This window comes from Nycticebus coucang, chromosome 10, assembly GCF_027406575.1.
Source record: "Nycticebus coucang isolate mNycCou1 chromosome 10, mNycCou1.pri, whole genome shotgun sequence".
NCBI lineage: Eukaryota > Metazoa > Chordata > Mammalia > Primates > Lorisidae > Nycticebus > Nycticebus coucang.
In genome coordinates, this window is record NC_069789.1 from 117138141 (window position 1) to 117210229 (window position 72089).

A 72089-nucleotide genomic window follows, 5' to 3' on the forward strand; every position below is an offset into this window, starting at 1 on the left:
CCGAAACCACTGTGCTATGGGCACTGAGCTGGTTCTTCCCATTTAAAGTTCCTCTAGACATGGTTCCAAACCTTGGCCAAGCTAGTATTTTCTAGTTGTTTCATTTTAACTCAAATTACACTAATGGAAACAAATATTATGTTACCTCTAGTTTTTCCCTCTTTTATTCTCATTTGAGTGCTGGTGACTCTCCTCATCCCACCCAGCCTCCACCTGTGTGCAACCAGCAAGCCCAGCTGCACACCAGGAAAGGACACAGCAAACAAAACAGCACAGTAATATCCCTTATGATCATACATGCAAAAATGCTCAAAAAAGCACTAACACAAAATATACACCAGCACATCGAAATGATAATTCTCCATGATCAAAGAGAGTTTCAGCCCAAGAATACAAAGATGGCTTAACACATGCAAATTAATAAATGGGATTCACTACATAAACAGAAGCAAAAGCAAAGACCACATGATCATCTCAATAGAAACACAAAAAGCATTCCTTAAAATCCAGCACCCCTTTCTATAAAAATTCCCAACAAACTAAGCATAAAAAGAATATAACTCAAAATTATAAAAGCCATATATGACAAACCCACAGCCAACATCATACCAAATGAGGAAAAGTTGAAAACATTTCCCCTAAGACCTGGGACAAGAACAAAGTGCTTCTACACAACAAAGTACTTGAAGTCCTAGCCAGAGCAATCAAACAAGAGAAGAAAATAAAGGGTATTCAAATAAAAAAAAAACAAAACAGGAGATCAAATAATCTCTGTTTGCTGACAATGTTATCTAGTATCTAAAAAACACTAACTCGGGGAGGAGACAAGATGGCAGACTGAAGCCAGCTTTCCACAGAGGCTCCCGTCCTGAAGGAGAGTTAAGGGATGAAAATTTAGCAAGTAACTTGATGGATTTGAGCAGCACCAAGAGGGAAATTTGAAGAACGCACATCAACTCCGCTGAGGAGAGCTGCGACCACAAGGACCCAAACAAAAGGTAAAAAACCCATCACCAAGCAGAAGGACAGGAGTCCCCCTCCCCCATCCGATCAGCTTAAGAGCCCCACAAACAAACGGGCAGAAATCAAATGCCCTCCCACTACACTCCATGGGAGAGACCTACTGAAATCTGGACCTATCTCCCCTACTAGGGTGCCAAGGCATTCTCCTGCCAGGCATAAAACTGTATAAATCTGTAAATAGCCTTTGCCCACAACTCTGAACTCCCAGCCCTCCTTGGGCAGCAATATAACCAGGCATAAAACTGAGTGGAACTGTGTGAGCTCGCTGCCGGTGGCTCTGGGCTCCCAGCGCTGCTCCCCCTCCACCCTCACTCTAAGATCTGGAGGCCTGAGCGGTGGTGGTGTGGCCGGGCAAAAAACTGAGTGGAACTGAGTGTGCTCGCTACCGGCGGCTCTGGGGTCCCAGAGCTCCACACTCTGCCCTCACTCTGTAAACTGGAGGCCTGAGCAGCAGCAGTGCAGCCAGGCAAAAAACTGAGTGGAACTGAGTGTGCTCACTACCGGCGGCTCTGAGCTCCCAGAGCTCCACCCTCAGCCCTCACTCTGTAAACTGGAGGCCTGAGTGGCAGCAGTGTGGCCAGGCAAAAAACTGAGTGGAAATGAGTGTGCTTGCTACCAGCGGCTCTGGGTTCCCAGCACTCCACACTCCGCCCTCACTCTGTAAACTGGAGGCCTGAGTGGCAGCAGTGCTGCGGGGCAAAAAACTCAGTGGAACTGTGTGTGCTTGCTACTGGCGGCTCTGGGCTCCCAGCGCTCCACACCCCCCCATCACTCTGTGAACTGGAGGCCTGAGTGGCAGCAGTGTGGCCAGGCAAAAAACTGAGTGGAAATGAGTGTGCTTGCTACCAGCGGCTCTGGGTTCCCAGCACTCCACACTCCGCCCTCACTCTGTAAACTGGAGGCCTGAGTGGCAGCAGTGCTGCGGGGCAAAAAACTCAGTGGAACTGTGTGTGCTTGCTACTGGCGGCTCTGGGCTCCCAGCGCTCCACACCCCCCCATCACTCTGTGAACTGGAGGCCTGAGTGGCAGCAGTGTGGCCAGGCAAAAAACTGAGTGGAAATGAGTGTGCTTGCTACCAGCGGCTCTGGGTTCCCAGCACTCCACACTCCGCCCTCACTCTGTAAACTGGAGGCCTGAGTGGCAGCAGTGCTGCGGGGCAAAAAACTCAGTGGAACTGTGTGTGCTTGCTACTGGCGGCTCTGGGCTCCCAGCGCTCCACACCCCCCCATCACTCTGTGAACTGGAGGCCTGAGCAGTGGTGGTGTGGCCAGGCAAAAACCTGAGTGGAACTGAGTGTGCTCACTACCAGCAGCTCTGGGCTCCCAGTGCTCCAACCCCTGCCCTCACATGAAGAACTGGAGGTGTGAGTGGTGGTGGTATGGCTGGGCAAAAACTGAGTAGAACTGAGTGTGCTCGCTACCGGCGGCTCTGGGCTCCCAGAGCTCCACCCCCCACCCTCACACAGAGAATTGCAGGCCTGAGTGGTGGCAGTACGGCTGGGCAAAAAACTGAGTGGAACTGAGTGTGCTCAATACAGGCGGCTCTGGGCTCCCAGTGCTCCCCGCCACCCCCTCGGCCCTCACCCTGAGATCTGGAGGTCTGTCCCCTGGGAGTCCAGATTCTTGGGGGACTTATCGGGGAATGAACAGTGCCTGATCTGCAGCTGGTCAGTGCTGACTCTAGGGCATGGGAGTGAGGCTGGGAGAGACCCACACCAGAGCGGCAGTTCCCTGAGGCGGCTGAAGCCACATCCACAGTCTCCCTGGGCAACCAGAGGAGGCCAACTGTGAGTAAAGGATTTGCCTGAAGCGACTTACAGACCCGGGAAGCTTCCAGGGTGGGGCCGACTCAGAGAGCTGAGACTTCGACCCAGAGTAAGTGCTTCACTGGGGTCAAACACAAACCAGCTGAAAATAAGACAGAACCACTTAGCCCCACCACACCAGATAGGGCCCTAGTCTTTCAGGCCACAATACTATACAGGCCATCGACAAAGCCCCATGGGAAAAATCAAAGGGAGTAAAACAATCATGGGGCGGAATCAGCGGAAAAACTCTGGTAACATCAATAACCAGAATAGATCAACTCCCCCAAGGAAAGATATGGCAGATGTAATTGAAGATCTCATTCACAAACAACTGTCTGACATGTCAGAAATTGAATTCAGAATTTGGATTGCAGAGAAGATTAATAAATTGGAATTAGGAATTCGAGGAGAAATTCAAAAGTTGTCTCAAGAATTTAACGAATTTAAAGACAAAACCACCTAAGACTAAGACACACTGAAGCAAGAATTTTCAGCCCTCAAAGATATGAAAAATATAGTAGAATCCCTCAGCAACAGAATGGAGCAAGCAGAAGAAAGGATTCCTGACATCGAAGATAAAGCCTTTGAACGCTCCCAAACTCTCAGAGAGGAAGAGAAATGGAGAGCAAAAATGGATCATTCTCTCAGAGAGCTCTGGGATAATTCGAAGAAGGCTAATATCCGAATCATTGGAGTTCCAGAGACAGATGAAGTGGCCTCGCTGGGCACAGAGGCCCTTCTGCATGAAATTATGAAAGAGAATTTTCCAGACATGCCTAGAGATTCTGAAATTCAGATAGCGGACAGCTTCAGAACCCTGGCACGACTCAACCCCAATAAGACATCCCCCAGGCATATCATAATTAACTTCACTAAAGTTAATATGAAGGAGAAAATCCTCAAAGCTGCCAGGAGAAAGAAAACCATTACCTTCAAAGGGAAGAATATTAGAATGACTGCAGATCTCTCTGCTGAAACTTTTCAAGCCAGAAAAGGGTGGTCATCGACTTTTAATCTCCTAAAGATTTTCAACCCCGGATCTTGTACCCAGCTAAACTGAGTTTCATTTATGATGGAGAAATTAAATACTTTAATGACATTCATATGTTGAAGAAATTTGCCATAACCAAACCAGCTCTTCACGATATTCTCAGACCTGTCCTCCATAATGACCAACCCAATCCTATACCACAAAAGTAAACTCACTCAGAAACTTCTGATCAAACTCCAATTTCCACACTGGCAAAAGGATTAAAAATGTCCACTGGACTTTTGAAAAACTCAATACCCAAAATTTCACCAAACTTATCAATATTCTCCATTAATGTGAATGGCTTAAACTGTCCTCTAAAGAGGCACAGGTTAGCTGACTGGATACAAAAACTCAGGCCAGATATCCGTTCCATACAAGAGACACATCTTAACTTAAAAGACAAATACAGACTCAGGGTGAAAGGATGGTCATCCATATTCCAGGCAAATGGTAACCAGAAAAAAGCAGGTGTTGCCATTTTATTTGCAGATACAATAGGCTTTAAACCAACAAAAGTAAGGAAGGACAAGAATGGTCACTTCATATTTGTTAAAGGTAATACTCAATATGATGAGATTTCAATTATTAATATCTATGCACCCAACCTGAATGCACCTCAATTTATAAGAGAAACTCTAACAGACATGAGCAACTTGATTTTCTCCATCTCCATAATAGTTGGAGATTTTAACACTCCTTTGGCAGTGATGGATCGATCCTCCAACAAAAAGTTTAGTAAAGAAACTCTAGATTTAAATCTAACCATCCAGCATTTAGATTTAGGAGACATCTGCAGAACATTTCATCCCAGCAAAACTGAATATGCATACTTCTCATCAGCCCATGGAAATTACTCCAAAATCAATCACATCTTAGGTCACAAGTCTAACCTCAATAAATTTAAAGGAATAGAAATTATTCCATGCGTCTTCTCAGACCACCATGGAATAAAACTTGAGCTGAGTGACAACAGGAATCTGCATACTCATACAAAAACATGGAAGTTAAATAACCTTATGCTGAATGATAGCTGGGTCAGAGATGAGATCAAGAAGGAAATCGCCAAATTTTTGGAACAAAACGACAATGAAGACACAAACTCTCAGAACCTCTGGGACACTGCAAAGGCAGTTCTAAGAGGGAAATTTATAGCACTGCAACCCTTCCTCAAGAAAATGGAAAGAGAGGAAGTTAACAACTTAATGGGACATCTCAAGCAACTGGAAATGGAAGAACACTCCAACCCTAAACCCAGTAGAAGAAAAGAAATAACCAAAATCAGAGCAGAACTAAATGAAATTGAAAACAAAAGAATAATACAACAGATCAATAAATCAAAAAGCTGGTTTTTTGAAAAGGTCAATAAAATAGATAAACCTTTTGCCAACCTAATCAGGAAAAAAAGAGTAAAATCTCTAATCTCATCAATCAGAAACTAAAAAGACGAAATAACCACAGACTCATCAGAAATCCAAAAAATCCTTAATGAATATTACAAGAAACTTTATTCTCAGAAATATGAAAATCTGAAGGAAATTGATCGATACTTGGAAGCACGTCACCTTCCAAGACTTAACCAGAATCAAGTGGAAATGTTGAACAGGCCCATATCAAGTTCAGAAATAGCATCAACCATACAAAACCTCCCTAAAAAGAAAAGCCCAAGACCAGATGGTCTCACGTCAGAATTCTACCAAACCTTTAAAGAGGAATTAGTACCTATATTACTCAACCTGTTCCAAAAGATAGAAAAAGAAGGAAGACTACTCAACACGTTCTATGAAGCAAACATCACCTGATCCCCAAACTAGGAAAAGACCCAACAAGAAAAGAAAATTATAGACCGATATCACTACTGAATAAAGATGCAAAAATATTCAACAAGATCCTAACAAACAGAATCCAGCAACACATCAAACAAATTGTACATCATGACCAAGTCAGTTTTATCCCAGGGTCTCAAGGCTGGTTCAATATACATAAATCTATAAAAGTAATCCAGCACATAAACAAATTAAAAAACAAAGACCATATGATTCTCTCAATCAATGCAGAAAAAGCTTTTGATAACTTCCAACATCCCTTCATGATCAGAACACAACTTCCAACATCCCTTCATGATCAGAATACTTAAGAAAATCGGTGTAGAAGGGACATTTCTTAAACTGATAGAAACCACCTACAGCAAACCCACAGCCAATATCATATTAAATGGAGTTAAATTGGAATCATTTCCGCTCAGATCAGGAACCAGACAAGGCTGCCCATTGTCTCCATTGCTTTTTAACATTGTAATGGAAGTTTTAGCCACTGCAATTAGGGAGGAAAAGGTGATCAAGGGTATCCACATAGGGTCAGAGGAGATCAAACTTTCACTCTTCACAGATGATATGATTGTATATCTGGGGAACACTAGGGACTCTACTACAAAACTCTTAGAAGTGATCATGGAATACAGCAGCATCTCAGGTTACAAAATCAACATTCATAAATTGGTAGCCTTTATATATACCAACAATAATCAAGTTGAATAAACAATTAAGGACTCTATCCCATTCACAGTAGTGCCAAAGAAGATGAAATATTTGGGAGTTTATCTAACAAAGGACGTAAAAGATCTCTATAAAGAGAACTATGAAACTCTAAAAAAAGAGATAGTTGAGAATGTTAACAAATGGAAAAACATACCATGCTCATGGCTGGGAAGAATCAACATTGTTAAAATGTCCATACTACCCAAAGCAATATATAATTTCAACGCAATCCCAATTAAAGCTCCACTGTCATATTTAAAGAGCTTGAAAAAACAATACTTCATTTTATATGGAATCATGAAAAACCTCGAATAGCCAAGGCATTACTCAAAAATTAAAACAAAGCAGGAAGGAATCACACTACCAGACCTCAGACTATACTACCAATGGATAGTGATCAAAACAGCATGGTACTGGCACAAAAACAGAGAAGTATATGTCTGGAACAGCATAGAGAACCAAGAGATGAATCCAGCTACTTATTATTATTTAATCATTGACAAGCCAATTAAAAACATTCAATGGGGAAAAGATTCCCTATTTACCAATGGTGCTGGGTGAACTGGCTGGCAACCTGTAGAAGACTGAAACTGGACCCACATCTTTCACCATTAACCAAGATAGACTCTCACTGGATTAAAGATTTAAATTGAAGACATGAAACTATAAAAATACTAGAAGAGAGTGCAGGGGAAACCCTTGAAGAAATCTGTCTGGGTGAGTATTTTATGAGGAGGATCCCCTGAGCAATTGAAGCAGCTTCAAAAATACACTACTGGGACTTGATCAAACTAAAAAGTTTCTGCACAGCCAAAAACACACTAAGTAAAGCAAGCAAACAGCCCTCAGAATGGGAGAAGATATTTGCAGGATATGTCTCCGAGAAAGTTTTAATAACTAGGATCCACAGAGAACTCAAACGCATTAGCAAGAAATAAAACAAGGGATCCCATCGCAGGCTGGGCAAGGGACTTGAAGAGAAACTTCTCTGAAGAAGACAGGCGTGTGGCCTTGGCCGTGCGGCCTTCAGACACATGAAAAAATGCTCATCATCTTTAATCTTCAGAGAAATGCAGATCAAAACTACTTTGAGATATCATCTAACTCCAGTGAGACTAGCCTATATCACAAAGTCCCAAGACCAGAGATGTTGGCGTGGATGTGGAGAAAAGGGAACTCTTTTGCACTGCTGGTGGGAGTGCAAATTAATACACTCCTTTTTGAAAGATATATGGAGAACTCTTAGAGATCTAAAAATAGACCTGCCATTCAATCCTGTAATTCCTCTACTGGTCATATACCCAGAAGACCAAAAATCAAATCATAACAAAGATATTTGTACCAGAATGTTTATTGCAGCCCAATTCATAATTGCTAAGTCATGGAAAAAGCCCAAGTGCTCATCGATCCACGAATGGGTTAATAAATTGTGGTATATATACACCATGGACTACTATGCAGCCTTAAAGAAAGATGGAGACTTTACCTCTATCATGTTTACATGGATGGAGCTGGAACATATTCTTCTTAGTAAAGTATCTCAAGAATGGAAGAAAAAGTACCCAATGTACTCAGCCTTACTATGAAACTAATTTAGGGTTTTCACATGAAAGCTATAACCCAGTTACAACCTAAGAATAGGGGAAGGGGGAAAGGAAGGGGAGGGTGGGTAGAGGGAAGGGGATTGGTGGGATACACCAGCAGTGCATCTTACAAGGGTATATGTGAAACTAGGTAAATGTGGAATGTAAGTGTCTTGGCACAGTAACAGAGAATGCCAGGAGGCTATGTTAACCAGTGTGATGAAAGTTTGTCAAACGGTCTGTGAAGCTAGCGAATGATGCCCCATGATCATATCAATGTACACAGCTATGATTTAATAAAAATAAAATAAAATAAAGTGAAAAACTTTTGTGTATCAAGGAACACAATTGAATAATATTGTATCTTGTCACTACCAAGACAGTGAAAATAAAATCTATAGGACAGAGAAGAGATTTGCAAATTATATCTGAAGAAATAAAGATCTACAACACAACAACAAAAAGTCAATTAAAAAATAGGCCCAAGTGTTGAGTAGACACTTCTTCAAAGAAGATAATCAAACAGCCAACATGTGCAGAAAAAGGGGCTCAGAGTTATTAGTCATTAGAGAAATGCAAATCAAAAGTACTTCCTATCCACCAGGCTAGCCAGAGAATTGGACCAACCAATTGGATTGAATTTGTCTTTTCAGAATACTACACCTAAGAGCAATATAATGCACATTCTCTTCCAGTACACATGGCTTATTCACCAGGACAGGCCAAATGCTTGGCCATCAGACAAGGCTCAACAAATGCCAAAAATTGGAAATAATATAAATCATTTATGCTCTTATCATAATATTAATATTAATAAATAATATTACATTATAAACCAACAGACCTATAAATCATTAAATACTTTTAAATTAAGCAAGAAATATCTGAATAAACCATGGGTCAAAAAGTATTGATGTCCTTCTCCATCTTTGTAATTTATAAGCTCCATTGTGACACCAAAGTGAGCTCTATCTACCAGAGGACTGCACAGGGCCTTGCATTTTCTCTCTTGTTTGTTTACTGAAAAACAAGCAGCTAACTCTGCCTTTAAATCCAAAGCATTCAGGATTTGAAGACTGTCAAATTGTGTCATCCAAACAATTTATGTTGATGTTCTAACCCCAAGTATCTTAGAATGTGGCCTTATTTGGAATTAGAATCTATTTAGGCTTAGTGTTTTTTTATTTTTTTTTATTAAATCATAGTTGTGTACATTAATATGATCATAGGGCACCATACGCTTGGTTCATAGACCGTTTGACACATTTTCATCACACTAGTTAACATAGCCTTCCTGGCATTTTCCTAGTTATTTTGCTAAGACATTTACAGTCCACATTTACTAAGTTTCACATATACCCTTGTAAGATGCACTGCAGGTGTAATCCTATCAATCCCCCTCCCTCTACCCACATCCCCCCTCCCTCCCCACCCTTTCCCCCTTCCCCCTATTCTTAGGTTGTAGCTAGGTTATAGCTTTAATGTGAAGGTCCCAAATTAGTTTCATAGTAGGGGTGAGTACATAGACACAGTGTGTCTAAGTCTTTGGTGGTTTTGTCTTTAAATTCGTTAAATTCTTGAGACAACTTTTGAATTTCTCCTCGAATTCCTAATTCCACTTTATTAATCTTGTCTGCCATCCAAATTCTGAATTCAATTTCTGACATCTCAGCCAGTTGTTTATGAATGGGATCTTCAATTACATCTGCCATATCTTTCCTTGGGGGGGGGTATCTATTCTGGTTATTCATGTTACCAGAGTTTTTCCACTGATTCCACCCCATGGTTATTTTACCCCCTTTGATTTTTCCCCCTGGGGCTTTGTCAAGGGCCTGTACAGTGTTGTGTCCTGAGAAACTGGGGTCCTGTCTGGTGTGGTGTGGCTAAGTGGTTCTGTCCTGTTTTCAGCTGGTTTCTGTTCCACCCTAGTGAAACAGATACTCTGGATTGAAGTCTCAGCTGTGGAGAAATATCAGCAATTAAGTCATCCTGCCCCCCACAGGCAAACAATTGGAAAAGGAATGAGTCATCTCCTCAGGTCCTGATTGGAGCACTTTCTATATGTCAGACATTATGCAATGCTTGGCAGCCAGAGGGCCAGGGCAGCACATAATGCTATGTACATTCAGAAAAAAAGGATTCAGTTAGGGAATTATACAGTAAGATGAGTGTTCAGAGAGGATAATCTACAGAATTAGGAGAACCCAGAGGGGTTAATCCAAAGGCTGATTCAGATGTTTGTATCATCAGGGAGAAGGATGAATAATGAAGTACTAATAAAAGAAAAAGAATCTAACTTGAATACAAAGAATGAAAGGGAAATTACTTAGTAAAGAGGGATATTTTCCCGTAGAAAAAGCATCATAGGTGATGGTCATAAAATGGAAAAAGGCCTGAAAAATCCAAGGAACTGGAAGATGTAGATGATATTTCTATAGGAGTGGTATTGTATAGTAAGAGCCTGCAAATGGGGCAGATTGAGGCCAAAAGCACTGCAAGTGGCAGGGCCCTGAAAAGCCAAGAGCAATGAGAACTTATTCAAAGACTTCAGCAAATGGCCAAAAGGTGGCAGGAACACAAACACTCATTGACAGATGAGGAATAAACAAACTGTGGCACATAGATACAATGGAATAGGATTCATCCGTCAAAAGGAAGAAAATGCTGATGCATTGGAGAGCATGAATAAACCTGAGGACGTTACACTAAATTAAGTTATCCAATCAGAAAAATGCACACACTGCATGATTCTACTTACATAAGGTGTCAAAATAATCAAGTTCACAGAAGGGCAAGTACAAAGGTGGTTTCTAGTGGCTGAGGGAGGGGGAATGAGGAGTAGTTTAATAAATATAGAGTTTAAGTGTTGAAAGATTAAAAAGTTATGGAGACTGTGCAACAATGGGGAAATACTTGAAACTACTAAATTGCTTAAAAATTACGGATTTTATGTTACATGTATTTTACCAAAGAGTATTTTACCCCAGAGTCTGCACGGACCGGCTGCAGCCCAGCACTGTCTACACCCCTCAAGCAATCGCCCAAGAGTCTGGACCCCTGGGGGACAGGACTTCAGACTTTGGAGTGAGAGCAGAGGGGAGTGCAGGGAGCCCTGGGAGCCTGGGGTTGCAGGCAGAGAACACACACAGCTTTACACAGTTTTATGCCTGGCCGTATTGTCACCAAAAGATGGCTGTCGCACTGTGCCTCAGGGAACTGCCACTCCGGTGCAGTCCCCTCTCCGCTGACCAACAGGGACTGGCCTCCAGACCCCAGTGTGAGTGAAGGGGAGTGCTGGGAGCTCAGAATTCCAGGTAGAGACTATATATAGTTTATACAGTTTTATGCCTGGCAGGAGGATGCCATGGCACCCTAGTAGGGGAGGTAGGTCCAGTTTTTAGAGGGTCTCTCCTGGGGAGTGTAGTGGGAGGACCTTTGAACTCTGCCTGGTTGTTTGTGGGGCACTCTGAGCCATTCTCATGGGGGAGGGGACTCCCATCTGCTTGCTGATGGATTTTGTACCTTTTGTTTGTATCTGTGGTCGCAGCTCGCCTCAGCAGGGTTGACATGCGTTCTACAACCTTCTCTCTTAGTGCAGCTCAAATCCACCAGGTTACTTGCTGAATTTTTGTCCTTTAATTCTCCTTCTGGACGGGAGCCTCTGTGGAAAGCTGGCTTCAGTCAGCCATCTTGTCTCCTCCACCCCAATGTCAAAGTTTCTTAAAGCACAGTACACTCCAGAGAAGAAAGACATCTATCTTCTCAGGTGGAGAAGACTCTGGGTTAGTGAGATTATTTTTGTCTTTATGCTAATATTCCAAATCTACATTAAGCGGTGGTGGGAGTAAAATATTTATTATTTTTACTGGAAAGGGGGAAAAATTCCAGAATGGAGAGTCCTCTGATTTCTATTCCTTTAAGACAATTTCCAGAAGTTGTCATAGTATTTGTAAACTGTGATAAAAGTGGTAAAAATTTTACTATGTTTATGAAAATGGGTCACTTGAAGCTACTGTCACCTTACTTGTATGCATGCTTGAAAGACCTCTGTGGCCTCTCTACCTCTGAGACTCATTTTTGTAGTGCAAACATCAGTTCAGTTTTTGGAAGCCTTCTTGAAATGTTTTTCTTTCTTGGCAGCCCCTCCCCCCCGGTAATTTTGTTCCTCTTATTATAGGCAAGGGATCTCCTAGAATCATCTGCCCCTGTTTCTCCTTAGCTCTACCACACAGGATAAACACAACTTTAAGACACGATTGACATTTATAGAATATTGCTTCCATATAAATTATGATTAGAAAAACATGAGAAATATTGAAAGACATTGTCATATTCTACACACATACATACTATCTCTATGAATTCTGTTATGTAGTGAAATGTGTGAATACTGGTTATAGGATTCAATACTGTCTTCACATTTATTGGGGTTTTCTCTGTCATAAATTTTTCATACATATAATTGTTTGAGCAAAAGTTAAACACTTGTCACATTCTTCACACTTATAGCCTTTCTGTTCAACATGAATTCTACTGTGTACAGAAATCTTTGTGATTACTGGCAAAAAGCTTTGCCACTCCTTCATCTTGTGATGAGTTTTCTCCAGCATGGTTCCTGTTACATTTACTAAGGGCCAAGAACCAGTTAAAACCTTTGCCATATTATTCTCATTTGTAAGATGTCTCTCCAATATGAATTTTATTATGTGTAGTAAGATTTGAGCTCTGGTTAAGTGAATTGCCACACGGTTCAGATTTACAGGATTTCTCTCCAGTGTGAACTCTTATATGATTAGTAAGTTATGAATGCCAAGTAAAAGTAATAGCACATTCTTCGTATTTTTAGGGTTTCTCTGTTGTATGATTTTTGTTTTTAATCTACAGGCCAGTTTCAATCTGGTTAAAGGGTTTGCCACACTATTCATATTTGTATGGTTTCTCTCCAGAATGAATTTTTTTGTGTACAAAAAGGTGTGAGTACCGCTTAAAGCCTTTGCCACATTGACATTTGTAGAGTTTCTCTCCAGAATGAATTCTTTTATGTACAGAAAGTTTTGAGTACCTCTTAAAGCCTTTGGCACATTGTTGACATTCATAGGGTTTCTCTCCAGAATGAATTCTTTTAGGTCCAGAAAGGTGCGAGGGCTGGTGAAAGACTTTTCCACATTCTTCACATTTGTAGGGTTTCTCTCCAGAATGAATTCTTTTATGTACAGAAAGGTTCCAGTACCTCTTAAAGCCTTTGCTGCATTGTTGAAATTCATAGGGTTTCTCTCCAGAATGATTTCTTTGAGGTACAGAAAGGTGTGAGGGCTGGTGAAAGGCTTTTCTGCATTCTTCACATTTGTAGGGTTTCTACCCAGAATGAACTCTTTTATGTACAGAAAGGGTTGAGTACTGCTTAAAGGTTTTTCCACATTGTTCACATTTGTAGACTTTCTCTCCAGAATGAATTCTTTGATGTGCTGCAAGGGGTGAGTACTGGTTAAAAGCTTTGCCACATTCTTCACATTTGTATGGTTTCTCTTCAGAATGAATTCTTTTATGTACAAGAAGGTTTGAGTACTGGTTAAAGGCTTTGCCACATTCTTTACATTTGTAGGGTTTCTCTACATTATTAATTGTCTTAGGGTTAGAATGTTTTGAGGTGTGGCTCAGACACTTGTCATCATTTTCATAATAATAGATTTTGTCTCCAGTATGAATTCCCCTCTGCTTAGACAGGCTTCAGCAAGATTTAAAGACTTTGCAACATTCTTTACATTTGTACTGATTTTCCACAAAGTGGGTTATCTTATGTTTACCGAAGTTTGAGCATAGATTTAAGGCTTTCTCATATTTTTTACACTCAAAAGTTTTCTCTCCAGTGTATATCATGTTATGTCTATTTAGACTTGATAATTTTCTAACAACTTTGAAACGCATTGGTAGATTTTACCATACATAGCTCTTAAACATTCATCCAGTCCATTATAACATACTTTCTGCTGCTTACACTCATATACCCTACCCTAGTCTTTTATTGAGTTTAAATTCTCAGGGCAATCATTTTGATATCTTCTTAGGATTGTCTCTGGTAATAAAATATTCATGTCCAGCACTTGTGAATTGCCTTGGGCAGAATGATTAGACATAACAGGTGAGCACAATGTGAAGAGGCATATACAGGCTGGGTGCAGGGTTCATATTTGTAAACGCAGCACTCTGGGAGATTGAGTGGGTGGATCTCTTGAGCACAGGCACTTGAAAGTGAAACCCTGTCTGGGTGCTTGACTACTGTCTGGTGTGTCTTCGCCTTCCAGGGTTCTTAGCTTTGCTCAAGACAGGTGATGTGGTCTGGCTTAGAGATAGCAAGCTCTAGTAAGAACAAGTCTTTGTAGGTCTCTAACATGACATCCCGATACAAATTCTGCTGAGCAGGGTTCAGGCAGACCCAATCATCCATAGAGAATTCTATAGACACATCTCTGAATGTCAACAGTTCCTCCTTTTGCAGGCTTAATACTCACCTCAGCTCAGATTTCTGAGACACTGGCCTCAGGCCTCTTATTTCCCATCAAGTTGCTTTGGACCATCATTGATCATTTCCTGGCTTCTATGGTGTTTTATCATTCTTCCTAGGGCTTGTGGGACCACTGCAAAACCACCACAGTTTGTTTATCCCTCATCTGTCAATGGGCGTTTGGGTTGCTGCCACCTATTGGCCATTTTCTGAAGTCTTTGAATAAGTTCCCATTGCTCTTGGCTTTTCAGTGTCCTGTCATTTGTAGTGCCTTTGGCCTCAATCTGGCTGAGTTTGCAGATTCTCACCTACAGCCCCACGACCATAGAAATATCATCTCCATATTCAAGCCTCTCAGATTTCTCAAGCCCTTTTTCAATTTCTGACCATCACCCATGATGATTCTTCTATGTGAAAATATCCCTCTTCACCAAGTAATTTCCCTGTCTTTCTTTCCATTTCAATTTAGATTTTATTTCTTATTTTAGGACTTCAGTGGTCATCCTCCTCCCTGCCAATAGCCAAAACTGAATCAGCCTTTGAATTCACTCCTTTGGGTTATCCTAAAACTGTAGATTATTCCCTCTGAACACTCATCTTAACTGGGTAATTCCCTGACTGAATCCTGTTCTCTGCATGGACATGGTATTAGGCATTGCTGTGTGCCCCCACCCTCAAGCATTGCACGTTGTCTGTCATATGAAAAGTCAGGCCCAGAGTAGATGGCTCCTTCCTGTCATTCCAGCACTTCATAAGAGTAAGGTGGGAGGATCACTTTTGAAGCCAGGAGTTTAAGGTCAGCCTGAGAAATATAGCAAGATCCCATCTCTATAAAAAATAAAAAGTAGTGGGGGTGGAGAAACAATGGCCAACTGGAGCCAGCTTTCTACATAGGCTCCCATCCAGAAGGAGAGTTAAAGGACAGAAGTTTAGCAAGTAAGCTGATGGTTTGGAGTGAGGCCAAGACAGAAGGTTGAAGAATGCGCATCAACCCTGCTGAGGCAAGCTGTGACCCCAAGGATACAAACAATAGGTACAAAATCCATCGCCAAGCCGATGGGAGTCCCCTCCCCCATGAGAACGGCTTGCAGTCTGCTTTCTATAAACAAGTGAGCAGAATTCAAACATCCTCCCATTTTATCCCACAGGAGAGACTCTCTAAAAACCAGATCTCCTTCCCCTACTAGGGTGCCATGGCACTCTCCTGCCAGGTATAAAACTGTATATGTTTTCTACCTGCAATTCTGAACTCCCAGCACTCCCCTCCACTCTCAATCTGAGATTTGGACGTACCCCAGAGTCTAAAAACAGCCGGACATAAGAAAACTATAATCTACAAAGGGAAGAATATTAGAATGACTGCAGATCTCTCTGCTGAAACCTCTCAAGCTAGAAGGGTGCTCATCGACTTTTAATCTCCTAAAACAAAATAACTTTCAACCCAGGATCCTGTATCCAGGTAAACTGAGTTTCATATATGATGAAGAAATTAAATACTTTAGGGACATTCACATGTTGAAGAAATTTGCCATAACTAAACCAGTTCTCCAGGATATTTTCAGACCTATCCTCCATAATGACCAGGGAATCCTCTACCACAAAAGTAAACTCACTCAGAAACCTTTGATCAAATTCCAACTTCCACAGTGGTGAAAGGATTAAAAGTGTTCACTGGAGTTTTGAAAAACTTGATAGCCAAAATTCTACCAGGCTTTTCAGTATTCTCAATTAATGCGAATGGTTTAAAATGTCCTCTAAAGAGGCAAAGGTTGTCTCACTGGATACAAAAACTCAGGCCAGATATCTGCTTCATACAAGAATCTCATCTTACCTTAAAAGATAAATATAGACTCAGGGTGAACGTATGGTCATCTATATTCCAGGAAAATGGAAATCAGAAAAAAGCAGGTGTTGTAATTGTATTCACAGATACAATAGGTTTTAAACCAGCAAAAGTAAGGAAAGATATGGATGGTCACTTCATATTTGTTAAGGGAAACACTCAACATACTGAGATTTCAATTAACATTTATGCACCCAACCAGAAGGCACCTCAATTTATAAGAGAGACATGAGCAACTTGATTTCCTCCAGCTCCATAATAGTCGGAGATTTTAACACTCTTTTGGCAGTGTTGGATAGATCCTCCAATAAGAAGCTGAGCAAAGAAATTTTAGACTTAAATTTAACCATTCAACATTTGGATTTAACAGACATCTATAGAACATTTCATCCTAACAAAACTGAATACACAGTCTTCTCATCATGGAACATGCTAAAAAATTGGTCACATCTTAGGTGACAAGTCTAACCTTAGCAAATTTAAAAGAATAGAAATTATTCCTTGCATCTTCTTAGAACATCATGGAATAAAAGTTGAACTTAGTAACAACTGGAATCTGCATACTCATACAAAAACATAAAGCTAAATAACCTTATGCTGAATGATATCTGGGTCATAGACAAGATTAAGAAGGAAATTATCCAATTTTTGGAACAAAACAATAATGAAGACACAAACTGTAATGAAGAACCTCTGGGATACCACAAAGGCAGTCCTAAGAGGAAAATTTATAGCACTACAAGCCTTCCTCAAGAGGACAGAAACAGAAGTGAACAACATAATGGGACATCTCAAGCAACTGGAAAAGGAAGAACGTTCCAATCCCAAACCCAGCAGAAGAAATGAAATAACCAAAATTAGAGCAGAATTAAATGAAATTGAAAACAAAAAAAATTATACAACAGATCAATTAATTACAAAGTTGGTTTTTTTAAAATGTCAATAAAATTGATAAAACTTTGGTTAACCTAACCAGGAAAAAAAGAGTAAAATCTCTAATCAATCAGAAATGATACAGACAAAATAACAACAGACTCCTCAGAAATTAAAAAAATCCTTAATTGATATTACAAGAAACTTTATTCTCAGAAATATGAAAATCTGAAGGAAATTGACCAATACTTGGAAGCACACCACCTTCCAAGACTTAGCCAGAATGAAGTGGAATTGTTGAACAGGCCTATATCAAGTACTGAAATAGCATCAACTATACAAAATCTCTCTAAAAAGAAATGCCTGGGACCAGATGGCTTCACATCAGAATTCTACCAAACCTTTAAAGAGGAACTAGTTCCTATATTACTATACTCAACATTTTTCAAAATATAGAAAAAGAAGGAATACTCCCCAACACATTCTATGAAGCAAACATCACCTTGATCCCCAAAGCAGGAAAAGACACAACAAAAAAGAAAATTATAGGCAAATATAACTAATAAATATTGATGCAAAAATATTCAACAAGATCCTAACAAACAGACTCCAGCCATACAGCAAACAAATTATACATTATGACCAGGTGGGTTTCATCCCAGTCTCTCATAGCTGGTTCAATATATGTAAGTCTATAAATATAATTCAGCACATAAACAAATTAAAAAACAAAGACCACATGATTCTCTTAATTGATGCAGAAAAAGCTTTTGATAATATCCAGCATCCTTTCATGATCAGAACACTTAAGAAAATTGGTGTAGAAGGGACATTTCTTAAACTGATAGGGGCCATCTACGGTAAAGCCACAGCCAATATCGTATTGAATGGAGTTAAATTGAAATAATTTCCACTCAGATCAGGAACCAGGCAAGGTTGCCCATTGTCTCCACTGCTCTTTAACATTGTAATGGAAGTCTTAGCCATCGCAATTAGGGAAGAAATGGTGATCAAGGGTATCCGTATAGAGTCAGAAGAAGAAATGGCGATCAAGGGTATCCATATAGGGTCAGAAGAAGAAACTTTCACTCTTCACAGACAATATGATTGTATATTTGGAAAACACCAGGAATTCTACTACAAAACTCTTAGAAGTGGGGCGGCGCCTGTGGCTCAGTCGGTAAGGTGCCGGCCCCATATACCGAGGGTGGAGGGTTCAAATCCAGCCCTGGCCAAACTGCAACCAAAAAATAGCCGGGCGTTGTGGCAGGAGCCTGTAGTTCCAGCTACTCGGGAGGCTGAGGCAAGAGAATCGCTTAAGCCCAGGAGTTGGAGGTTGCTGTGAGCTGTGTGAGGCCACGGCACTCTACCGAGGGCCATAAAGTGAGACTCTGTCTCTACAAAAAAAAAAAAAAAAAAAAACTCTTAGAAGTGATCAAGGAATACAGCAGTGTCTCAGGTTACAGAATCAAACTCATAAATCGGTAGCCTTCATATATACCAACAATAGTCAAGCTGAAAAAACAGTCAAGGACTCTATTCCATTCACAGTAGTGCCAAAGAAGATGAAATATTGGGGAGTTTATCTAACAAAGGACATGAAAGATTTCTATAAAGAGAACTATGAAACTCTAAAAAAGGAAATAGCCAAAAATGTTAACAAACAGAAAAACATACCATGCTCATGGCTGGGAAGAATCAACATTGTCAAAATGTCCATACTACCCAAAGCAATATACAATTTTAATGCTATCCCTATTAAAGCTCCACTGTCATACTTTAAAGATCTCAAAAAACCAATACTTTGTTTTATATGGAATCAGAAAAAATCTAGAATAGCCAATACATTACTCAGAAATAAAAACAAAGCAGGAGGAATCACCAGACCTCAGACTATACTATAAATCGATAGTGATCAAAACAGCATGGTACTGGCACAAAAAAGAAAGGTAGATGTATGGAACAGAATAGAGAACCAAGAGATGACCCCAGCTACTTGCCATTATTTGATCTTTGACAAGGCAATTAAAAACATTCAGTGGGGAAAATATTCCCTATTTAATAAATGGTGTTGGGTGAACTGGCTCGCGACCTGTAGAAAATGAAACTGGACCCACACCTTTCACCATTAACTAAGATAGACTTTCACTGGATTAAACATTTTTTTTAATTTTTTTATTAAATCATAACTGTATACAATGATATGATTATGGGGCATCATACACTCACTTCATAAAGACATGAAACTATAAAAATACTAGAAGAAAGTGCAGGGAAAACTCTTGAAGAAATCGATCTGGGCGAATATGTTATGAGGAGGAACCCCTGGGCAATTGAAGCACCATCAAATATACACTACTGGGACCTGATCAAACTAAAAAACTTCTACATAGCCAAGAACCTAGTAAGTATAGCAAGCAGACAGCCCTCAGAGTGGGAGAAGATATTTGCAGGTTATGTCTCCGACAAAGGTTTAATAACCAGAATCCACAGAGAACTCAAATGTATTAGCAAGAAAAGAACAAGTGATCCTATCTCAGGGTGGGCAAGGGACTTGAAGAGAAACTTCTCTGAAGAAGACAGGTGCACAACCTACAGACATATGAAAAATGTTCATCATTCTTAATCCTCAGAGAAATGCAAATCAAAACTACTTTGAGATATCATCTAACTCCAGTAAGATTAGCCCATATCACAAAATCCCAAAACCAGAGATGTCGGTGTGGATGTGGAGAAAAGGGAACACTTCTACCCTGCTGGTGGAAATGCAAACTAATACGGTCCTTTTGGAAAGATGTTTGGAGAACACTTAGATATCTAAAAATAGACCTGCCATTCCTGCCATTGTAGGAATCCTACAATTCCTCTACTTGTTATGTATCCAGAAGACCAAAAATCACATTATAACAAAGGTATTTGTACCAGAATGCTTATTGCAGCCCAATTCATAATTGCTAAGTCATGGAAGAAGCCTAAGTGCCCATTGACCCATGAATGGATTAATAAATTGTGGTATATGTACACCATGGAATATTATGCAGCCTTAAAGAAAGATGGAGACTTTACCTCTTTTATGTTTACATGATGTAGCTGGAACATATTCTTCTTAGTAAAGTATCTCAAGATTGGAAGAAAAAGTATCCAATATACTCAGCCATACTATGTTGAAACCAATTTGTAGCTTTCTTATGAATGCTATAACTAAATTATAGCCCAAAAAGAGGGTGAAAGGGGAGAGGAAGGAAAGGGGAGGGGGAAGGATGAGTGGAGGGAGAGTAATTGGTGGGACCACACCTATGGTACATTTTACAAGGGTGCATATGAAATTTACTAGGTGTAGAATATAAATGTCTTAACACGATAACTAAGAAAATGCCAGGAAGGCTATGTTAACCAGTGTGATAAAAATATTTCAAATTGTATATAAAGCCAGGACATTGTACCCCATGATTGCATTAATGTACACAGCTGATTTAATAAAAAAAATTTAAAAAGTAAATAAGTAAAATAAAAAATAATTAGTTTGGCTTGGTGGTGCATGCCTGTAGTTCCAGATACTTGGGAATATCTCTTGAGCTCAGGAATTTGAGGCTGGAGGGTGCTGTGATTGGACCACTGCACTGCAGCTGGGCAATGGAGTGAAACTCTGTCCCATGGATGAAGAAGAAGGAGAAGAAGAAGAATAGAAGAAGAAGAAGAAGAGGAGGAGGAGGAGGAGGAGGAGGAGGAGGAGGGGGAGGAGAAAAATCATTCCAATCCTGTACTGAAATAATGAAGAACACAATCACACCCTTTCTCAGCTTAGGATTCTGTTTCATTATCCGATTTTGGGTAACTGACTGTTACCAAACTTCATATTTCATCACAAACTCTTCTTGTACTTTTCTGAGGAGTTGAGGGCTGTAATGAGCCCTTAAGAAAGGTTTCCCTTTATACCAAAAGGTGTCATCTGACATGATCAGCAACTTGTACTTGGTGTGAGGGTTTCAGGTGCAGCCGGTGCTGGAGGCTGCAACCCTTGCTGGCAGATGAGATGTAAGTTAATCTCTACCCAGTTGTTTGTGCATTATGCTGGCTGGTACAGAGAAATACTGTGACTGACTGTCCAAAGGTTAATAATATAGGGTAACTGTGAACTCAGAAAACATTTTGGTGATAGTCTGAGTGAGTGAACTGGAAATTCAGTAACAAATGCAAGGACATAGATATGTGTTCACATCTGAAAATATTAATAAATGTTATTTTTCATAACAGTTTTACGTTTATAGAAAAATTACAAAGAGAGTCCACCCTTCATTCTGATTTCCCGAATTTTTACATAATATACTTTTTCTGCTCCAAAATCCCACCCAGGACATCACATTACATATAGTCGTCTAATCTGTTATAGCTCTTCTTGCCTGTGACAGTTTCTCACACTCTCTTTGTTTTTGATGACCCTGACAATTTTGAGGCAGACTAGTCCGGTGTTTTGTAGAGTGTCCCCCAGTGGATTTTTTGGCTGCTTTTTCTCATAACGAGACTGGGTACATGGAGAGACAGGACATACAAACAAATGCCATTATCATCACATAGTAATCCAGGGTACTTACCTCTAATAATATTAGCCTTGGTCACCTGAGGTCATGTGTTTCAGATTTCTCTATTATAATTTTCCTTTCCTCTTCTTCCCTTTCTATGTAAGCCTGTGTTAAACATAAATTCTAGATGTGAATATGTTCATAAGGTCACATTGTATAATCCCTGGTCAAGAAATATTCTACAAAATAATAAGCCTGTACTGTTTGCATTGTTTAATTGCTATGGAAAAAAAGAAAAGCTGTGTACATGTTTCAGATTGAAGGAAAATGTAAAGTAAGTATCATGTGAATCCTGAACTACACGTATATACACAAATGCTAGAATTATGTCAATGGAACAATTGACCAAATTTGAATATGTCACATGGATATAGATAATACCAAACAATGTCACATCATTGCTAGATTCTCTGAGTTTTATATTTTACTGTGGATAGAAAGCATATTTCTTTGTTCTTAGAAAATATAAACTGATATTTTAAGGGATAAAAGTGAATGCTCACTTGGGCACAGTGGCTCACACCTGTAAATTTAACAATCTGGGAAGGTAAGCTGAGAGTATCACTTGGATCAGGAGTTCAAGATCAGTTTGAGCAACATCAAAACCCCATCTCTGCCAAACATAGAAAATATAAGCAAGGCAGTGTTGTGGACCTATAGTTCTAGATACTCAGGAGGCTAAGGGAGTGGCTCGAATGCGAGCCCAGGAGTTTGAGGTGGCAGTGACCTGTGAAGATACCACTCTACTTTAGCCAGGGTGACAGAATGAAACTCTGTCTCAAGAAAAAAATTAAAATAAAAGAAGACATCCATCCTCTCAAACACATAAGACAGTAACAACTGTATATACCCATGCAAAATAATGATGCTGGACACTTGCCCAACAACATATACAAAAATTAATTGAAAATGGATAAAATACCTCAAATACCATAAAATCATTTGTTTTTCCACAGAGTCTGTGTTGGTCCACTGGGCTAGAGTGCAGTGGTGTCACCACTCCCTCCAACCTCAACCTAAGTAGAAAGGCCCTAGAGCCCCACCTTCACTCCTTCACTCCATGCAGCCCATCTTAAAAGTGTCTAAGAGAGGAGGTATTCTCCTTGCCCTTAGTTAGCAGGTGAGGGGACAGTGGCTTTACCCTCAGTGGGAGTCTTCATTTTCTAAATTCTATGCCAGACACAATGTCTACTTTTTTGTCTTGATATGAGTAAAATAGAATGAAAATTTAGAAATTTACCTGAAGCCATGCCATAACTACAATTACATTTTTACAGGAAATCATAGAAAGTTTTAGAAAAATTAGAGTTTAAATTAGAATCATGGATAAAGCACATTGGCTTATTAAGCATCAAAGAAGTTCAAAGTTCAAGCTTTTCAAAAAGGAGGCTCTCTCTAAATGCTGATTGTTCTGCTGTACAAAGAAGCAGTTAAATTTTGAGCAGCATAAGAAGGCAAAAATAAGCCCATGACAAAGGATTTCTGCAAGATGGATTTTATTTCATCATTTGAAAAAGATTCTTTATAATAACAGCTCCCTTAGCAACATCAGGATTCAAGCAGCACAGACTCATTTTTAAAAATGGAGATATAACCAACAAACAACAAAGTACAGACAAAAAGAGAATAAGACAAGAAGGAATAAGAAGAGAACAATGCAAAGCTGAAGGGCTGTGTACAATGTATTATTGATAGCAACAGCTCAAAATCCATTGAATGCCTGAGTCAAGACAAAATTTTAAATAATCTCAAAAAGACAAAGGTGCATGAGAAATTGCTCACAGGTCCCAGGGTGGGGCTGGGGGCAGAGAATGTCACTGTGGCAGCCAGCAAGAGATTGTAGGAAAATGTGGGAAGCCAGGGTCCTTCATTTCTGGAAAGTTCATATGGCTGCTACCCAATGCTGCAGATGAGATTCCTATGAAAGCAAGAAGACAATACTTTAGTACAATAGCCTTTGGGTCTCGGAGGTGGACAGTAGTCTCTGTGTGACTTAACAGACATATACAGAACACCTCATCCTAACAAAACTGATTATACCTTCTCATCCCCCACAGATCCTCCAAAATTGATCATATCTCAAGACCCAAACCTTTTACCTTTGACAAAAATTGGTTCTCAATGGATAAAAGATTTAAATTTAAGATATGAAACAATAAAAATTCAAGAATAGAGTGTGGGAAAATGCTTGAAGATATTAGCCTAGAAAAAAGTTTATAAGAAGGACCCTCCCTGGCAATCGCATCAACATCAAAAATAAATAACTGGAATTTTATTAAACTAAAAGGTTTTTGCACAGCTAAGGGCACCATAAACAAAGCATACACACAGCCTTTGGAATGGGAGAAGATTTTTTCATGTTATGAATCTGGCAAAGGCCTGATAACCAGAATCTACAGAGAACTCAATTTAACAATTAAAAAAGAGCAAACAACCCCCTCATTGATTCATTGAACTGTGGTGTCATACTCTCCATATTATATCATTTATCCTTTATTTTAAGTTAATCATTAATCCTTATATTTGAATTTGTTCCCTGTTCTCATTTACACTGTTGAAATGAACATTTTGATCTGGTTTCCTCATGCACTCATGAATGTGCCTCTGTTGACATCTACAAGTCAATTCTGAATTTCAGTAATTTTTACAGAGCTTTCCTCCAAATCCATTGTGCAATCGAACACAGTCACCAAACCCCACATCCTGACCAACATGTAGTATTGCCCAGCTTTTCTACCAACCTACAGTGAGTGACATACCCCCTATATTACTGTGATTCTGACTTGCATTTTCCTGTCTACCTGTGTGATTGATAATCATTTGTTTGGTTTAGTGCCCCATTTAGTCTTCTTTTCTATCGAATAATAACATCCTTTGCCTTGTTTTTATGATATGAGTATTTAAACCTCTGAAACATGATTTGTCTATATCCCACAAATTTTGATATGTTGTGTTTTTATTTTGTTCAGCTAAAAAGAATTCCTAATTGCCAATTACTTCTTTGATCCATGGGTTACTCAGATATTTATTGTTTAATTTAAAAGTAATTATATATATGTATATATATATTATGGGTCTTGGTTTGTAATTTATTACCATCATTGAAAGAGAATAAATCATTTATGTTATTTCAAAATTATTAAAAGAATTATACAATAGATCAATAAATCCAAAAGCTGGTTTTTTGAAAATATCAATGAAATAGATAAACCTTTGGCCAACCTAACCAGGAAAAAAAGAGTAAAATCTCTAATTTCATCAATCAGAAATGGTAATGATGAAATAACAACAGACCCCTCAGAAATTCAAAAAATCCTTAACGAATACTACAAGAAACTCTACTCTCACAAATATGAAAATCTGAAAGAAATCAACCAATACCTGGAAGAACACCACCTACCAAGACTTAGCCAGAACGAAGTGGAAATGTTGAACGGGCCTAAATCAAGTTCTGAAATAGCATCAACTATACAAAAATCTCCCTAAAAAGAAAAGCCCAGGACCAGATGGCTTTACATCAGAATTCTACCAAACATTTAAAGAAGAACTAGTACCTATACTACTAAACCTCTTCCAAAATATAGAAAAAGAAGGGATATTACCCAGTACATTCTACGAAGCAAACATCACTTTGATCCCCAAACCAGGGAAAGACCCAACAAGAAAAGAAAATTATAGACCAATATCACTAATGAATATAGATGCTAAAATACTCAATAAGATCCTAACAAACAGAATCCAACAACACATCAAAAAAATTATACACCATGACCAAATCAGATTTATCCCAGGGTCTCAAGGCTGGTTCAATATATGTAAATCTATAAATGTAATTCAACACATAAACAAACTTAAAAATAAAGACCATATGATGCTTTCAATTGATGCAGAAAAAGCTTTTGATAATATCCAGCATCCCTTCATGATCAGAGCACTTAAGAAAATTGGTATAGAAGGGACATTTCTTAAACTAATAGAGGCCATCTACAGCAAACCCACAGCCAATATCGTATTGAATGGAGTTAAATTGAAATCATTTCCACTTAGATCAGGAACCAGGCAAGGTTGCCCATTGTCTCCATTGCTCTTTAACATTGTAATGGAAGTTTTAGCCATTGCAATTAGGGAAGAAAAGGCGATCAAGGGTATCCACATAGGGTCAGAAGAGATCAAACTTTCACTCTTCGCAGATGATATGATCATATATCTGGAAAACACTAGGGATTCTACTACAAAACTTTTAGAAGTGATCAAGGAATATAGCAGTGTCTCAGGCTACAAAATCAACACCCATAAATCTGTAGCCTTTATATATACCAACAATAACCAAGCCGAACAAACAGTCAAGGACTCTATTCCTTTCACAGTAGTGCCAAAGAATATGAAATATTTGGGAGTATACCTAGCAAAGGATGTGAAAGATCTCTACAAAGAGAACTATGAAACTCTAAGAAAAGAAATAGCTGAAGATGTTAACAGATGGAAAAACATACCATGCTCATGGCTGGGAAGAATCAACATTGTTAAAATGTCCAAACTGCACAAAGCAATATATAATTTTAATGCAATTCCTATTAAAGCTCCATTGTCATACTTTAAAGATCTTGAAAAAATAATACTTCGTTTTATATGGAATCGGAAAAAAGCTCGAATAGCCAAAACATTACTGAGCAATAAAAACAAGGCAGGAGGAATCACGCTACCAGACCTGAGACTGCACTATAAATCCATAGCGATCAAAACAGCATGGTACTGGCACAAAAGCAGAGAAGTAGATGTCTGGAACAGAATAGAGAACCAAGAGATGGATCCAGCTACTTACAGTTATTTGATCTTTGACAAGCCAATTAAAAACATTCAGTGGGGAAAAAATTCCCTATTTAACAAATGGTGCTGGGTAAACTGGCTGGCAACCTGTAGAAGATTGAGACTGGACCCACACCTTTCACCATTAACTAAGATAGACTTTCACTGGATAAAAGATTTAAACTTAAGACATGAAACTATAAAAATACTTGAAGAAAGTGCAGGGAAAACTCTTGAAGGAATTGGCCTGGGTGAATATTTTATGAGGAGGACTCCCCAGGCAATTGAAGCAGTATCAAAAATACATTACTGGGACCTGAACAAACTAAAAAGCTTCTGCACAGCCAAGAACATAGTGAATAAAGCAAGCAGACAGCCCTCAGAATGGGAGATAATATTTACAGATTATACCTCCGATAAAGGTCTAATAACCAGAATCCACAGAGAACTCAAATTTATTAGCAAGAAAAGAACACGTGACCCCATTTCAGGGTGGGCAAGGGACTTAAAGAGAAACTTCTCTAAAGAAGACCGACGCAAAATCTACAAACACATGAAAAAAAGCTCATCATCCTTAATCATCAGAGAAATGCAAATCAAAACTACTTTGAGATATCACCTAACCCCAGTAAGAGTAGCCCACATAACAAAATCCCAAAAACAGAAATGTTGGCATGGATGTGGAGGAAAGGGGACACTTCTACACTGCTGGTGGGAATGCCCACTAATACGTTCCTTCTGGAAGGATGTTTGGAGAATACTTAGAGACCTAAAAATAGACCTGCCATTTGATCCTATAATTCCTTTACTAGGTTTATACCCAGAAGACCAAAAGTCACAATATAACAAAGACATCTGTACCAGAATGTTTATTGCAGCCCAATTCATAATTGCTAAGTTCATGGAAGAAGCCCAAGTGCCCATCGACCCACAAATGGACTAGCAAATTGTGGTACATGTATACCATGGAATACTATGCAGCCTTAAAGAAAGGTGGAGACTTTACCTCTTTCATTTTTACATGGACGGAGCTGGAACATATTCTTCTTAGCAAAGTATCTCAGGAATGGAAGAAAAAGTATCCAATGTACTCAGCCCTACTATGAAGCTAAATTGTAGCTTTCACATGAAGACTATAACCCAACTATAGCACAAGACTATGGGGAAAGGGCCAAGGAAGGGGAAGGGAGCGGGGAGGTTTTGGTGGAGGGAAGGTAATGGGTTGGGCCACATCTATGGTGCAACTTAGAATGGGTACAGGCGATTGCACTAATGTACACAGCTATGATTTAACAATAAAAAAAAAGAAAAACAAACAAACAAAAAAAACAAAATTATTTTGTTTTTGTTTAGTTTTTGTTTTTTGAGACAGAGTCTCACTTTGTCCCCTGGGTTCAAAGCGTGCTGTGGTGTCATAGTTCACAGCAACCTCACACTCCCAGGCTCAAGCCATCCTCTTGCATCAGCCTCCTGAGTAGATGGGACTACAGGCACCCGCCATAATACCTCACTAATTTTTCTATTTTTAGTAGAGATGGGGGCTCACTCTTCCTCTGGCTGGTCTTGAACTCCTGAACTCAATCCACTGTCCTTGACCTTCTGAACTGCGAGGATTACAGGTGCAAGCCACTGCCACCCACCTATTTAAAAAAACATTTTTGGCTCATCATCCCCAACGGGAGCAAGATGGCAGCCGAGTAACAGCTTCCTTGCATCTGGGCACCGTGAGTCTGGGGAGATAGGACTCCAGGCATCTCTGGCTGGTGGGAACTGCCTATCATCACTCCTATGAAGATACAGGGAGTCAGCGAGAGACTTCTGGACCCCAAGAGGAGGACTAAAACAGTGGAAAACCGGCAAGTGGTCGCGTGTGTTCAATCCGTCTAAACCCGCCCACAACTGTAAGTTCAGTAGCAGCGAGACTGCAAACCAGAAAGGCCTTACCTGTGAACTATTTTGATGTCCTTGGACTTGGCACTGAGTTGAACTGCCTTGGGGAAGGCCTGAGCGGGAGTGCGGAGAACTTTGGCCGTTGTCTAGGTCCCCAGTCTGAGCCGCTGAGCCAGACGGAGCTAATAGTGTTTGGCGGTGGGTCACACGGATCCATTGTCAGTGATCTGCCCCGGCAAGCTCCGCCCTCAGGGTGGCAGAGCTACAAACGGGTGGGAGCTGGTAACCCAGCAACCAAGTAGCCTAAGGGTGGGGTTTGAGCCGACTTGCAGCCCTAACCCTCAGGGGCAGAGTGAGACCGGTTTTGGCACACTGAGTAAGTGGATAGCCACTTCAGCAGCGATTCCAGCGAGAAAGCTGGGAAAGCTTCTGCTCAGCAAGTTTACAAGTTCAAAGTGCCTTTTAAGTAGGCTGAAGAGAGATTTAGGGTGTCTACCTGCTGGGGTTTGAGAAATCAGCAGCCTCCAGTCGTATCAGAACTGTGACTAAGAGAGGTGGTGCCTGTGGCTCAAGGAGTAGGGCGCCAGTCCCATATGCCAAAGGTGGTGGGTTCAAAACCCAGCCCCGGCCAAAAACCACAAAAAAAAAAAAAAAAAAAAAAAAAAAAAAGAACTGTGACTAACATCTCATACCCCAGAAGACCACGTGTTGCCCAGACAATATTCAATAACATATACAAACTGCTTTGTTTTTGGTTCTGTATTTTTTTCTTTTTTTTTTTGGTTGGTTGTTTTTTTTTGTTTGTTTATTTTGACGTTGCTGATGTTCTTTTGTTTTTTTAATTTCAATCTTTTCCACACAGATCCCTTTTTCTTTCTCAATTTTCCTAGCTTAATTATAATTTCCCATTGCTGCCTTTTTTAATAACTTCAACTTCATTTTTGCTAGTGTTTCTACCGATATAACTTGGTTTTTCACCCAATTTTATCCCCGTAAAGTTTTCTGTTTGCTTCTTTTGGTTTGATTTATAGCATTTTTGTCTTTCCTCTCTACTTGGTGGAGGTGGGGTACTGTGTCTGATCAGGTTAGCAAAGAGCTGCTGACCTCAAGGGAACCACGCAACTGGGAACCCCCAGAAGGTGGGGTTTTTTAAGGTTGTGTCAAAGTACCCTACTGTACACCTATATTGCCCTGTCTCCCTCTTTCTGTGCCTCTCTTCTTTTTGTCAATATTCCTTATACCCACCCCCTCTCCTTTCTCTATCTTTCTTTTTTTCTTATCACTCGGTCCTCCTTTCTTTCATCCCCTTTTTTTGCTCTTCAACCTTCTCACCTTTCTGGTCCTATAACCCTTAGTCCACAGGCACAAGAACTTAAAGAGCAAGAGGAAGTGAAAGGAAAATTAGGGCAAGGAAACAGATAAAAGAAACCACTCATGAGGAAGAATCAGCAGAAAACTCCAGGCAACATGAAGAACCAGTCTAGAACAACCCCACCAAGGGACCATGAGGTAGCTACTGCAGATGATTCCACCAGTATAGAAATGTTAGGAATGACAGAAAGGGAATTTAGAATACACATGTTGAAAACAATGAAAGAAATGATGGAAACAATGAAGGAAATTGCTAATAAAGTGGAAAATAACCAAAAGGAAATCCAAAAACAGAATCAAATAAGAGATGAACGATATGAAGAATATAAAAAGGATATAGCAGACCTGAAGGAACTGAAACAGTCAATTAGGGAACTTAAAGATACAATGGAAAGTATCAGCAACAGGTTAGACCATGCAGAAGAAAGAATTTCAGAGGTAGAAGACAAAGTTCTTGAGATAACTCAGACAGTAAAAGAGGCAGAAAAGAAGAGAGAGAAAGCAGAACGTTCACTGTCAGAATTATGGGACTTTATGAAGCGTTCCAACATACGAGTTATAGGAATTCCAGAAGGGGAAGAAGAATGCCCCAGAGGAATGGAAGCCATACTAGAGAATATTATAAAAGAAAATTTTCCAAATATCACCAAAGAGTCTGACACACTGCTTTCAGAGGGATATCGGACCCCGGGTCGCCTCAACTCTAACCGAGCTTCTCCAAGACACATTGTGATGAACCTGTCCAAAGTCAAGACAAAAGAAAAGATTCTGCAAGCTGCCAGGAGTAAGCGCCAGTTGACCTACAGGGGCAAATCCATCAGAGTTACCGCAGACTTCTCTAATGAAACTTTCCAAGCAAGAAGACAATGGTCATCTACCTTTAATCTACTTAAACAGAACAATTTTCAGCCCAGAATTCTGTACCCTGCTAAGCTAAGCTTCAAAATTGACGGAGAAATCAAATCATTTACGGATATACAAACATTGAGGAAATTCGCCACAACAAGACCAGCTCTACAGGAAATACTTCAACCTGTTCTGCACACTGGCCACCACAATGGATCAGCAGCAAAGTAAGAACTCAGAAATTAAAGGACAGAACCTAACCTCCACACTTATGCAAAAGACAAAACTAAGCAATGGACTCTCACAAAATAAGACGAATAGAATACTACCACACTTATCAATTATCTCAATAAATGTTAATGGCTTGAATTCCCCACTGAAGAGACATAGATTGGCTGACTGGATTAAAAAACACAAGCCATCCATTTGCTGTCTGCAAGAAACACACCTGGCTTCAAAAGACAAATTAAAGCTCCGAGTCAAGGGTTGGAAGACAATTTTTCAGGCAAATGGAATTCAGAAGAAAAGAGGAGTTGCAATCTTATTTTCACATGCATGTGGATTTAAAGCAACTAAAGTCAAAAAAGACAAAGATGGTCACTTTATATTGGTCAAGGGAAAACTACAACAAGAAGACATTTCAATTCTAAATATTTATGCACCCAATTTAAATGCTCCCAGATTCCTGAAGCAGACCTTACTCAGTCTGAGCAATATGATATCTGATAATACCATCATAACAGGGGACTTTAACACACCTCTTACAGAGCTGGACAGATCCTCTAAACAGAAATTAAACAAAGATGTAAGAGATTTAAATGAGACCCTAGAACAACTATGCTTGATAGACGCATATAGAACACTCCACCCCAAAGATAAAGAATATACATTCTTCTCATCACCCCATGGAACATTCTCCAAAATTGATCATATCCTGGGACACAAAACAAATATCAACAGAATCAAAAGAATTGAAATTTTACCTTGTATCTTTTCAGACCATAAGGCACTAAAGGTGGAACTCAACTCTAACAAAAATGCTCAACCCCACCCAAAGGCATGGAAATTAAACAATCTTCTGTTGAATAACAGATGGGTGAAGGAAGAAATAAAACAGGAAATCATTAACTTCCTTGAGCATAACAACAATGAAGACACAAGCTACCAAAACCTGTGGGATACTGCAAAAGCAGTTTTGAGAGGAAAATTCATCGCTTTAGATGCCTACATTCAAAAAACAGAAAGAGAGCACATCAATAATCTCACAAGAGATCTTATGGAATTGGAAAAAGAAGAACAATCTAAGCCTAAACTCAGTAGAAGAAAAGAAATATCCAAAATCAAATCATAGACGAATGAAATTGAAAATAAAAGAATCATTCAGAAAATTAATGAAACAAGGAGTTGGTTTTTTGAAAAAATAAATAAAATAGATAAACCATTGGCCAGACTAATGAGAAATAGAAAAGTAAAAAAAAAAAAAAAAAAAAAAAAAACATTTTTTTTTTTTTTAAGATAGAGTCTCACTTTGTCACCCTTGACATATTGGGAGGATGTCATTGCTCATAGCAACCTCAAACTTTTGGATTCAAGAGATTGTCTTGTCTTAGCCTCCCAAGCTATTTCAAAGTTTTGACATGTATTGAGCCTTGGCTTATCTAGCATTTGTCCTATCTTGGTAAATAAGCTGTATGTACTTGAAAAGAACATGCATTTTATTGCAGTCAGTTGTAGTATACTTTTTTTTATAATTTTAAAATATTTATTTTTATAAAGATCATGTTTTTTATGAGAAAAACATTTGTTTTCCATTTATTTTGATAGAGTATGGTTTTACTCTGTATTTGTGTTCAGCCTCTGATAAATAAAATAATACAGAAGAAAATTAATGATGGATGCAAGTTGAAGATAATTTTACATTTAGATCCTTTAAGTCTTCTATAATGTGCTAACATTTTTTTCAACATCTGTACTCATTTATCTTTAAGTTGACAAAATCCTGATTCCCTTTCTAGGAACAACAGTAAACTTATCAGGGTGTGCAACTGAGAATGGGATATAATGTAATGTAAATGTATGTGTTACTAGTTCGGCAGTGTGCTAAGTGCCTGTGGGTTTTATATATGATTTGCACAAATAGCAGCTACTATTTTGTGTGAGATCATGCCAATATTCTGAATTATTTTTGGGGGGGGGATTCATTGAGGGTACAAGATGTGTCACACATTGAGACCACACCCTTCTCCCTCCTTACCTCTGTCTGCTCTTCCTTTCTACCGCCCTCCTCCATCCTTCTCTCTCTCTTTGCTCTCCCCTTTCCCCACCTCCACCATGTCATTAATTGTCCTCATTTCAAAATTGAATACATAGGATTCTATGCTTCTCCATTCTTGTGATGTTTTACTAAGAAGAATGTGTTCCACTTCCATCCAGGTTAAATACAAAGGCTGTAAAGTCTCCATTTTTTTTTTTAATGGCTGAATAGTATTTCATGCTATACATGTACCACAACTTGTTAATCCATTCCTGGGTTGGGGGGGAATTTAGGCTGTTTCCACATTTTGGTGATTGTAAATTGAGCTACAATAAACAGTCTAGTGCAAGTGTCCTTGTGATAAATTTTTTTTTTTTTTCCTTTTGGATAGATGCCCAGTGATGGGATTGCAGGATCAAATTGGAGGTCTAGCTTGAGTGCTCTGAGGTTTCTCCATACTTCCTTCCAAAAAGGTTGTACTAGTTTGCAGTCCCACCAGCAGTGTAAAAGTGTTCCTTTCTCTCCACATCCACGCCAGCATCTGCAGTTTTGAGATTTTGTGATGTGGGCCATTCTCGCTGGGGTTCAATTATATCTCAGGGTGGTTTTGATTTGTATTTCTCTAATAATTAAGGATGATGAGCATTTTTTCATATGTTTCCTGGCCATTCATCTGTCTTCTTCAGAGAAGGTTCTGTTCATCTCTCTTCCCCATTGGTATATGGGATTTTCGTTGTTGTTTTTTTTTTTTTTAATGTGGATTAATTTGAGTTCTCTATAGATCCTAGTTATTAAGCTTTTGTATGATTCAAAATATGCAAGTATTCTTTCTCATTGTGTAGGTTGTCTATTTGCTTTGGTAGTTGTCTCCTTAGCTGTATAGAAGTTTTTAAATTTAATTAAGTCCCATTTGTTTATTTTGGTTGTTACTGCAATTGCCATGGCAGTCTTCTTAACAAAGTCTTTCCACTGGCCGATATCTTCCAGTGTTTTTATTATGCTTCTTTGAGGATTTCTATCATTTAATGCCTTAAATTTAAGTCTTTTATCCATCTTGAATCAATTCTTGTGATTGGAGAGAGGTGCAGGTCCAGTTTCAGTCTTTTGCATGTTGATATCCAGTTCTCCCAGCACCATTTATTGAATAGGGAACTGTTCCCCCAGTGTATGTTCTTGTTTGGTTTATTGAAGATTAGATGGTTTTAAGTCATTAGTTTAATTTCCTGGTTTTCTATTCAATTCCAAATGTCTCTAATTTTGTGCCAGTACCATGCTGTCTTAACCACTATGACCTTGTAGTACAGCCTAAAGTCTGGTATGCTGATGCCCGGCTTTATTTTTATTACTAAGAACTGCCTTAGCTGTATGGGGCTTTTCCTAGTTCCATACAAAATGCAGAATCCTTTTATCCAAGTCTTGAAAGTACAATGTTGGTATTTTAATAGGGATGGCACTGAATAGGTAGATTGCTTTGGGAAGTATAGACATTTTAATAATGTTGATTCTTCCCAGCCATGAGCATGGTATGTTCTTCCATTTGTTATATCCTTGCTATTTCCTTTCTTAGGGTGTCATAATTTTCTGTATAGAGGTCTTTTACCTCTTTTTGTTAGGTATATTCCTAGGTATTTCATTTGCTTTGAAACTATGGTGAAGGGAGTTGTGTCTTTAATCAGCCTCTCATCTTGGCTGTTATTGGTGTATACAAAGGCTACTGACTTGTGGACATTGATTTTATATCCTGAAACATTACTGTATTTTTTGATGACTTCCAGGAGTCTTGTGGTTGAGTCTTTGTGGATCTCTAAGCATAGGATCATATCATCAGCAAAGAGGGAGAGTTTGACCTCATCTGTTCCCATTTGAATGCCCTTTATTTCCTTGTCTTGCCTAATTATATAGGCTAGAACTTCCAGCACTATGTTGAATAGTAATGGCAATAGAGAACAACCTTGTCTGGTTCCAGTTCTAAGTGGAAAACCTTTTAGTTTAACTCCATTCAGTAAGATATTACCTGCAGGTTTGTCAGATAGCTTTGATCAGTTTCAGAAATGTGTCCCCTCCCTCAATCTATTTTCATATGAAAGTGTGAGTGATTGTAAATTGGTTTCATAATAGTACTGAGTACATTGGACATTTTTTCTCTTAAAAAAGAAAAAGAAGAAGAAGAAGAAAAATGTGCCTCCTATGCCTATACTCTTCAGTGTTCGAATTAGAAAAGGATGAATGGATTTTATCGAATGCTTTTTCTGCATCTATTGAGAGAATCATATGGTCTCTGTTTCAGCTTCTGTTGATATGGTGAATAAAATTTATGGACTTGCGTATGTTAAACCAGCCTTGCATCCCTGGGATGAAACTTACTTGGATTATGATGTATGACTTTTTGATGATAAGCTGTAATCTATTGGCTAGAATTTTGTTGAGAATTTTTGCATCTATATTCATTAGTGAAATTGGTCTAAAGTTCTCCTTTTTAGTTGGGTCTTTTCCTGGTTTTTGTATCAGGGTGGTGTTTGCTTCACAGAACATGCTGGGGAAGATTCCTTTCTCTTCCATTTTTGGGAATAATTTCTGCAGTATGGGAATAAGCTCTTCTTTGAAGGTTTGATAAAATTCTGGTGTGAAGCCATCCAGACTAGGGCATTTTTTTGTTGGAAGATTTTTTATTGTTTCTTTGATCTCAGTGTTTGAAATTGGCCTGTTCAGGAGACCTATTTCTTCTGGGCTAAGTCTAGGGAGTCTCTTGTATCTCTGTGGCATCAGTTGTTATTTCCCTTTTATAATTTCTGATTGAGGTTACTAGAGATTTTACTTTTCTATTTCTGGTTAATCTGGCCAAAGGTTAATCAATTTTATTTATTTTCTCAAAAAAAAAAAAAAAAACACCACTTCCTTGTTTCATTAATTTTCTGAATGATTGTTTTGTTTTCAAGTTCTTTGATCTCTGATTGAATTTTAGGTATTTCTTTTATTCTGCTTGGTTTAGGCTTAGATTGTTCTCCTCTTTCCACTTCCATAAGATGACTTGTGCATTTGTTGATGCACTGTCCTTCTGTTTTTTGAATGTAGGCATCTAAAGCAATACATTTTCTTCTCAGGACTGCTGTTGCTATGTCCCACAGGTTTTGGTAGCTTGTGTCTTCATTGTTGTTATGCTCAAGGAAGTTCATGATTTCCCTTTTTATTTCTTCCTGCACCCAACTGTCATTCAGCATAAGGTTGTTTAATTTCTATGCCTTTGTGTGGGATTGAATGTTTTTGTGGAGTTGAGTTCCACCGTTAGTGCCTTGTGGTCTGAGAAGATGCAAGGTAAAATTCCAATTCCTTTGATTCTGTTGAGGTTTGTTTTGTGTCCTAGGATATGATCAATTTTGGAGAACGTTCCATGGGAGGATGAGAAGAACGCATATTCTTTATTTCCGGGATGGAGAGTTCTATATAAATCTATCAAGCACAGTTGTTCTAGGGTCTCATTTAAGTCCCTTATATTTTTGTTTAATTTATGTTTAGAGAATCTGTCCAGCTCTGTGAGAGGAGTGTTAAAGTCCTCTGTTATTATGGTGTTACAGGATATCATATTGCTCAGACTAAGTAAGGTCTGTTTCAGGAATCTGGGAGCATTTATGTTGGGTGCCTAAATATTTAGAATTAAAATGTCTTCTGGTTGTATTTTTCCCTTGACCAATATGAAGTGACCATCTTTTTTTTTTTTTTTACTTTAGTTGCTTTAAATCTACATGTATCTAAAAATAAGATTGTAACCCCTCTTTTCTTCTGAATTCCATTTGCCTGAAAAATTGTCTTCCAATGCATAATTCTGAGTTTTAACTTGTCTTTTGAGACTAAGTGTGTTTCCTGCAGACAGCAAATGAATGGCTTGTGTTTTTTAATCCAATCATCTAATCTATGCTTCTTCAGTGGGGAGTCCAAGCCATTAATATCTATTGAGATAATTGATAAGTGTGGTAGTGTTCTATTCATCTTATTTTGTAAAAGTCCATTGCTTAGTTTTGTCTTGTGCATCATTGTGGAAGCTAGGTTCTGTCCTGTAATTTCTGAGTGCTTACTTTGCTGGTGGTCCATTGTGATGATCAGTGTGTAGAACAGGTTGAAATATTTCCTGTAGAGTTGGTCTTATTGTGACAAATTTCCTCAATGTTTGTGTATAAGTAAAAGATTTTATTTCTCCATCAATTTTAAAGCTTAGCTTAGTGGGATATAGAATTCTGGGCTGGAATTTGTTCTGTTTAAGTAGATTAAAGGTAGATGACCATTGTTTTCTGGCTTGAAAAGTTTCATTAGAGAAGTCTGCAGTCACGCTGATGGATTTGCCCTTATAGATCAATTGGTGCTTACTCTTGTCAGCTTGCAAAATCTTTCCTTTTGTCTTGACTTTGGACAGGTTCATCACAATGTGTCTTAGAGAAGCTCTATTTGAGTTGAGGTGACCTGGGGTCCAATATCTCTCTGAAAAGAGTGTGTCAGAATCTTTGGTGATATTTGGAAAATTTTTATTTATAATAGTCTCTAGTATGGCTTCCATTCCCCTGGGGCATTCTTCTTCCCCTTCTGGGATACCTATAACTCCTATGTTTGAATGCTTCATAACGTCCCATAATTCTGTCAGTGAACATTCTGCTTTCTCTCTCTTCTTTTCTGCCTCTTTAACTATCTGAGTTATCTCAAGAGCTTTGTCCTCCTCCTCTGAGATTCTTTCTTCTGTGTGGTTTAATCTGTTGTTGATACTTTCTATTGCATCTTTAAGTTCCCTAATTGACTGCTTCATTTCCTTCAGCTCTGCTATATCCTTTCATATTGTTCATATTGTTCATCTCTTATTTGATTCTGCTTTTGGATTTCCTTTTGGTTATTTTCCACTTTCTCAGCAATTTCCTTCATTGTTTTCATCATCTGTATTTTAAGTTACACTTCTGTGATTTCTAACATTTCTTTATAGGTGGAATCCTCTGCAGTAGCTACCTCTCGGTCCCTTAGGGGGGTTGGTCTGGACTCGTATTTCATGTTGTCAGGATTTTTCTGCTGATTCTTCCTCATGAGTGTGTTCTTTTCTCTGTTTCCTTGCCCTAATTTTCCTTTCACTTCCTCTTGCTCTTTAAGTTAGTATGCCTCTGGCCTAAGGTTTTGATGAGTCCTTTTGGTACAGGACCAGAAGCATGAGAAGATTGAAGAGCAAGAAGGGAAAAATAGATTTAAAAAAGAAAGAAAAAAAAAAGGTAAGGAAGGGGCATGAGTAAAAGGGAATATTGAGAAAAAGAAGAGAGGCTCAGAATGAGGAAGACAGGAGTAATATAGGTATATTGTAAGGTACTTTGACCCAACCTTAAAACCCCCCAACCTCTGTGTGTGCTGGGTTGGATTTTGCCCTTGAGGTCAGCAACTCTTTGCCACCCTGTTCAGACACAGTACCCCACCTCCACCAAGTAGGAAAGACAAAAATACTATAAATCAAACCAAACCAACCAAACAAAACCCCTTATGGGATAAAATTGGGGGAAAGACCAAATAATACGGGCAGAAACACTAGTAAAAATGAAGTTCTAATTGTTAAAGAAAGCAACAATGAAAAATTGTATTTAAACTAAAAAAAAAAAAAAGAAGAAAGAAAAGAAGGAAAAACCAAAAAGGAACAAAGGAAAATCTAGAGGGAAAATGTTAAAATTAAAAAAAAAAAAACACCAAAACCAAAAAACAAAACAGTATATATATCTTGCTAAATATTGAGCAGAATATTGAGCAGAAAAAGCAAATTAGGTAAAAATTAAGAAATGAGAATGAAATGTGGACTATGGGAGCTCACTGTACTCTCTTTGCAATTTTTCTACAAATGTTATGAAAAATAAAGAGTATTAAAAAACATTTTTAGATATGCACATATTCTATGTTCCTGGGATTGTTACCCAATTTCTAGTTTGCTCAAGCTGAGATCATCTCTAAAATGTTTTATGAGTCCATAATTGCTCAATTTTGACTATTGTTCAGAATACCTACTACTTATCAGCCATCAAACTATGCAACTAACTGGGCAGAATGATTCTTTTATTTTTAATGATTCTTTTATTTTTACTAGAAAACCTGCCAGCCAGCAGCTGCCACAGCCTCTAGCAGTGTCTGCAGCTGAAAACCTCACACCACAACAAGGACCTGATCATCATGTCAGATGACAACTTATGGTATGAAAGGATCCCTTTCCCACGGGTCTACTACAGTCCTGAAATACTCAGAAAAGCACGAGAAGAGTTTATGATAAAGGATGAAGATGTAATAACAATGACTTACCCCAAATCAGGTAAGGGAACAGAACCCTGAACTGAGAAAAGAACTGTGTTCCTAATCCCTTCCTTTGATGGTTGGAGAGCTTTCTCCCTCTTTTTTTTTTTTTTTTTAATGTGAATCAGGGTCTCACTTTGCAGCCCAGCTAGACTTCAGTGGCCCAATCATACCTTCCTGAAGGTTAAAACTCCTGGGCTCAAGTGATCTTCCCAAGAGGCTAGAACTACAGGCGTGTACCTTCAACCCAAGCTAATGTGTTTTTATTTTTTATAGAGATGAGGTTTTGGTATATTGCTCGAGCTGCTCTGTAACGCTTGTCTGCAAAAGCCATTCTCCTATTTGTGGGTGGGAAAACAGGGATGAGCCACCAACTCTAGGCCTGAGTGTTGCACTTTCTATTTACCAGAAAATGTGCAATACTTTGGGGAGAGGGCAGGGAGAGCAATGCCTAGTACCTTGTATGTCCAGAGAAAAGGACTCAGTTGGGGAATTATATAGTAAGATGAGTGTTCAGAGGGATAACTACAGTGTTAGGAGAACTCAAAGGAGTGGATCCTAAGGCAGATTCAGGTGTATGTATTAGCAGGGAGAAGGATGACCACTGACATACTAAAAGAAGAAATAGAATCCAAACTGAAATGGGAAGAGTAAAAAATGACTTGGTGAAGAGGAACATTTTCACATAGAACAATCATGAAGGGTGCTAGTCAGAAATTGGAAAAGGACAAATCCAAGGGACTGGAAGATGTATCAGGAGTCCTCAAACTACGGCCCACGGGCCACATGAGGCGGTGTGATTTTATTTGTTCCTGTTTTTTTTTTTTTTTTTTTTTACTTCAAAATAAGATACGTGCAGTGTTCATAGGAATTTGTTCATAGTTTTTTTTTTTTCTTTTAAACTATAGTCTGGCCCTCCAATGGTCTTAGGGACAGTGAACTGGCCCCCTGTTTAAAAAGTTTGAGGACCTCTGATCATAGATCATGTTTCTATGGGACTGGGGCTGGTGGGTGAGAGTCTACAAATGGGACAGATTGAGGTCAAAGAACTGCAAGTGGCAGGGCCCTGAAAATCCAAGAGCAATGGGAACTTATTCAAAGACATCAGCAAATGGTCAAAAGGAGGCAGCAACCCAAACAACCATCAACAGATGAGGGATAAACAAACTGTGGCATTTATATGCAATGGAAATAGGGAGGAATGAGGACAGTTTCAATTTTCCAATGTTAAGAAGTTACAGAGATTGTGTAAGAATGGAAACATACTTCACACTACTAAATTGTATGCTTAAAAACGGTGCCTTTTGTGTTATATGTATTAATCATAATTTCTTCAAAGTCAGATTGAAATGAGTGACCATGATTTTTCCTTTTTTTCCAGGAACAAACTGGTTAATGGAGATTCTCTGCCTGATTCAATCCAAGGGGGATACCAAGTGGATCCAGACTGTGCCCATCTGGGAACGCTCACCCTGGATAGATTCTGAGCCTGGGTTTGCATCAGCAAATAAGAAGGAGGGCCCACGCTTGCTCACCTCCCACCTCCCCATCCAACTCTTCCCCAAGTCTTTCTTCAGTTCCAAGGCCAAGGTCAGTGTACAATGGTCAAGAAATATACATGCAATGCTTTTCAAATATCATCTGGAGACTTTGCTGAAATGCATTGTCATTTGGTAGGTCTGGATGGGACCTAAGATTCTGAATTAGGTGATGCCAGTGTGGCTTTCTGGAGATTGAGCTGAGTGCAAGTGTATGAACCATTCCATATAGTATGACAGCCAATTACAAACCAGGCATCAAGTGAAATGGTAATGTCAGAACCTTAGAAAACTATATTTTAAGCTCAGCTAGCACTTATAACTGTATTATATTGAAGGGTATGATAATTAAGTTCATGAACTTGCCCTCATGCACTTATGTTGGCTGCACTGTACAAACAACTCAGGAAGGATTCACAACTTTGGTATATCAGTATCTCACAGCTGTGTTCATGTCTTCCTGAACAGTGTTTGTTATTATTGTTGTGTGTTTTTTTGTATGCCATCACAAGTTTTTCAGAGCTTGAATTAGAGCAATGAACAAACATTACATTTATTGTTAAACTTGGGAAGAATTAAAGTGACATCAGAGATATGTTAGTTGAAGTTTATGGGGATAATACTATGAAGAAAATGACAGTGTTCCTATGGATTATATTGCTTTCTGAGGGGAGAGAAACTGTCAAGTGTGAAGAGTCATCATGGTGGCCAGTAATGAGCAGAACTGATGAAAACATTGCAAAAATTCAATGGGAATCAAATGGAAATCAAAATTGTCAGCTGGCTGTGAGAAGTGTCCCATTAAACACGGATAAAGAAACAATTAGGTAAATTCCTGAGCCATCAACTCATGGCTCTTATATCATGACAATGCACCAGCTAGAATGACACTGCCTGTGAGGGTGTTTTCAACAGTAAACAAGTATGAGAACACCCTCCATACCCACCCGATCTGGCCCCCAATGACTTTTTTGTAACCTGAAAATAAAGGAAATATTGAAAGGAAGACATTTTGATGACATTCAGGACATCAGAGGTAATATAAAGACAGCTCGGATGGCCAGTTCTGAAAAAGGGTTCCAAACTTACTTTGTTTTAGTTTTTTGGTTTTTTTTTTTTATTAAATCATAGCTGTGTACATTGATATAATCATGGGGCATCATTCACTAGCTTCACAGACCGTTTACCAAGTTTCACATATACACTTGTAAGATGCACCACTGGTGTAATCCCACCAATCCCCTTCCCTCCACCCACCTCCCCCTCTTTCCCCTCCCCCCTCCCCCTATTCTTAGGTTGTAACTGGGTTATAGCTTTCATGTGAAAACCCTAAATTAGTTTCATAGTAGGGCTGAGTACATTGTGTACTTTTTCTTCCATTCTTGAGATACTTTACTAAGAAGAATATGTTCCAGCTCCATCCATGTAAACATGAAAGAGGTAAAGTGGAGCATAATGGTGGACAGGACGGACGTGTAGCCCACCTCTCCAAAGCCATCAGGTGAGAGGAAAGGGGGTCTGGACCTTCCCTGTGTGTGGATTATTGGAGTGGACAGACAGCTGGAGACGCCCAATGAACTGGCGGATTGCTATATATGAGGGGTAATTTAAAACCACAGACTCTGTTGTAGAGATTCTTCCCTGCTTGGCCATGCTGGTCAGCAGGCCCCTCCCCTATGGAGGTCAGCAGCTTGTAAATGCTGACAAAACCCAATTGACAAGCAGACACAGGCTACCCTGTGACTTAGGCAGGTGCAAACCCCTGGAGTATCTGCTTACTTCAGACAACTGACTGGGTCACAGCCCTGTGGGGCTAGCAGCGACTGGGTGTGACAGTGGTGCAAGGTGGGGAAGGAGGCATCAATCTTCCCAGACTGATCTATTGACTGGGTGGCTCCTCCTACTCGATGCAGCACTGGAGCAAGCCACACCAGAGTAATCACCAGACCCCCGTGATCCCAGGGACCTCTTGAACTCTCCCATCCAAGGCAGCTGCTGACTGAGACAATTGATTTGGACCTTTTGAACTGAGCCACTCACCTGGGGACTATCCAGATGGTGCCCTGGGTGTGTGGTTGTAGGAAGGTTTGATTTTCCTTTTCCATTTGTTGCCTGTGGTGGGTGGCATGACTTAATTGCTGGTATTTCTCCACAGCTGAGACTTCAACCCAGAGTAACTGTTTCACTAGGGTCAAATAGAAACCAGCTGAAAACAAGACAGAACCACTTAACCCCTCTACACCAAACAGGGCCCCAGTTTCTCAGGCCACAGCACTGTACAGGTCCTTGACAAAACACAAAGGGAGAAATCAAAGGGAGTAAAACAATCATGGGGCAGAATCAGTGGAAAAACTCTGGTGACATGAATAACCAGAATAGATCAACCCCCCAAAGGAAAGATACGACAGATGTAATTGAAGATCCCATTCACAAACAACTGGCTGAGATGTCAGAAATCGAATTCAGAATTTGGATGGCAAACAAGATTAACAAAATGGAACTAGGAATTCGTGGAGAAATTCAAAAGCTGTCTCAGGAATTTAACGAATTTAAAGACAAAACCACCAAGACTTGGACACACTGAAGCAAGAATTTGCAGCCCTAAAAGATATGAAAAATACAGTAGAATCCCTCAGCAACAGAATGGACCAAGCAGAAGAAAGGATTTCTGACATTGAAGATAAAGCCTTTGAATGCTCCCAAACTCTCAAACAGGAAGAGAAATGGAGATCAAAAATGGATCATTCTCTCAGAGAGTTCTGGGATAACTCGAAGAAGGCAAATATCTGACTCATAGGAATTCCTGAAACAGATGAAGTGGCCTCACTGGGCACAGAGGCCCTTCTGCATGAAATTATGAAAGAGAATTTTCCAAACGTGCCTACAGAACCTGAAATTCAGATAGCAGACAGCTTCAGAACCCCAGCACGACTCAACCCCAATAAGACATCCCCCAGGCATATCATAATTAACTTCACTAAAGTTAATATGAAGGAGAAAATCCTCAAAGCAGCCAGGCAAAAGAAAACTATTACCTTTAAAGGTAAGAACATTAGAATGACTGCAGATCTCTCTGCTGAAACTTTTCAAGCCAGAAGAGGGTGGTCATCAACATTTAATCTCCTAAAGCAAAATAACTTTCAACCCCAGATCTTGTACCCAGCTAAACTGAGTTTCATTTATGATGGAGAAATTAAATTCTTTAATCACATTCATATGCTGAAGAAATTTGCCATAACCAAACCAGCTCTTCAGGATATTCTCAGACCTATCCTCCATAATAACCAACCCAATCCTCTACTACAAAAGTAAACTCACTCAGAAACTTCTGATCAAACTCCAACTTCCACAATGGCAAAAGGATTAAAAATGTCCACTGGACTTTTGAAAAACTCAATACCCAAAATTTCACCAAACTTATCAATACTCTCCATTAATGTGAATGGCTTAAACTGCACTCTAAAGAGACATAGGTTAGCTGACTGGATACAAAAACTCAGGCCAGATATTTGTTGCATACAAGAGTCACATCTTAACTTAAAAGAGAAATACAGACTCAGGGTGAAAAGATGGTCATCCATATTTCAGGCAAATGGTAACCAGAAAAAAGCAGGTGTTGCAATTTTATTTGCAGATACAATAGGCTTTAAACCAACAAAAGTAAGGAAGGACAAGAATGGTCACTTCATATTTATTAAGGGTAAGACTCAATATGATGAGATCTCAATTATTAATATCTATGCACCCAACCAGAATGCACCTCAATTTATAAGAGAAACTCTAACAGACATAAACAACTTGATTTCCTCCAATTCCATAATAGTTGGAGATTTTAACACTCAGGGCACCACCTTATTTGTCCTCAGGTGATTGGTTCAGTTCAAAGAGTCCAAATCAATTGTCTCAGTCAGCAGCTGCCTCGGATGGGAGAGTTCAAGAGGTCCCTGGGAACTAGATCACAGGGGTCTGGTGACTGCTCTAATATGGCTTGCTCCAGTGCTGCATGGAGTCAGGAGGAGCCACCCAGCAAATAGATCAGTCTGGGAAGATTGATGCCTCCTTCCCCACCTTGCAGCTCTGTCACACCCAGTCACTGATAGCCCTGCAGTTGGCTGACCCAGTTGCCTGTAGTGAATCGGTACTCCAGGAATTTGCACCTGCCTGAATTGCAAGGAAGTCTGCCACGTTGCTGTGCTCTGCCTCTCTCTAGCAGGAGGAGGTGAGGCCTGACAACCTTGGGTGCTTGATGAAGGTTGGGGGGTTTTCACTAAGGTTCAGTCTCGCCCCTGATTAATGTTACTGACAGAACAGAACAGAACAACTCTGCGGTTCCCCTGCAGAAGAGAAGCTGAATTGAGTTCCAAATCAGCTTGTCTTTGCTCTTGTATTGTCTATAGGTTGACGATCCCCTGAGGGCCAGGTGCGTCTTAGTTTCAGTAAAGCGGACCTCTGGGTCAGCCCTGCCCTGGGAGTTTCCCTGGTATGCAAGTTGGAGTTGCCTCAGGGAAATCCTATACTCAGAGTCTCTGGTTGCCCAGGGAGACAGGGGGTGTGGCTTCAGAATATTTGGTAGTGAGCTGTATTGCTAGCAAAAGAGGGCTGCTGTTTTATGGCTCAGGCAACCGCTGCTCCAGTGTAGCTCCCTTCCAGTCAATCGTCCTCTCTCCGCTCCCATACCCCAGAGTCTTCACCGACAGGCTGCAGCCCAGCACTGTCTACACCCCTCGAGCAATTGCCCAAGAGTCTGGACCCCTGGGGGACAGGCCTCCAGATCTTGGAGTGAGCGCGGGGAGTGCTGGGAGCCTGGGGTTGCAGGCAGAGAACACACACAGCTTTACACAGTTTTATGCCTGGCTGTGTTGTCACCAAAAGACGGCTGTCACACTGTGCCTCAGGGAACTGCCACTCCGGTGCGATCCCCTCTCTGCCAACCGGGACTGGCCTCCAGACCTCAGTGTGAGTGAAGGGGAGTGCTGGGAGCTCAGAATTCCAGGTAGAGCCTATATACAGTTTATACAGTTTTATGCCTGGCAGGAGGATGCCATGGCACCCTAGTAGGGGAGGTAGGTCCAGTTTTTAGAGGGTCTCTCCCATGGAGTGTAGTGGGAGGACCTTTGAACTCTGCCCAGTTGTTTGTGGGGCACTCTGAGCTGTTCTTATGGGGGAGGGGACTCCCGTCTGCTTGCTGATGGATTTTGTACCTTTTGTTTATATCTGTGGTCGCAGCTCGCCTCAGCAGGGTTGATGTGCGTTCTTCAACCTTCTCTCTTAGTGCAACTCAAATCCACCAGGTTACTTGCTGATTTTTTGTCCTTTAACTCTCCTACTGGACGGGAGCCTCTGTGGAAAGCTGGCTTCAGTCAGCCATCTTGTCTCCTCCCCCTCCAAACTTACTTTGAAGAGTGAACTGGGCAATAATGTCAGTGCAAAGCTTCCCAACCGGGGTATTTTTAAGGTGACCATAGTGATAATTAGCAATAAAGTATGCAGCGCTTATTGTAGGAGTATTTCTCAAACTTAGTTGTCAGATTCTGTATACTAGATAAGCCCCTTTTTGTTGTTCTAAGATAAATAGTAATTAGTTTAAACATACATGAAGAACGCACAAAATAAATAGCCAGCCAATTGTACCACTTGCCACTGAGAAGAAGCAAAATTGTTCATTTATATGAGAACCAGGACATTCATAAATCAATGCTGAAATCCAGGGTAATTGTCTCATGTCCTGGACAGTTTTTTTTCTTATTGTGTCTTATTGTGTGTAGCTGTCTATGTGTGTAGCTGTCTATGAAGATGAGCAGCCATATGAATGTCCCCAGTGGCTGAACAATAATCATCAGAAGGAATAATTGTTATTCAAGATTTAACATACATTGGGCCATTTTTAGAAAAACTGCTTTACTAAAAAGTATAAATTCTTAAATAGAAATAAAAAAAAGAAAGAAGGAAAGAAGGGGAAACATGCTTTCCTAGGTGTTTATTAGTTTGTAAATTCTTTAAATGTTTTCTTGCTTAAACTAAATGGAGAAACTTAGCATCATATTCTCCTCTGATAAAAATTTTACCTTGTGCAGCAGGACAATGAATTTGTCACAACATGCCTATTTACATATGTCTTATCAGTGTTTGGTAAATTCCTGTGTGGAGGAGACTAAGCACTTGGGAGAGACAAGATCTAGAATAATGTCACAAAGAGAGTGGGGGCAGAATCCAAAGGAAAATTAGATGTTCAAATGCCAAGTAATCTTCCTTGTGTGTGTGTGAGTATGCGTGTGTGTGTAGTGATCTTAAGTATTAGCTTGATGAGTATTTGTATGTGTACACACTGGGTAACCTTCATTTAGATCCTAATTTAGAAGCTTTGAACACCCTCATGCCCCTTTTCAGTCAATGCCCACACAAAGAGGTAAATACTGCCCTGACTTAGAACCATGCCTTAATTTTGTTTGCTCTTGAACTTCATCCAAATAGAGTCATGCCGTATGAATTATTGGATGCCTGGCTTCTTTCACTCAATGTGATGTCTGTGAGATTCATCCATGGTCTTGGGATGTACATATGAATATACATTTCTATATATCTATGATGCACCATAACATAGTAATCCATTTTCCTGCTAGTGATCTTTAACCTATCTACACAAATATAATACCACTCACATTTTGAAACCCTCCGGTTGCTTCCTATTGTGAGTAGACTAATATACCCAAGAGAGAGGGACAATGCTTTCCTCTTCCATTGCTATGTTCCTGGAACAATGACTAAGTCATAGGAATTTTAAAATTTACATTTGATTTAGAATGCAGTAAGTAATTTATTAGCAGACTCCATTGATGTTCAATAGACATTTTCTAAGAATTGGCTTTTCCTGCATTTTTATGAAGATTTTAAAAAGTGGTAAATAAATATATTGATTTTTCATTCTTCTATTTTCCCCTTTAAGTTGATTTATGTCATCAGAAATCCCAAGGATGTTATTGTATCTGGCTATTTCTTCTGGAATTCTGTGAATTTAACCAAGAAACCAAATTCAGTGAAACAATTTCTTGAATGGTTCCTGGAAGGAAATGGTGAGTGTGCTGGAAAATATTGACGTTAGGAGGCGTGAAGAGTCTGTTCTCAGATCTCACCTGCCTCCCACCTTGTACCTACATCTCACCAGCCCAGGGATAGAAGGCTCTGTCACCTCTGAAACCCAAATCTGCAGTTCCCCTGCTCGGTGCCTGTAGCTCAAGTGGCTAAGGCGCCAGCCACATACCCCAGAGTGGCAGGTTTGAATCCATTCCAGGCCTGCCAAACAACGACAACTACAACCAAAAAATAGCTGGGTGTTGTGGTGGGCGCCTGTAGTCCCAGCTACTTGGGAAGCAGAGGCAAGAGAATGGCTTAAGCCCAGGAGTTGGAGGTTGCTGTGAGCTGTGACACTACAGCACTCTACCCAGACTGACAGTTTGAGGCTCTGTCTCAAAAAAAAAAAAAAAAAAAAAGAAAAGAAAGAAAGCAAGCAAGCAAAATTACAACAAATTGTAATCATGGACGTGAGGTAAAGATGTTAAGAAAGGCTTCCTTATCACAATGGATTCAACCAGCTCTAATCAGCCCCTCAGCTTGTCCCTAATAACCGCCCCTGCTATTTTCTGACTCTAATATCTCAGGTATTAACACAGATTACCATATCCTTATCCCGTCTCCTAATTTGTGACTTTCTGAAAGTCAGCTTTTCATAGGTTTCACAGACAACACAATCCTGACCTTTTAACCTTCTACCATTGTTTTTCAGAAAATGCCTCTTTTCAAAACTCCCTTAAGCCTCTGTTTCTAACAGTCTCAAAAAGGTTTGCATGACTCTAGAATCCCTATACTTTAAGTTATGCAGAATCCCTGGACTTTCTCAAGCACTTGCAATTTGGCCATTTTTCTTAAAACTGGATGCTGAGTCCCCTGTCACAGCTGTAATCTTTCTCTGGAGCTCTAGCAGCCTGGAGTGAGCCATGGATGCCTCAAATTCAACCTGTGTGAGATTGAGAGCATCTCTCCTCACTCCCCAAACTGTTTCTACTACACGTTGATCTCACCAGATTAGTACATCCACCCTCCCTTCACCCAAGGTTTGGCAAATATGTGAGATGATGAATATGTTAATGCGCTCCATTTTATCACTGCCAATGTAAAATTTTGTCAATTATTTCCTACTACAGGTAGGAGGAAAGTGGTCCTAACAGATTGGGTTAACCTGTCTCTCTGCCTCACCCCATGCAGTGCCATATGGGTCATGGTTTGACCACGTTCGTGGCTGGGTGTCCATGAGAGAGAGAGAGAACTTCCTGATGCTGAGTTATGAAGAGCTGAAATGGGTAACTGTCATTTTCGTAGTCAGTGCACACCCTCTCACCACCACCTTCCCTTCCTCTGACTTCCCTCCATTTCTCTGTGTCTCCATTCCTCCTTCTCAAAATTTAGTCTTGAGAAGAGTCACTGTGAGTGGGATTAGCTCCCTGGTCTCCATTGCCCTACTTCTGGCAGGACCTTCCCAAGATTCATGCTCTTTTTCATATGTTCTTCTTTATAATATCTTAGAACATTTAAAGAGTTTTCTCACGCACTGAGGCAGAGCACCAAGGCTTGTGCATCCATTACTGATTATAGAAAGCTTTGTGGGCAGGACATATGGTGCTGCTGCTGATCCAGTGATGAAAGGGCCCTTGGGAAGGGACAGAACTGGGTCATTACAGTCAGTTCCAGAGATGTGTCCAACTGTCTGACATCTCAGCTTGACTGGTAGGAAGAGAAATGAAGGCATGAAATCGATCTGTGTAAATGTGCTGATATGCCAAGGACTGGAGGGGCTACCGAGTGACAGGAAAAGCTGTCAGGTGATGCTCAGGACCAGCGAGGGTGAGTAGGCAATTATAGAAAGAACCTGACCTATTAGTGGTACCCTGAGGAAAAGAGAAAATAACATGAACACTGGATGTTGCTTCCACCTGAGAAACATTACGTCCCATCACTTTCCTCTGTCCATGCCTCAGTGGTCTCAGAATGAATCCATTGTGATAAACAAGCCTTTCTTAGCACCTTTAATTGCCTCGTCCATGATTACAATTTGTTGTAATTTTGTTTTCAACTCACACACTAAATTTAATTTTTGCTATTTCTATGTAGTGTGTCCTCTTGTTAGACAACAACTGGGGTTTATAAAAGAAAAAAAATGGAAGCATTATGGTTCTATAATAAAAATCTATGATTCAGAGGAAACTCTTTCTGGTATAAAAAGCTCTTATCTTAGCATGACCTGCCAGGATCCTGTACCAAGTACTAATTATTGAGATAATACATGAGAAAACATTGTAAAACTCTAGGCATTATTCAAACGTGAGTTATGAGAAACATTATTGTTTGATGGCACAGCCAGAATTTGATATCAATTCCTTAAATATTTGTCAATTTCTCCCTGAACCTCTCCTTGGTTAATCCTAATCATTGTTTAGGAGCCCTTCGCAAAGTCTCCCTAGGCCCTGTCTTTTTACTGGTAAATTGTCCTAAACTCAACCATTGGAAAAATCCATCACCATCATTGTGTCTTTTACATACCTCCTGCTCTCTCTTCTTTACCTTTTTCTCTTGCTTTCTTCTAGTTGCATTACATGAACCAGCATGAAGAGTAAATGAATCAGAGGGAGAATGGAGGGGAATTGGGAAAATGAATCACACAAGAGACATAGATTGCATGAAAGATAAAGAGATGGAATGGGAAGGTCTGGCACAGCTGATGACTGCAGCCAGCACCCAATAATGTGAACAGCTTTATTTACATAGTACCTAAACAATGTTGATTATATTAACAATGTTGCAAATCAGCAAGGAAAGTGGGTGGAAATATTTTCATCTTACAAGGTTGAGGTGAAGTAACTGGATAAGTAAAAGGAGTTTTTTCATAAGCAATATTCTTGATGACATCAATCTTAGTACATGGGGTAAAGATTAATTTAGGGAGAGATGGCTAAGTGCTCTTAGGCAAAAGATAGGAAAGCATACAGAGGCTACATGACTTCTAGCATAGGGAGCAAGGAGGAAGGACTATAGTTGTTTTAGGAAGAGAGGAGAAGCAGTGGGGATTGTTCCTTGAATGCACCTCCTGGGCTGTGGGGGTTCTGCCACCTCACAGTCCACACCCCACCCTTGTATCCAGCCCCATCACTTCTCCCTTCTGTGTCTTGTTTCTCTCTTCTTCTTCCCCCTCCTCATCCTCATCCTGCTTCTCACCCTGCTTTCTCTATTGCCTTTCTCTCTCACATCCTCCCTTGTTTTTCCTTTTTTTTTTAGGACACAGAAAGAACTGTGGAGAAGATCTGTCAGTTCCTAGGTAAGAAGGTAGAGCAAGAAGAACTCAGCCTAATCGTCAAGAATAGCTCCTTCCAGGCCATGAGAGAAAACAAGATGTCCAATTACTCTCTGATGGGTGATGCTTTTTCAGTTCACAAAAACCCATTTATGAGAAAAGGTAAGAGAAAATGCTCTGGTTTCAAAATGTCCCAGAATACATGGAGGGCTTTCTTGTGCTTACAACAGGTGCTAACAGTTGAAATGAAGGAGCGTTTGGGTGTATCAACTGCAATTGCTCATCCCCCAGAGCATTTTTCCTGTCCCTTCATCAGGGGGTTTCTTATTATGGTGCTGGTGTGGATTATAGGCACTAGGACAAAGTTGATCCATCCTGGGATGGTTACCTGAGTGATGAGAAATCATTTTGATTCTCTGTCCTCTGAATTTGACACAAGAGAGTGTCCATTCCTCAAAATGTGACCAGGTTAATTAGCTCCTCCTGCCAGGCTTGCAAGCTGTGATTGACCTGAAAAAAGAGGACAGAATTGGGGTGTTCACGCAGGGGCCATAACACTGGGCATGTAGTGTAGAAAACTGTCATTAATGAAGACATATATGAAGGGCTGGGCAAAAAGGAGAGATGAGAGACTTTGCTATTAGACATTGTAAGGCCCCCTGTGATTAAAGCTTACCCATGTCCCTCTCCTTGGGCTTAAGACAAATGGAAATATTTACACTGGAGCCTATAAATGGAAAATGGAGCCTAGGAATCCATTTTCCCAAAACCCTACACTTCTAATCTATCTGGGATGGTGATCAATGGAAGAAAATAATCAAATGCTTCTAAAGCATCAAAGGACCTTGAGCAGGTCAGGGCCTCTGCTACCTCAGTTGGTCAAGAGGACAGAGACCAAGAAGGTCAGTCTTGAGCCCTAACATCTATTGGAATTGGCCCTGATGCATTTGGATGGCTGGATACACATGACCTCCTTCTCCTTTCAATTTTTTTCTTTTGATATGAGAAAATCTATCCTCTGTCCCACAATTGCATTTGGAAAGCAGGTAACATGTCGGGTTTCACAGTTTAGCAGCTAGAGAGGAATTTTGCCTTAGAATGAACCATATCTCAAGTTTTACTCATGTCTTGGTGAGACTTAGGATATATTTACTCAAGACTTAGATTTGATGCTGGAACATGGTAAGACTTTTGGGCTGATGGGACGAGGTGCAAGAATTGTACATGTGAGAAAAACATGGACATGGGGGCATGAAAAGCAGTGATACAGGTCTTAGAGCATGAGTCCTCACCCAATATGCCTGCCTTCTTAGAAGAAGAGGAAATGTGAACACACAGGTGCACACACACACAGAGAGGACAGGAAGGACAATGGATGTTCACAGGGCACCAGTTACATGTGAGATATTCTGCCCTATCATTTCTACTATATATGTTTATATTTAAAATTTATATAATTAATTTATAATTACATGTTATCCTACATCATCTATTTAATTAATATATTAGTTTATCTAATATTAATTTATATAACATATAAAATAAGATAACCATGTAATTAAGAGTAAGACTTCGACATCAAGATCTTTGACTTCAAATTCACATCCATCATTTTGTTTTTATTGCTTCTTTTTTTTTTATTTTTTTGAGACAAAGTCTCACTTTGTCATCCTTGAAAGAGTGCCATGGCATCATAGCCCACAACCACCTCAAATTCTTCGGCTCCAGCAATTCTCTTGCCTTAGCCTCCCAAGTAGCTGGGACTGCAGGAGCCCTCCACAATGCCTGGCTATTTTTAGAGACAGGGGCTTGCTCTTGCTCAGACTGGTGTCCAATTCCTGAGTTCAGGCAATCCACCCACCTTGGCTTCCCAGACTGCTGGGATTACAGGTGTGAGTCACCGCTCCTGGCCCTAACATCCATCACTTTAACCATGTCACCCTTCTAGGCATTTTTCTCCTCATCTGTTCAAATAAAGATAATATTAGTACATTTTGTAATTTTTATATTTTCTTAATGCTAAGTCTTATCCTGTTGCCCAGGCTAGAGTGCAGTGGTGCAATCATAGGTCACTAAATTTCTGGGCTCAATCTATTCTCCCACCTCGACCTCCTGAGTAACTAACTGGAAGTACACACAGATGCACCACTACCTGCAGCCTACTTTTTCTTATTTTTGGTAAAGACAGGGGTCTCCTTATGTTACCCAGGATAGCCTTGAATTCCTGGGCTTTAGCCATCCTTCCAACTTGGCCTTCCTGGTAATTGTGATGGCAGATGTGAGCCACCATGCCCCGCCTACCTTTTTTTATTCTTTTAGTCATTCTGTCAACAAATATTAATTGGGTACTTACTACATTTCTGTCCATCTTTAAAACACTAAATCTTTGATCATTAAATACAAAGGCATAACTTTCTAAAACTTATAAATTTTACATTAAGGATATATGCTATCCACACAACCACAAAAGGGAAATGCATAGAGCCCACCCTACAGGGAAGTGTTATGAAATAAACTACACCAGGATCGGGGCTTGCAGTTCTAAATGGGGTGGTGAGAGAACCTCACTGAGAAGACTGAATTGGAGCAAAGACTGGAAAAGGCAAACAGGCAGGACATAGATACATCTGGGAGAGCAGCATTACAGGGGGAAGACACGGGAAACACATGTGGTCTGAACAGTGAGGACATCTGCCATGGGTGAGGCAGAATCACAAGTCCCAATGTGATGGAGCACAGTGAACAAATGGGTCATCATAGGGGACAGAGTCAGAGAAGCCACAAAAACACAGATCCCTGGGAGCCTTACAAGTGCCTGACAGAAATGTGTCAGTATGTGGCTTCACTTGTCAATGAGTCAAGAGGGCTGCCATCTGAGTCTCCTATTCAGGAGAGCAATCCCAAGCAGAGACACTGCTTACAGTCTGTCACCATAATGCAGGTGAGAAATGATGCTGGCTTGGATTGGGGTGGTAGAAATGGGTGTTGGGAAGTGGCTTGATTCTGGGTGTGTCAGTAGATGTAGTGGGCATGACTGTGGAGGGACTGTGCATGGGAGGGGCTGGGAGAGAGCACAATGTAAGACGTCTCCTCTAGGCAGGCAGGAGTATAAACAGCTGTGCTGCCTATGCAGCACAAGGGCCCACCAATGGACCAGTGTTCATTCCACTGTATTAGTCATAAAGTCCACGGTGATGGTTGGTGGGAACACACCAAGGAGGAGACGTGTTCAAGTCTCAACACCACCCCACATCTGATCTGAGTGTCCGTTTCCTGTTTTCCAGGAGTAACTGGGGACTGGAAAAACTACTTCACAGTGGCCCAAGCTGAAGCCTTTGATAAACTATTCCAGGAGAAGATGGCAGGCCTTCCTCAGGAGTTGTTCCCCTGGGAATAATGTCTAAGATATTTCTGGATCTTATATGGATACTGCTACTTTTTCTCTTGTCCCTGTATGTGTGCCTGACTGGGGATCATTGCATAAAAAATACCATTCCATCCTGGAGCCCTGAATTAACATATCTTTGTATCTTTGAATACTCCCTTGTTAAAAATCACCTTTATACCCCTACAGATGTCACGGCACCTCAGACTGTTTAAAATGTAAAATGTTTGTTGTGTTTCAAACATATAGAGTGCTGCAGAAATAATATAAGAATTATCCAAGAGTGTGTTCAAAATTTAATATTCTTTTTTAGGTAAAATTTTGCTGTGTCACTGGGACTAGAGTGTAGTGATGTCATCATAGCTTGCTACAACCCTAAACTCCTAAGTTCAAAGAAATTCTCCTTTCTCAGCCTCCTGAGTAGCTGGCACTACAGGTGTGCACCTCTATGCCCAGATAATTATTTTTATTTTTTGTGGAGGGCAGGTCTGCTTTGACTCAGGAGGGTCTCCAGTGTAATACTCCTCAAGTAATACTCCTTCCTCAGTCTACCAGAGTTCCAGGATTACTGCTATGAGCCATGGAGCCTGCCAGAAAAAAAAAAATTGTATAAAAATAAGAAAGAGTTAGATTAATAGATTTGAGAGCAAGTAAGAATAATAACACACATAAAAAATAAAAATGTAGAATAAATTAAGGATTCTTTCCTGCCCATTGCATTCACTTCCACAATTTATTATTATTATAAATTTAGGAGCATAATTCTTGCAAGAAAACAGCCTGTGTATAACAAGAGTGATTGATTCCATCTTGAAATGAAACTACTGCAATGACCAATGGATGACACCTACATGTCACTATGTCCTTCAGCAAAGTTTTTCAACAATGCTTGCAGCATAGAAAACCCCTCATAAAGATACAGTAGACCCTCCATGGTTGACCACCTCCCTACATTGACCTCATCCATATGTCAACTTAATTTTCAAAGACCTACATGCACCACATTGACATATCAGTACAGTGGGCCTAGTGCCTTCTGTCGACAACCACCATATGTTGACCAGTTTGTTACAGTCCCTTTGGAGGTCAATTTACAGAGGTTCTACTGTACTTATCTAAACCCTCCACTGGTCATGAGTTTCCAAAGAACATCTAAGACATGACTAGTGTCTACTAATGTTTTACCCCAAAACCTTGCTGTATGAAGAATGTTTTCTATATGGTGAGTGTGGGGAGCCCCTCTCTCTCAACCACCTGAGACAGCACTTCAGGTCAAAAATTGAATATTTTTGTCACTGAATTCCCTGTTTACTCGCATGAATTAAAACTCAGACTACCTCCACAATGTTGTATTGAGTTCATAACTGCTCAATTTCATTAAACTTGTAGCTGTCAGTCACCATACCTACTTCCCTGAATCAGCCAACAAACATTGCAGCAAGTGGGCAGAGATTAATGATTGTTTTCTCTTTACTAGAAGACCTAACCTGCTGGCTGATAGAATCAAATGTACCTGTCCAGATAAATTTGCCCCTCCCAGGCAGGGTCAGGTTCATGGCCCGCCCAGGAAGGGTCATACTCATGTCCCTCCCAGGAAATAGGAATGCCACCAATTCTGCCTGCCTTGACCCTTTAAAAGCCCTGTCTGCCATGGTCCATGTGTGAATTTCTCCTTAGCTAGGAATCTCATCTCACCTGTAAATATCCTTTGCCAGCAACTTTGAGCTCCCAGCACTTCCCTCCACTCTCTCTGAGGTCTGAAAGCCTGTCCCCCAGGAGTTCGGATTCTTGGGTGACTTCTAGAGGGGAGAGGACAGTCCCCAAGCTGTGGCTGGTCAGCACTGATTCTGGAGCACAGGAGAGAGGTGAGGACAGTCAGCGGAGGGCAACCCTCACCAGGGTGGCGCTTTCCTGAGGCGTGGTGCAGCAGCCCTCCTTGGGCAACAATACAACCAGGCATAAAACTGAGCGGAGCTGTGTGACCTCGCTACCGGTGGCTCTGGGCTCCCTGGTCTGGGCTCCCAGCACTCCCCCCACCCTCGCTCTGTGGTCTGGATACCTGAGCGCCTGCCATGTGGCCAGGCAAGGAACTGGGTCGAACTGAGTCTGTTCGCTGCCAGCGGCTCTGGGCTCCAGCTGCTCCCCCCACCCTGCCCTCACTCTGAAGCCTGAAGGCTTGAGCTGTGGCAGTGTGGCCAGGCAGGAGATGGGAGGAGCTAAGTGTGCTCACTGCCAATGGCTCTGGGCTTCCGGCGCTCCCCCCACCCTCGCTCTGTGGTCTGGAGACCTGAGCGCCTGCTGTGTGGCCAGGAAAGGAACTGGGTCGAACTGAGTCTGTTCGCTGCTGGTGGCTCTGGGGTCCAGCTGCTCCCCTGACCCTGCCCTCACTCTGAACCCTGAAGGCTTGAGCTGCAGCGGTGCGGCCGGACGAGAGACTGGGAGGAGCTGAGTGTGCTTGCTGCCAGCAGCTCTGGACTTCCGGCGGCTCTTGGCTCCCAGCACACCCTCCGTCCTCACTCTGTGATCTGGAGACCTGAGTGCCTGCCGGGTGGCCGGGCAAAGAACTAAGTGGAACTGAGTGTGTTCACTGCTGGCGGCTCTGGACTCCCACCGCTCCCCCAACCCCGCCCTCACTCTGAAACCTGGAGGCTTGGGCTGTGGCTGTGCGGTGGAGCTAAAGATTGGGAGGAACTGAGTGTGCTCGCTGCTGGCAGCTCTGGGCTCCCGGTGCCCCACCCCACCCTCACTCTGGGATCTGGAGGCCTGTCCCCCGGGAGTCCAGATTCTTGGGGGATCTGTCGGGGCGTAGACAGTGCCCGAACTGCGGCTGGTCAGTCCTGACTCTGGGACACTGGAGTGAGGCTGGGGGAGAACCACATCAGAGCGGCAGTTCCCTGAGGTGGCTGAAGCCACACCCCCTGCCTCCCTGGGCAACCAGAGGAGGCCACCCCTGAGTATAGGATTTGCCTGAGGTGACTCACAGGAAAACTTACAGGGCAGGGCCAACTCAGAGAACTGAGACTTCAACCCAGAGCAAGTGCTTCACTGGGGTCAAACAGAAGCCAGCTGAAAATAAGTCAGAACCACTTAGCCCCACTACACCAGACAGGGCTCCAGTCTCTCAGGCCACAACACTGAACGGGTCCTCACCTAAACCCCAGGGGAAAAATCAAAGGTAGTAAAACAACCATGGGGCGGAATCAGGGCAAAAACTCTGGTAACATGAATAACCAGAATAGATCAACCCCCCCCAAGAAAAGATATGGCGGATGTAATTGAAGATATCATTCATAAACAACTGGCAGACATGTCAGAAATCGAATTCAGAATTTGAATTGCAGACAAGATTGATAAAATGGAATTAGGAATCCAAGGAGAAATTCAAAAGTTGTCTCAAGAATTTAACGAATTTAAAGACAAAACAACCAAAGACTTAGACACACTGAAGCAAGAATTTGCAGCCCTTAAAGATATGAAAAATACAGTAGAATCCCTCAGCAACAGAATGGACCAACCAGAAGTAAGGATTTCTGACATTGAAGATAAAGCCTTTGAACACTCCCAAACTCTCAAAGAGGAAGAGAAATGGAGAGCAAAAACAGATCATTCTCTTAGAGAGCTCTGGGATAATTCGAAGAAGGCTAATATACGAATAATAGGAGTTCCGGAAAACGATGAAGTGGCATCAATGGGCACAGAGACCCTTCTGCATGAAATTATGAAAGAGAATTTTCCAGATATGCCTAGAGATTCTGAAATTCAGATAGCAGACAGTTTCAGAACTCCAGCATGATTCAACCCCAATAAATCATCCCCCAGATATATCATAATTAGCTTCACTAAAGTTAACATGAAGGAGAAAATTCTCAAGGTTATCAGGCGAAAGAAAGCCATTACCTACAAAGGTAAGAACATTAGAATGACTGCAGATCTCTCTGCTGAAACTTTTCAAGCCAGAAGAGGGTGGTCATCGACTTTTAATCTCCTAAAGCAAAATAACTTTCAACCATGGATCTTGTACCCAGTTAAACTGAGTTTCATCTATGATGGAGAAATTCAATACTTTAATGACATTCATATGTTGAAGAAATTTGCCACAACCAAACCAGCTCTTCAGGATATTCTCAGACATATCCTCCATAATGACCAACCCAATCCTCTACTACAAACATAAACTCACTCAGAAACTCCTGATCAAACTCCAACTTCTACAATGGCAAAAGGATTAAAAATGTCCACTGGACTTTTAAAAAACTTGATACCCAAAATTTCACCAAACTTATCAACAGTCTCCATAAATGTGAATGGCTTAAACTGTCCTCTAAAGAGACAAAGGTTAGCTCACTGGATACAAAAACTCAGACCAGATATCCGTTGTTTACAAGAGTCACATCTTAACTTAAAAGACAAATACAGACTCAGGGTGAAAGGATGGTCATCCATATTTCAGGCAAATGGCAACCAGTAAAAAGCAGGTGTTGCCATTTTATTTGCAGACACAATAGGCTTTAAACCAACAAAAGTAAGGAAGGACAAGAATGGTCACTTCATATCTGTTAAGGGTAATACTCAATATGATGAGATTTCAATTATTAATATCTATGCACCCAACCAGAATGCACCTCAATTTATAAGAGAAACTCTAAGAGACATGAGCAACTTGATTTCCTCCAGCTCCATAATACTTGGAGATTTTAACACTCCTTTGGCAGTGATGGATCGATCCTCCAACAAAAAGTTGAGTAAAGAAACTCTAGATTTAAATCTAACCATCCAGCATTTAGATTTAGCAGACTTCTACAGAACATTTCATCCTAACAAAACTGAATACACATACTTCTCATCAGCCCATGGAACTTACTCCAAAATCGATCACATCTTAGGTCACAAGTCTAACCTCAGTAAATTTAAAGGAATAGAAGTTATTCCATGCATCTTCTCAGACCATCATGGAATAAAACTTGAGCTGAGTAACAACAGGAATCTGCATACTCATACAAAAACATGGAAGTTAAATAACCTTATGCTGATGATAGCTGGGTCAGAGATGAGATCAAGAAGGAAATTACCAAATTTTTGGAACAAAACAACAATGAAGACACGAACTATCAGAACCTCTGGGACACCACAAAGGCAGTTATAAGAGGGAAATTTATAGCACCGCAAGCCTTCCTCAGGAGAAGGGACAGAGACGAAGTTAACAACTTAATGGGACATCTCAAGCAACTGGAAAAGGAAGAACACTCCAACCCCAAACCCAGTAGAAGAAAAGAAATAACCAAAATCAGAGCAGAACTAAATGAAATTGAAAATAAAAGAATAATACAACAGATCAATAAATCAAAAAGCTAGTTTTTTGAAAAGGTCAACAAAATAGATAAACCGTTGGCCAACCTAATCAGGAAAAAAAGAGTAAAATCTCTAATCTCATCAATCAGAAATGACAAAGATGAAATAACAACAGACTCCTCAAAAATCAAAAAAATCCTTAATGAATATTACAAGAAACTGTATTCTCAGAAATATGAAAATCGGAAGGAAATTGACCAATACTTGGCAGCTCATCACCTTCCAAGACTTAACCAGAATCAAGTGGAAATGTTGAACAGGCCCATATCAAGTTCAGAAATAATATCCACCATACAAAACCTCCCCAAAAAGAAAAGCCGGATGGTTTTACATTAGAATTCTACCAAACCTTTAAAGAGGAATTAGTACCTATACTACTCAACCTGTTCCAAAGAAGGTAGAAAAAGAAGGAAGACTACCCAACACATTCTATGAAGCAAACATCACCCTGATCCCCAAACCAGGAAAAGACCCAACAAGAAAAGAAAACTATAGACCGACATCACTAATGAACATAGATGCAAAAATATTCAACAAGATCCTAACAAACAGAATCCAGCAACACATCAAACAAATTATACATCATGATCAAGTTGGCTTTATCCCAGGGTCTCAAGGCTGGTTCAATATATGTAAATCTATAAATGTAATTCAGCACATACACAAAGTAAAAAACAAAGATCATATGATTCTCTCAATCGATGCAGAAAAAGCTTTTGATAACATCCAACATCCCTTCGTGATCAGAACACTTAAGAAAATTGTTATAGAAGGGACATTTCTTAAACTGATAGAGGCCATCTACAGCAAACCAACAGCCAATATCATTGAATGGAGTTAAATTGGAATCATTTGCACTTAGATCAGGAACCAGACAAGGCTGCCCATTGTTTCCATTGCTTTTTAACATTGTAATAGAAGTTTTAGCCACCGCAATTAGGGAAGAAAAGGTGATCAAAGGTATCCACATAGGGTCAGAAGAGATCAAACTTTCGCTCTTTGCAGATGATATGATTGTATATCTGGAAAACACTAGGGACTCTACTACAAAACTCTTAGAAGTGATCAAGGAATACAGCAACGTCTCAGGTTACAAAATTAACATTCATTAATCGGTAGCCTTTATATATCAACAATAGTCAAGTTGAAAAAAGAATTAAGGTTTTAGCCACCGCAATTAGGGAAGAAAAGGCGATCAAGGGTATCCATATAGGGTCAGAAGAGATCAAACTCTCGCTCTTCGCAGATGATATGATTGTGTATCTGGAAAACACTAGGGACTCTACTACAAAACTCCTAGAAGTGATCAAGGAATACAGCAGCGTCTCAGGTTACAAAATCAACATTCATAAATCGGTAGCCTTTATATACACCAACAACAGTCAAATTGAAAAAGCAGTTAAGGACTCTATCCCATTCACAGTAGTGCCAAAGAAGATGAAATATTTGGGAATTTACCTAACAAAAGACGTGAAAGATCTCTATAAAGAGAACTATGAAACTCTAAGAAAAGAAATAGCTGAAAATGTTAACAAATGGAAAAACATACCATGCTCATGGCTAGGAAGAATCAACATTATCAAAATGTCCATACTACCCAAAGCAATATATACTTTCAACGCACTCCCTATTAAAGCTCCACTGTCATATTTTAAAGATCTTGAAAAAACATTACTTCGTTTTATATGGAATCAGAAAAAACCTCGAATAGCCAAGACATTACTCAGAAATAAAAACAAAACAGGAGGAATCACACTACCAGACCTCAGACTTTACTACAAATCGATAGTGATCAAAACAGCATGGTATTGGCACAAAAACAGAGAAGTAGATATCTGGAATAGAATAGAGAACCAAGAGATGAATCCAGCTACTTACCGCTATTTGATTTTTGACAAGCCAATTAAAAACATTCAGTGGGGAAAAGATTCCCTATTTAACAAATGGTGCTGGGTGAACTGGCTGGCAACCTGCAGAAGACTGAAATTAGACCCACACCTTTCACCATTAACTAAGATAGACTCTCATTGGATTAAAGATTTAAACTTAAGACATGAAACTATAAAAATACTAGAGGAGAATGCAGGGAAAACCCTTGAAGAAATTGGTCTGGGTGAGTATTTCATGAGGAGAACCCCCCGGGCAATTGAAGCAGCTTCAAAAATACACTACTGGGACTTGATCAAACTAAAAAGCTTCTGCACAGCTAAGAACACAGTAAGCAGAGCAAGCAGACAGCCCTCAGAATGGGAGAAAATATTTGCAGGGTATAACTCTGACAAAGGTTTAATAACCAGAATCCACAGAGAACTCAAACGCATCAGCAAGAAAAAAACAAGGGATCCCATCGCAGGCTGGGCAAGGGATTTGAAGAGAAACTTCTCTGAAGAAGACAGGCGCACGGCCTTCAGACATATGAAAAAATGCTCATCATCTTTAATCATCAGAGAAATGCAAATCAAAACTACTTTGAGATATCATCTAACTCCAATGAGACTAGCCTATATCACAAAATCTCAAGACCAGAGATGTTGGCGTGGATGCGGAGAAAAGGGAACACTTCTGCACTGCTGGTGGGAATGCAAATTAATACATTCCTTTTGGAGGGATATATGGAGAACACTCAGAGATCTAAAAATAGATCTGCCATTCAATCCTGTAATTCCTCTGCTGGGCATATACCCAGAAGACCAAAAATCACAACATAACAAAGATATTTGTACCAGAATGTTTATTGCAGCCCAATTCATAATTGCTAAGTCATGGAAAAAGCCGAAGTGCCCATCGATCCACGAATGGATTAATAAATTGTGGTATATGTATACCATGGAATACTATGCAGCCTTAAAGAAAGATGGAGACTTTACCTCTTTCATGTTTACATGGATGGAGCTGGAACATATTCTTCTTAGTAAAGTATCCCAAGAATGGAAGAAAAAATATCCAATGTACACAGCCCTACTATGAAACTAATTTGGGACTCTCACATGAAAGCTATAACCCAACTACAACTTAACAATAGGGGGAAGTGGGAAAGGGGGGGGTGGGTAGAGGGAGGGGAATCGGTGGGATCACACCTGTGGTGCATATTACAGGGGTATTTGCGAAACTTGGTAAATGTAGAATATAAATGTTTTGGCACAGTAACTGAGATAACGCCGGAAAGGCTATGTTAACCACTGGGATAAAAATGTGTCAAATGGTTTATGAAGTGAGTGTATGATGCCCCATAATCATATCATTGTATACACTTATGATTTAATAAAAAAATTAAAAAAAAAAAAAAAAAAAAAAAAAAAAGAAAAAAGAATTAAGGACTCTATCCCATTCACAGTAATGCCAAAGAAGATGAAATATTTGGGAGTTTATCTAACAAAGGATGTGAAAGACCTAAATAAAGAAAACTATGAAACTCTAAGAAAAGAGATAGCCAAGAATGTTAATAAATGGAAAAAGATACCATGCTCATGGCTGGAAAGAATCAACATTGTTAAAATGTCCATACTACCCAAAGCAATATATAACTTCAATGCAATCCCTAGTAAAGCTCCACTGTCATACTTTAAAGATCTTGAAAAAACAATACTTCGTTTTATATGGAATCAGAAAAAACCTTGAATAGCCAAGACATTACTCAAAAATAAAAACAAAGCAGGAGGAATTACTCAACCAGACCTCAGACTATACTACAAATCGATAGTGATCAAAACAGCATGGTATTGGCACAAAAACAGAGAAGTAGATGTCTAGAACAGAATAGAGAACCAAGAGATGAATCCAGCCACTTACCATTATTTAATCTTTGACAAGCCAATTAAAAACATTCAGTGGGGAAAAGATTCCCTATTTAACAAATGGTGCTGTGTGAACTGGCTGGCAACCTGTAGAAGACTGAAAGTGGACCCACACCTTTCACCATTAACCAAGGTATACTCTTACTGGATTCAAGATTTAAACTTAAGACATGAAACTATAAAAATACTAGAAGAGAGTGCAGGGAAAACACTTGAAGAAATTTGGTTGGGCGAGTTTTTTATGAGAAGAACCCCCCAGGCAACTGAAGCAGCTTCAAAAATACACTATTGGGACTTGATCAAACTAAAAAGCTTCTGCACAGCCAAGAACACAGTAAGTAAAGCAAGCAAACAGCCCACAGAATGGGAGAAAATATTTGCAGGTTATGTCTCTGACAAAGGTTTGAAGAACTTCCTGATGCAGAGTTATGAAGAGCTGAAACAGGTAACCATCATTTTAGTCTTCAGTGCACACCCTCTCACCACCACCTTCCCTTTCTCTGACTTCCCTCCATTTCTCTGTGTCTCCATTCCCTCTTCTCAGTCAAAATTTAGCCTTGAAAATAGTCACTAAGAGTAAGATTAGCTCCCTGGTCTTCATTGCCCTCCTTCTAGTTGCTATTTCACACCATTCATGTTTTTTTCCCATCTTTTTCTTCATTTTATCTTCAAACATCTAAAGGGGTTTCCCAGAAATTCAGGCAGAGGACCAGGCCATATGTACCCACTGGTGGTTGTAAAAAGCTTTGTGGGCAGGACAGATGGTTCTACAAGAGGGGCCTGGGGAAGGGTCAGAACAGTTCAGTTCAGTTCCAGTTCAGTTCCAGAGAGGTGTCCAACTGTCTGACATCTCAACCTGACTGGTAAGAAGAGAAATGAAGGCATGAGATCAACCTGTGTGAATGTGCTGAGATGCCGAGGACTGGAGGGGCTGCTGAGAGACAGGAGCAGCTTTCAGGTGAGGCTGAGGACCAGTGAGGGTGAGCAGGCTATTGTAGAAAGAATCTGACCTATTGCTGGCATCCTGGAGAAAGAGACAGTGGCATAAACACTGGATGTTGCGTCCACCTGAGAAACATTACTCCCCATCACTTTCTTCTCCCCAATTCTGTCAAATCCCCAATGGCCTCAGCATGAATCCATTTTAATCAGGAAACCTTTCTTAACACGTTTAAATCCCTCTGGTCATGATTCCATAACTTATTGCAATTTTCCTTTCAACTCACACACTGAACTTCAATTTTAGCTGTTTCCACACTTGTGTGACTACTTTTTAGACAACAGCTGGGGCTCATGAAATTAAAAAAAAATCTTTTAAAGCATTTCAGTTCTAAGAGCAAAGTCTATGGTTTAAAGTAAAGCCTTTCTACTATAAAAAGTTATTTTTCTCTCATAATCTCCCAGGATTCTGTAGCAAGTACTCGCTATTGATATATAAGAAGATTTTATAAAACTGTGTATCATTCAAATGTTAGTTATGAGCAACAGATTGTTTGATGGCACAGTCAGGAGTTGAAATCAATTCCTTAAATCTCCATCAAGTTCTCTCTGATTTGCTCCTTCTTTAATCCTAATCATCATTTAGGAGCCCTTCTCAAGACTCTCTAGAAACCTTAGGCCTTGTTGTTTAATGATAAATTGTCTGATAATCAACTGGACTGAGAAATCCATCAGGATCCCGGCATCTTTCCCACACTCCCTGCTCTCTCTTCTTTACCTGTTTCTCTTGCTTTCTCCTGGTTGCATCCAACTCCATCACTTCTCCCTTCTGTGTCTTGTTTCTCTCTTCTTCTTCCCCCTCCTCCTCATCCTCCTTCTCATCCTGGTTTCTCTGTCATCTTTCTCTTTCACATCCTCTCCCTTGGACAAAGTTCAACCATGATAAGATGGTACCTGGGTGATGAGAAGTCATTTAGATTCTCTCTCCTCAAAATCTGGCACAGGAGGATGTTCAGGTTACGAAGAGTCACCCGGTTACTTAGCTCCTCCTGCCAGGCTTGCAAGCTGTGATTGATCTGGGCAGGGAGGACAGAATTGGATTGGTCTTATAGGAGCTTCCCCATTGGGAAATTAATGTAGGAAACTATCCTTAAGAAAGGCATGAATGAAGGATCGACTTAGCTGGAAAAATGAGAGGAGACGCTTTGCTATCTGACATGGTGAGGACTCTGTGATTAAAACTTGTCCATGTCCTCTCTTCACTTGGGCTCAAGATAAAATGGAAATATATTTTGTGTGGAAGTGAAAAATAAATTTTTTTCCAAAATCCTACACTTCACATGTTTGTGTAGGATTACTTCATGGAAGGAAGCAATCAAATGATTGTAAAGCATCAAAGGACCTTGAGCAGGTCAGGGCCACTGCTGCCCAGTCATCCAGTAGAACAGAGACCAGGAAGGTCAATCTTAAGCCCTAACATCTAATGGAATTGGCCGTGCTGGGTTGTGTGGATTGCTGGTGTCCCATGACCTCTTTCTTGCTTCAAATTACTTTCTTTGGAATGAGAAGATCTATACCCTGCCTGTCCCAACACTTTGAAAGGAGGTAACATGTCTGGTTTCATAGGTTAGCAGCTAGAGAGGAATTTTACCTCCAACTCAATCATACCTCAAGTTTCATTCATGCTTCTATAAGACTTAGGGGATATTTCCAGGAGATTTTAGACTTAGATTTGATGCTGGAATGGGTTAGGAGTTTGGGGCTGCTGAGATTGTGGATTGTGTGCGTTGCATGTATTTTGCATGTGAGAAGGACAAGGACGTTGGGGTGTGGAAGGCAAAGTGACATGGCCCTTTTAGGGTGGATGCAAACACATATACCTGCATTCTTAGAAGAAGAGGAAACATGGACACACATACAAGTACAGACACAGAGAGGACATGAAGGAGCAATGGATGTTTACAGGGCACCAGTTACACAGGGGACATCCTGCTCCATCATTTCTACTATATAAGTTTATATATTATATTTATATAATATATAATTAAATTAGATATAATTATCTGTTATTGTATATTACCTATTTATTATCTTGATTTATATAAATATGAATCTGTATGATATACAAATAATGAGCTAAGCTTGTAATAAAGAGTAGGACTTCTGGCAAGAAAACCTTTAGCTTCGAATTCACACCCATTGTTTTAACCATGGAAGCTCTCAGGTTTTTTGTTTCCCTCTTCTGTTCAAAGAAATGAAATGTTAGTACCTTGTGTAATTTTTTTTCTTTTTTGATACAGAGTTGCACTCTATCACCCAGGGTGGAGATTAGTGTTGCAACCATAGGTCACTACAGCCTCAAATTATTGGGCTCAATCAGTTCTCCTGCCTCAATCACTTGAGTTGCTGGAAATATATACACACAAGCCACCACATGCAGCCTATTCATTTATATTTTTAGTAAGGGTGGGAGTCTCCCTATGTTGCCTAGAATAGCGTTGAACTCCTGGGCTCTCGCCATTCTTCCAGCACAGCCACCCTGCTAACTAGGGTTATAGGCCTGTGTCACCATGTCCCGCCTTCATTTCTTTATTCTTTTATTCATTCTTTCAACAAGTATTCCTCTAGTACTTACTATATGTCTGTCCTTTGAAGCGCTACATATTTCCCAATTGCAAATAAAAGTTGGGACTTTGTAAAACTTAAGATGTACTATATTGCAGAAACATGCTCCACACACAGCTGCAAAACAGAAACACATAGAGCCCACCCTACAGGGAAGTGTTATGCAGTAAAATACAGCAGGATGGGGACTGGCAGTTCTAAACTGGGTGGTGAGAGAACCTCACTGAGAAGACTGCCCTGGAGCAAAGACTAGAAAAAAAAACCAGCAGGACATAGACACATCTGGGAGAGCAGCTTTCCAGGGAGAAGACACGGAAACCACATGGTCTGAGCAATACATGGAAATGCAAGAGCTCTGAGCAGTGGGGACACCTGCCACCTCTGAGGCAGAATCACAAGTCCCAGTGTGATGAAGCACAGTGAACAAATGGGTCATTACAGGATGGAGTCAGAGAAGCCACAGTGACACAGATCACGAGGAGATTTGCAAGATCCTGACTCACTTGTACTGAGTGAAATCCAAGGTTCCTGAAAGAACTTGAACAGGAAAGAGGCAGGATGTGTCTTCCCTTCTTTTTTTTTTTTTTTTTATTGTTGGGGATTCATTGAGGGTACAATAAGCCAGGTTACACTGATTGCAATTGTTAGGTAAAGTCCCTCTTGCAATCATGTCTTGCCCCCATAAAGTGTGACAAACACCAAGGCCCCACCCACCTCCCTCGTTCCCTCTTTCTGCTTCCCCCCCCATAACCATAATTGTTATTAATTGTCCTCATATCAAAATTGAGTACATAGGATTCATGCTTCTCCATTCTTGTGATGCTTTACTAAGAATAATGTCTTCCACTTCCATCCAGGTTAATACGAAGGATGTAAAGTCTCCATTTTTTTTAATAGCTGAATAGTATTCCATGGTATACATATACCACAGCTTGTTAATCCATTCCTGGGTTGGTGGGCATTTAGGCTGTTTCCACATTTTGGTGATTGTAAATGGAGCTGCAATAAACAGTCTACTACAAGTGTCCTTATGATAAAAGGATTTCTTTCCTTCTGGGTAGATGCCCAGTAATGGGATTGCAGGATCAAATGGGAGGTCTAGCTTGAGTGCTTTGAGGTATCTCCATACTTCCTTCCAGAAAGGTTGTACTAGTTTGCAGTCCCACCAGCAGTGTAAAAGTGTTCCCTTCTCTCCACATCCACGCCAGCAATTGTAGTTTTGAGATTTTGTGATGTGGGCCATTCTCACTGGGGTTAGATGATATCTCAGGGTTGTTTAGATTTGCATTTCTCTAATATATAGAGATGATGAACATTTTTTCATGTGTTTGTTAGCCATTCATCTGTCGTCTTTAGAGAAAGTTCTATTCATGTCTCTTGCCCATTGATATGTGGGATTGTTGGCTTTTTTCATGTGGATTAATTTGAGTTCTCTGTAGATCCTGGTTATAAAGCTTTTGTCTGATGGAAAATATGCAAATATCCTTTCCCATTGTGTAGGTTGTCTCTTTGCTTTGGTTATTGTCTTCTTAGCTGTACAGAAGCTTTTCAGTTTAATGAAGTCCCATTTGTTTCTTTTTGTTGTTGTTGCAATTGCCATGGCAGCCTTCTTCATGAAGTCTTTCCCCAGGCCAATATCTTCCAGTGTTTTTCCTATGCTTTCTTGGAGGATTTTCATTGTTTCATGCCTTAAGTTTAAGTCCTTTATCCATCTTGAATCAATTTTTGTGAGTGGGGAAAGGTGTGGGTCCAGTTTCAGTCTTTTACATGTAGACATCCAGTTCTCCCAACACCACTTATTGAATAGGGAGTCTTTCCCCCAGGGTATGTTCTTGTTTGGTTTATCAAAGATTAGGTGGTTGTAAGATGTTAGTTTCATTTCTTGGTTTTCAATTCCATTCCAAGTGTCTATGTCTCTGTTTTTGTGCCAGTACCATGCTGTCTTGAGCACTATGGCTTTGTAGTACAGACTAAAATCTGGTATGCTGATGCCCCCAGCTTTATTTTTGTTTTTGTTTTTTTTTTATTAAATCATAAGTGTATACAATGATATGATTATGGGGCATCATACACTCACTTCATAAACCATTTGACACATTTTTATCCCAGTGGTTATCATAGCCTTTCCGGCGTTATCTCAGTTACTGTGCCAAAACATTTATATTCTACATTTACCAGCTTTATTTTTGTTACAGAGAACTGCCTTAGCTATACGGGGTTTTTTCCGGTTCCATACAAAACGCAGAATCATTTTCTCCAAATCTTGAAAGTACGATGTTGGTATTTTGATAGGAATGGCATTGAATAGGTAGATTGCTTTGGGAAGTATAGACATTTTAACAATGTTGATTCTTCCCATTCATGAGCATGGTATGTTCTTCCATTTCTAAACACCCTCTGCTATTTCCTTAATAAGGAGTTCATAGTTTTCTTTACAGAGGTCCTTCACTTCCTTCGTTAGGTATATTCCTAGGTATTTCATTTTCTTTGAAACTATGGTGAAGGGAGTTGTGTCCTTAATTAGCTTCTCATCTTGACTGTTATTGGTGTACACAAAGGCTACTGACTTGTGGACATTGATTTTATATCCTGAAACATTACTGTATTTTTTGATGACTTCTAGGAGTCTTGTGGTTGAGTCTTTGGGGTTCTCTAAGTATAAGATCATGTCATCAGCAAAGAGGGAGAGTTTGACCTCCTCTGCTCCCATTTGGATTCCCTTTATTTCCTTGTCTTGCCTAATTGTATTGGCTAGAACTTCCAGCACTACGTTGAACAGTAAAGGCGACAGAGGACAACCTTGTCTGGTTCCAGTTCTAAAAGGAAAAGCTTTCAGTTTTACTCCATTCAGTAAAATATTGGCTGTGGGTTTGTCATAGATAGCTTCAATCAGTTTTAGAAATGTGCCACCTATGCCTATACTCTTCAGTGTTCTAATTAGAAAAGGATGGTGGATTTTATCAAATGCTTTTTCTGCATCTATGGAGAGGATCATGTGATCTTTATTTTTGCCTCTGTTAATATGGTGGATAACGTTTATAGACTTGCGTATGTTAAACCAGCCTTGCATCCCTGGGATGAAGCCTACTTGATCATGATGAATGACTTTTTTGATGATAAGCTGTAATCTATTGGCTAGGATTTTGTTGAGAATTTTTCCATCTATATTCATGAGTGAGATTGGTCTGAAATTCTCCTTTTTGTTTGGGTCTTTTCCTGGTTTTGGTATCAGGGTGATGTTTGCTTCATAGAATGTGTTGGGGAAGATTCCTTCTTCCTCAATTTTTTGGAATAATTTCTGCAGTACAGGAATAAGCTCTTCCTTGAAGGTTTGATAGAATTCTGGAGTGAAGCCATCTGGACCAGGGCATTTTTTGGTTGGAAGCTTTTTTATTGTTTCTTTGATCTCAGTGCTTGAAATTGGTCTGTTCAGGAGCTCTATTTCTTCCTGGCTGAGTCTAGGGAGAGGGTGTGATTCCAAATATTGATCCATTTCTTTCACATTGTCAAATTTCTGGGCATCGAGTTTCTGGTAGTATTCAGAGATGATCTCTTGTATCTCTGTGGGATCAGTTGTTATTTCCCCTTTATCATTTCTGATTGAGGTTACTAGAGATTTTACTTTTCTATTCCCCGTTAGTCTGGCCAATGGTTTATCTATTTTATTTATTTTTTCAAAAAACCAACTCCTTGTTTCATTAATTTTCTGAATGATTCTTTTGTTTTCAATTTCATTGATCTCTGATTTGATTTTGGATATTTCTTTTCTTCTACTGAGTTTAGGCTTAGATTGTTCTTCTTTTTCCAATTCCATAAGATCTCTTGTGAGATTGTTGATGTGCTCTCTTTCTGTTTTTTGAATGTAGGCATCTAAAGCGATGAATTTTCCTCTCAAAACTGCTTTTGCAGTATCCCACAGGTTTTGGTAGCTTGTGTCTTCATTGTTGTTATGCTCAAGGAAGTTAGTGATTTCCTGCTTTATTTCTTCCTGCACCCATCTGTTATTCAACAGAAGATTGTTTAATTTCCATGCCTTTGGGTGGGGTCGAGGATTTTTGATAGAGTTGAGTTCCACCTTTAGTGCCTTATGGTCTGAGAAGATACAAGGTAAAATTTCAATTCTTTTGATTCTGTTGATATTTGTTTTGTGTCAGGATATGATCAATTTTGGAGCATGTTCCATGGGGTGATGAGAAGAATGTATATTCTTTATATTTGGGATGGAGTGTTCTATATGCGTCTATCAAGCACAGTTGTTCTAGGGTCTCATTTAAATCTCTTATATCCTTGTTTAATTTCTGTTTGGAGGATCTGTCCAGCTCTGTAAGAGGAGTGTTAAGGTCCCCTGTTATTATGGTATTATTAGTTATCATATTGCTCAGACTGAGTAAGGTCTGTTTCAAGAATCTGGGAGCATTTAAATTGGGTGCATAAATATTTAGAATTGAAATGTCTTCTTGTTGTATTTTTCCCTTGACCAATATAAAGTGACCATCTTTGTCTTTTTTGACTTTAGTTGCTTTAAATCCACATGTATCTGAAAATAAGATTGCTTAGTTTTATCTTTTGCATCAGTGTGGAGGTTAGGTTCTGTCCTTTAATTTCTGAGTTTTTACTTTGCTGCTTATCCATTCTGGTGGTCAGTGTGCAGAGCAGGTTGAAGTATTTCCTGTAGAGCTCATCTTGTTGTGGCGAATTTCCTCAATGTTTGTATATCCGTAAATGATTTGATTTCTCCATCAATTTTGAAGCTTAGCTTAGCAGGGTACAGAATTCTGGGCTGGAAATTGTTCTGTTTAAGTAGATTAAAGGTAGATGACCATTGTCTTCTTGCTTGGAAAGTTTCATTAGAGAAGTCTGTGGTCACTCTGATGGATTTGCCCC

The 72089-nt window shown here is 40.0% G+C and overlaps 2 protein-coding genes across 4 annotated transcripts in view; both read left to right on the forward strand.

Moving 5' to 3' along the window:
* The first annotated feature begins 826 nt into the window (after window positions 1–826).
* On the forward strand, window positions 827–55191 carry LOC128595779 (sulfotransferase 2A1-like). 3 transcript variants are annotated; one of them, XM_053604748.1, is made up of 7 exons: window positions 827–998; window positions 39037–39255; window positions 40618–40826; window positions 47718–47844; window positions 49034–49128; window positions 51098–51275; window positions 54398–55191. In XM_053604748.1, exons 2-7 carry the CDS (start codon window positions 39120–39122, stop codon window positions 54508–54510), a joined length of 858 nt encoding a protein of 285 aa, XP_053460723.1. In that variant the 5' UTR covers window positions 827–998; window positions 39037–39119; the 3' UTR covers window positions 54511–55191. The 3 variants fall into 3 exon arrangements, with proteins under 3 accessions (XP_053460723.1, XP_053460725.1, XP_053460724.1); XM_053604750.1 differs by lacking the exon at window positions 827–998 and adding an exon at window positions 11175–11294; XM_053604749.1 differs by lacking the exon at window positions 827–998 and adding an exon at window positions 11560–11762.
* Window positions 55192–64072: 8881 nt separating this feature from the next.
* Window positions 64073–72089, forward strand: part of LOC128595776 (sulfotransferase 2A1-like) — a 370742-nt gene continuing 362725 nt past the window's right edge. The window contains exon 1 of the mRNA XM_053604741.1: window positions 64073–64086. The gene's annotated coding sequence lies outside the window, so the exon portion shown is untranslated. The remainder of the gene's footprint in view (window positions 64087–72089) is intronic.

Bases quoted from the DNA above. Each gene is read 5' to 3' on its own strand.
- LOC128595779 (XM_053604748.1), top strand. From the start codon at position 39,120: ATGTCAGATGACAACTTATGGTATGAAAGGATCCCTTTCCCACGGGTC. The intron at 39,256-40,617 runs GTAAGGGAACAG...CTTTTTTTCCAG, and splicing joins AATGACTTACCCCAAATCAG to GAACAAACTGGTTAATGGAG. The intron at 51,276-54,397 runs GTAAGAGAAAAT...CCTGTTTTCCAG, and splicing joins AAACCCATTTATGAGAAAAG to GAGTAACTGGGGACTGGAAA.